Source organism: Gordionus sp. m RMFG-2023, chromosome 2, assembly GCF_954871325.1.
Source record: "Gordionus sp. m RMFG-2023 chromosome 2, tfGorSpeb1-WG-v2, whole genome shotgun sequence".
Classification (NCBI taxonomy): domain Eukaryota; kingdom Metazoa; phylum Nematomorpha; class Gordioida; order Chordodea; family Parachordodidae; genus Gordionus; species Gordionus sp. m RMFG-2023.
The window spans coordinates 41130229-41202317 of NC_088776.1; the positions used below are offsets into that span (position 1 = coordinate 41130229).

Genomic DNA, 72089 nt, shown 5'->3' on the forward strand with positions numbered 1-72089 from the left:
CCCCCATTAAAGCAGCTTACCCCATACTCCCTCAAAAAAAATAGGATTCAGACTGTTCCTACCCCTCCCGCTCATGTAGACGCTGAAGATATCTACCATTAATAATGATTGCAAAAATATTGTATAAGAGATAATATGACATTAGAAGAAATTTTTAATACAGGATAGGGCATGATATAGACTAGTTTTTTGATAAAATAATAGCAAAAATGAATAAAATACTTTAAAATGAAAGTCTAGAAGCTGAATAGGCGGCAAAAAGACAGAGAGAAAAAGAAAAAGTTGGAGGATGAAAAATTGATATAAGTTAAACAGATAGTACAATACAGTGGCGTAGCCAAGATTGATCCATGGGGGGGGAGGGGGGTTCCAAAACCCCCTTATCAAAATTTGCCAATATTTTGTGTATTATACCCAGGCCAGCATAAATATTAAAAAATATTAGAATTAAAATTTTTGCCAAATTTATAATTAATAAGCGACTGAAAGCATTATTTTGAAAATGTTATCAATGTTTAGTAAATTGTATATTAATTCAATCTATTCGATGTAAAAAAAACTTGCCTCCCCCCAAACTTTCCAATTTTATGATCAATTCAATATATCTTATTCTATGTTAAAAATAATTATCTTAAATAAATTTTTGCATATAACAAAATTTTGCAGAGATTTTATTTACTATTAACTTTATTTATTTAACTATGTATTTATTTTAATAATATATAAAAAAATAAATTTCAAAATATATAAATTTTATACAGATTATTATATTAAAAATTGAATGTAAATAACTATATTTTAAAAAAATAAAATTGCAATAAAATATGTAATTCTTGCTAAAAAAAATACAATTAAACAATTTTATTTAGTATAAACCCTTTATTTAACTATGTGTTTATTTTATATACAAAAAACAAATTTCAAAATTAATACAGATTACTATTTTAAAAATTGATTGTAAATATCTATATTTTAAAAAAATAAAATTACAATAAAATATAAGTAATTCATGTATGCAATTTAAAAAAAATATAATTTAACAGTTATATTTAATACAAATGAGTATATTATATAAATAATTCTTATTGTAGGTGCAATACTATTATTAAATATAGTATAAAAATATCATGACTAAAAATTCATTATAATTAAGTTTTACATATAAAAATTTTATGACTAAGAAAATATTACAATTATATGATTTGAATTTATAAAGAGAGGTCTACTTTTCTCTGAGATTTGCTAATTCATCTAGAATCAAATTTTTATCTAGAATAATCTCCTTATAAATATTTAATAGGGCTAATCCATTTAAACGGTTTTCACCGGTGCTATTTCTTAAATAGGTTTTTAACCTTTTCAAAGTTGAAAAAGACCTTTCATTAGTGCAGGTACTAATCGGTAAAGTAGCTAAAATAAAAAACAATGTTTTGATATTGGGCAGGGAATCTAAAGTGCAATAACACATGGAAAGGGCCTGCAAAGCATTTTTTGGTCTCAAAGAGTACTCTATTCTGCCAAGATTTTTATACCAAAATTCGACATCACAAAGTAACTAATCATACGACCCTAATATATCATCAGAATAAAACTCTGAGATGTTCTTAATATCCTCTCGCGTTTCAAGTGTAATCAACAATTCAGACTCAACCGGCAAAAGAAAATATAAGCTTTTTAAAATAAAATTGTGACTTATAAATCTTTCCTTTAATTGAAATAAAAATGTATCAATAAGTGGAATAAAAATGTTAATTTTATAAAAATCCTCAATCGTAGATGCATCAATATTTGAGCGATTGGATTGTCTAGAAACTACTCTAGGTTTAAAAATTTCAATCCCAAACATATTAGCGATCTCCTTTACTTTCTCATATATTTCGTGAAATTTTTCATCCACATTATCTCTGATATTTGTTGATATTTCAACAATATCCTTTGCCCTATTCATAACCTCTCTTAAATCCAAATCAATTTTTTGTAACATTTTGCTAAAATCATATGTATAATTAAATAAAAAATAAACACATTGAATTGAAATTAAAAATTGAGGCTTCGTAATAGCCTGTAAAAGATTTTCCGCATCTGCGGAATCTTTTTCTTTGCGTAATATGTATGATTCCAGTGCCGCAAAAATAACCTCATATAACTCGATGAAAACCTTTACCGATTGTTGTCTTTCAATGAATCTTGTGGGACAAAATCTTTTTAATTTTTTTTTAAATTTTTTGAATCTGTCTATGCCACTGGTACAATACGATGATAACATTAGACAACGTAAGGATATGACAACAACTACAATCAATAATATGCGCAATAAATAGTTACAGGCAACTATACCTACAAAAATACGAATCGAATAATAGAATTATTCGTATACGTTTAAATCGAATAATTTATTATTCGTATTCGTATGAATAATAAAATGATTATTCGATTCGATTCGAAAATTTTATTTACCACGAATTAAAAAAAATCTATTATAAAATTTATTTTGTAAAATTTAACTAAGGATAAAGACAAACAAATTTTATTAGTGAGACAAAATAGAAGCATACATATATAATATATTTATATACAATGTGGAAAAATCAATATAATATTCATATCTATAATGTAGATAAATCTGACAACAGCCAATTTTTCAAACATAAAGTTTTTCGGATTGTTTCCTCCTTTAACGACATTCTGTATTTTGTAACCATATGAGCTCCAACAGAAAAGAGTCGCTCACATGGGGTTGAAGATCCCTGTATCGACAATATGTCCCTCGCCATTTTAGATAACACGGCATTAGCAATATTTTACAAATAAAGTGGTAAAAACTTTAGGCAAAAAGTCAAATTTATGATTTCTCCATCATCAAATGAAAGAGTAATATCAGGTTTGCCCGTCATTCTTGATGTGATGGGATTAACTTGTATATGTTATGTGTTATATAAATTACCTTCTTCGTCCATCTCTATCATAAAAGAAATTTCTAAAGTAATGGTCTATTATGAGATAAATTAAAATGGAGTTTCAAAATTTGGCGCAATTTTCATTATTCCACTTGGAGATTTTATTAAATTGAAATAATTTCAAATAATTCCTAATAATAATATATGATTTATATATGATCATTTTCCAATATATATTAATACTATAAATTATTTTAGTCGAATAATCTCGAATAATTCGATCGAATAATAGATAAAAAATTTTTCGACGAATAATATATTTTCCTTATTCAAATTCGATTCGAATTTTCGAATCGAATAATTGTGTTATTCGTATTCGTAAAATACGAATCGAATCGAATTGAATCGAATATCGAATAACAAATAATTCGTTTTAGGTATACAGGCAACGTTGGATATCCGTCCACGGATAAAAATCTAAGATTTAATAAACAAGATAATCACTTAGGGTTTTTTTACAGTGATTTCTGTTTAGACTTTGGGGGTTTTCGAGTTTTACTTCTAATGGGTAATTGGTGGTTTTTGTTCATTGCAAAATATTTTATAATTTTTTTTTGCCTTTTTTCTTTATGGTAATATTTTATTTATATTTCCCAAACTTAAAAAAAACAACACTGAAAAAACTAGCAATTTTAGAAGAAAGAAAAATAATGTTTTTATTTCATTTTGTTTTTTACTCTTTATCTATTATTAAATAAATATAAATGTATTATAAGTTATTAATAATTTAAAATATATAAAATATTAAACAATTATTATATTTTTTTTTTCTTTTACAAGCAATAATAATATAATAAAAAATGATTATGCAAGATAATCAAAAAATATTCAAATTGACAAAATTACAATTAAAACAAATAAATACAACGCCAAATATAAGCATGACAAACGAATTTAGTATATAAAAACCCGAAATTTTCATCACGCCCCCATTAATTGAAATCTAAGTATCACACTCCCATCTCCCCCACTGGTCCTTGCCTTCGTTTTCATTCTATAAGACGGTTACTTACTCCGACCGCTTCCCATAGTTATAGTTCCTTCCCGGGTTTGAATTTCATCACTAAAATTATTATCGTTGGTTCATTAGTTCAATAAGTTTCCTCATTCTCGTCCTGCCGATTTTTTTTGCTCCTAAAGTATCGATTGCGTCGGAGTCAAGATTAACCATATTCCATAGCTCCATAGTTTGCACTAGTGTTAAATACCACCATATCCAGGATTCACAACTGGTCTCAGTGTTGAATAACCTCTCTTCCATCTGATAATTTTACCCTACTCAGTTTTATATTTTCTACAATCATTCCGTACTCCGACTTTTTTTTATTTCCAAATATTCTAGCCCATACTGTCTACCCTGCAAGAAATTCAGAATCTACCTTTGTCTCGGTCGGCCCCTCTCTATTCACAGTTGCTCTAAGACAATACAACTAAATCCTCGTCCATCTTCTTAAAAACTTCTCTGCCGACAATAGTTCCAATCCCTTTTAACTGTTATTGTAATATGCTACTGCCACATCTTTCCGCCCCATCTTTTGATTATCTCAACCAGTTCTTGACCACTGCTACCATCTGCTCCTCCTGACCATTGGAACTCAGGTTCCCGCCGGAACAATCATTCTGGCTACTCCGAACCGAGCCATTAATTCTTTAACATTTTTATCACCACCTGAGTTGTTTATCCCTTACCTCTTCGTGCTTCACCCACTTTCAATAAGCATTCACTACGATATATGTATCTTATTTTCGAAATCAAAGAAATCGATATGTATACGTTCCTAAGGCTAAATTGCTTTCGGCCAAACACTTTTCTTGTTTTTAGGATAGCGAAGCCTAGGAATTACATTTATATTCGGCTGATATTTTCTATCTCTTTATTCATTCCTGACCCTACATATTCATGACCCCACTGTTTTATCGCTCCACTCCTTAATGTCAGGCATGTATCAATGCTATCATGGCTTCCCTTAACTTGAACGGTATAACACTCCGACCAACTAGCACTCGACATTCATCTATAATTGCCACCTCCTTTAAAAGTTTTATCACCAACCTCCTTTGAATTTTATCTCCATCTATGCTTTCCGTCACTTTATGTAGTCTTTAATTCAGCATAATTCACGATCTTTTAAGGTAGTCTTTCTCTTTTAAATTTACTAGCCTATCTTTGGATATCCCAGCTATCTTCTAATACTTGCTTCCTTTTTTCATCCCATTCTGCGTGTTCTTTCTCCCCGAAATCTTCTCCAGTTCCACATCTAGATAAAATGTCTGGTAAATATTTTTTTCCCCTCGTCGATATTTTACTAGTATGTCAAACTGTCCACTAGCAGTAATCATATTTGTAACCGGCCGATAGCATTAATTCTTTGTTATTCTTTTTGAATATATGTACGAGCGGTATATGATCCGTATAAATAAAAACCTGCGCCCTACCAGATATTCTTGGCATTTTGTTAATCCAAAAAGACACACAGCTTTAATGTAAGCTTATTTAATTGAAACGTTCGACACACAGCTTATCTATTACAACGATTAACTAACTATATACATCTTTTACTAACTATTTAATTGAATCGCCCGACATCTAGCTTACCTAATATAACGCCCAATCAACTATTTATTGAAACTTCGGCATGGCTTATCTAATACAACGCTGAACTAGCTTTTTAACTGAAAAATTGACACACGGCTTGTCTAATAACAACACTTTGCTAACTATTTAATTGAAGAATCAGACACACAGCTTGTCTAATACAGACTAACTATTTAATTAAAACGTTGGGCACACGACTTATCTAATACAACGCTTAACTAACTATTTTAATGAAACTTCCAACACATGGCTAAACTAATCAATTGAAACTATAACTTTTAATTAAATTTGAAATGTCTTTGACCACCACTATTTTAAAAAAGGTTCGGTTTTTTTTTTTTGGTGATTTCTGTTACAAAATAAATAAGCTTATAAATTTTTAATAATTTAAAATAAAAAAATATACTAAACAATTTAATTCTTTTATAAGAATGATTATGCAAGATGATCAAAAAATATTCATCACCCAAAATAAATGAATGAATTGGCAAAATTACTATTAAAACAAATAATATACCACTCCAAATATAAGCATGACAAATGAAATTGGTATTTAAAAAATATAGAAATCTAAATCAATTACAATTATGATAGGCTCGACAGTGTAACAGATGCTATTATTATAATTATCCGTGATTTAATAATAAATTTAAATAGCTATAAATATTATGATTAATAAAAAACTTGGCAATGAAAACAATAGATAATAATACAGGCTATGGAATGACTCGAGATATAATCAAAGATTTAACGATAATGGGGGACCAAATTAAAATTTCATAGATTATAATAGTCCTAACACAAGACAATACAATTGTTGTATTCGAGACCAAGCAAACGGGCTGTTTGAAGGGTAGATATGGGGAGTAACAACTACCGTTGATGGTCTGGAAATTTCTGGAGTCTGGGTTGGGGGACTTGGTTTTGTCGAAATCTTAGTCATTAGCCACATCTTTAAATTCGGTTACCTTTATTTTGCAAGTATATACAATATTTGAGAACAAAGACAAGTGATAAGTGGGGTTTTTCTTCTAATTTATTTTAAAGGACGGTACAAGGCCACACCCCATTAAAAGTGTGAATTAGTATAAGACAGGATTAAGATAGTGAATCCTTTTTAATTAATTCCAAACAACTAAATTTATTATTCAATTTACAATTTTCAGTGAGTATAATAATTTATTATCAAAATAAGAAAATAAAATAATGGTGTCCGATTTCGTTTTTCAAGGCCTATTTATTCAAAAGGAATCATATAATCAAACAAAATAAAATTCACTTCAAGTGATGTCGTATTAATAATATCACGAGGTAACCTAGATGGGGTTCGCCCATATCGATAAAAAACATCAAAACAAATTATCTGTGCTTTTGGAATTTGTACACAATGGACGAATAAGAAAAGGGCAAACAGAATGCCTAATTATATTTTTATAAAACAAAAAGTGGAAAAAACAAGAATAAAAAACAACATATTTTGTATAGACAAAATCTAAAATATTCTTCGAATTATAAAAAAAAGAGTAAATACAACAACTATAATAAGACTACAAAACAATAAAGATCGAAATCAAACAATTTTGTATATACAAAAAACTAAAATATTCTTCGAATTATATAAAAAAGGGTAGATACAACAACTATAATAACAGACTACAAAACATTAAATATAGAAATCAAACACGATATTCCAATAAGATTAACACCGTAAACATAGAAGAAATAAAGGCCCGCGATAACTATAAAGTTGAAAGGAACCAATACTACTTATTCAATGTAAATGTAAACAATAATGCTGACCAAGATGATACCGCTAATAATGCTTACAAAGTTACATTTAAAATCAATGACATATCAATTAGGATGCAGGTAAATACTGGTACTCGATTCACAATATTACCAATAAATATGGCAAATAAATTAGAAGTTATAAAACTAACAATGATAGAACAGCAATGAAAGTTGGCCATCGTCAATACGAAAGTAAAATTCAAATATTAGAAGCGTTTAAAATTTCACTATTAGAAAGAACTGGGTTAAAAACATTTGGGAGCATCTTAAAAAAATTGTGAATATGATAGAACTGCACAATAATGATATCATAAAATAATTAATAAGGGATTGTGAATCAAAACTAAATAACAAACTTATAATGACATCAAATATAAGATTGCACTTAAAACCAGATGCTAAACTTAAGAAAATACCTCCTAGAAGAATATCATATTTAAGAATCGATATAATAACAAAGAAACTACAGAAAAGGATATATGATAAAATTATTAAGCCTTTACAAGACGTAAAATGGGTCAGTCAGTTAACTCTTGTTTACAAAAATGAACGCCGATTTCAAAGACGTGAGAAATCCTACTATATAAAATTTTATTATTGCTTCTTTCGAGTGGCACATTCATTATCTTATTTTTGAATGTTATTTTTTTAAATTGTATTTTCATGTTTATTTTTTTTAAATACTAATAAAGAATTTGTTCTTTTATGATTGGTTTATTTTTTTACAGAAAGTTTATTTTATCATAAATTGATATTTTTAACAAATATTTTCATTATCATTTTTTAAAATGTCTAATTATTTCAACGACTTTATTATTCATTTAATCTAAATACCATATTAATTATATCACATTCAAATTCAATTCTCTTAATTCTTAGTCTAGGAATATTTTTTCTTATCGTGGAATAGCTATATTGTAAAATATATTCTAGGTTGAGCACATATTTTAATAATTTCGAGGTTGATATTTATAAAATATCCAATTGTAGTTATTTATGACGAGCAACAAATTCCTTATAGAGAATGTCTTAAGGTCAGATAGGCTGGGACTATATGGCAGGTGGATTATAAAGGAAAGTTTGTAACTTTTTCAACTGTAGGGCTAATTGTTTTAAATGTAGTCAAAAGATGTATTAATACTATCTATCATATGTTCATTTAATAGTGGGAGTTTCGCATTCTAAAGATATTAATCAAAAACTATTTTTAAACACTTTTTCACTAAATTTTGGGCAAAAGTACTCTTTTAAATTTTATGAGATTTATAGGATATATTTCTCAATGTCTAAGTTACATAATGATGTTTTTAGACTATCAAAAAAATTTACTATAGCCATTTGAGCTAATCTATATACCAGAGGCTATATGCCAAGGGGATAAAATGACAAATCTGTAAAGTAATAATTTCACAGGGAAAAGACTCCAGAAAATAATTAAATGAAGTTCTGCCTGAGGAATCTACCCCTACAGATTATATTTGTAGATCGTTCTAGAGACGAAACCATTTTAGGTAACGTTATTTCTAGTTAACAATACCCAAAGCGCTGATAGTCTCTGACATCTGATAAGTCTAGTCTATCACATCTAATATCGTGATGTCTATTTTTTTTTTTAAAAAAATTATTATTTATATCAATTACAATATATATGAATTTGTGCATATTTGACACCATACCCTGAAGGGCTTGTCATCCTACCCAGGGGGGGTTGAAAAATAGTAAAAAGAACGACTTTTACTTCATCTTAAATAAAAAGCTCAATTTTTTAAATATTTTATAGTCTAATGATGAGGTTATTCAATGACACAATTAGCTTAATTTTATTAAATAAATAAAATTTTATTGCAAAAGAACTAAATACCTGCCATATAATCCAGGTCTCCTCTATATGGTTATACCGATAAAAAATACAATAAAAATAAAATTTGCATGGGGTTAGTGCCCCATTTTATTTCATGGTCTTAATTATTAATCTCACATGAAATGTCTATATGGATTCTTATCTCATTAATTGCAAAGTGATATCGTGCTATAAATATAACCTTATTATACTGGTAATGTTCAGAGGATAAATGGATAATCTAAATATTAAGGGAGGAAACTGATAAGATAATTATAATGACCGTTATGAACCTATAAAATCGGAATCTTTTAACATGATTATGAAGCACAAGTAACATGAATGGTTACATCAAAAAATGAAAAATAAATTATTATAATCATCATTTTTTCTTAACAATCATCCAAAAATCAAAAATGAATATTAAAAAATAATAAAACTAAAATGAGCTAGAATATCAAAAAGGGATAAAAACATACTATTTATGCCTTTGACTCACAGATTTTATAGCTCATAAAATAATGAATGGACCTAAAAATTTGATTAAGATCCATATATCTATATTATATCAATATCACATATTTGAATGACAAGATTTTGATACTTAAAATTAACGTTTTATTTAAAGATATTCTTTGTTAGAAATATTTCATTTCATATTTGTATTATTCGTATTTGCTTTAGATAATTTTTTTCAAAATTCTTATTAATGTAAAATTCTTATTTGACACTGAATTATTCCATCAAGAATAATTATTTTAGTTTGTGAATTTATTAATATTTATTTATTATAAGTTCAACAAGTTAATAGGTCTATTGAATATATATTCGATATTTGATTCCAAGGTTAATAATATGAATAACAAATTATTTGATCCGATTCTGATTCGAAAAATAATTTAAATAAAATTTACTAATAATAAGTTCAAATTATTTATAACTAACTTTTTAAAATTTTCGTAATTTATTTTTGGAATTATTTTGATCCTTTTGCAAATATTCATAGATAATTTTTAAAATTATGGCCAATATCAATCAATTTTTTGATTATATTTAGAATTGTCTTCTTGATTAAATTTCCTATATTTTCTAAAATAAATATAAAATATTTATAAATGGTTAGGTCAGATGATGCAATCAAATATTTGTAAATGGCAAGATAAGGGCAATCAAAAAGAGATAAAATAATACGGGTAGCTAACTTTCAGGGTTGGGCAGTATCGCGGATATTTGTATCTAAAATAAAATTTTGGAAAGTATCTTGTATCCAGTATCTAAGATACATATTATTTAAAAGTATTTGTATCTTAGCCAACTTTGTATTCAAAAGATACAGATACTTTAAAAAAAATTTATATTGGTTAATTTAAATAGTATTAAAATTTAAAATGATATTGTTTTTAGATTTAAATGAAAAATTTAATCAAAATTTAGATATTTTAAGATAATTTTTGATATATGACGTTGGACGTCATATAGCAATTTGCTAACAATTAGAACTACCATATTTGAATCGTTTTATATCTGTCTATTTTAATATAGAAGAAGAAAATAGAATAATATGTTTATCTTCGTCTTCAGATGATTCTTCAACTGAAAATTATAACAATAAATTTAAAAACTAAACATACTTAATGGCAAATTTTTTGAAGTACTTCAAGATGATCATAATTAAGAAATTTATCGTGACTTTGGTATTGACGAAAAAGTTATAGCAACTGTTACAGATAACGGCTCTTACTTTAAGAAAGCTTTCAAGGAGTTTGGATATTCTGTGGAAGCTGTAGAGAATGACTTTGACATCAATGATGATGAATGTATAGAATTCGAAATCATTGAAAGTATTATTTAATACTTCTTTAAAATTTATTATGATATTGTAAATTTAGTAAAAAAATTTTATTCAAATAAAATTATTTATTTGTTTATTTAAAGGTCTAAAGAAGCCTCAATAACATTGCCTCAACACATTCGTTGTTTGTGCCATACGATAAGTCTAATTTCCACAACAGATGTCGAGAGAGCTATTATCCTAACATTTCTAAAATTCACCATCCTGCAATTGCTAAATGTACTAAGCTATGGAATGAAAATAATAGGCCTATAACTGCAGAACTTATCAAAGCAGTTTTAGGAAAACAATTAGTTACACCTTGTTGCACTAGATGGAATAGTTTGTATGATAGTCTTCATAGTTTATAAATATGGAATGAAAATAATAGGCCTATAACTGCAGAACTTATCAAAGCAGTTTTAGGAAAACAATTAGTTACACCTTGTTGCACTAGATGGAATAGTTTGTATGATAGTCTTCATAGTTTATTAAAATTTAAAGGCGAACTTCCTAAATTATGTCAAAAATTAGAATTTCCTAAATTAAAAGATATTGAAATTCAATATTTAGAAGAATATTTCAATATAATGGCCCCATTGGCTATAGCGATTGACAAAATACAGAGTGAAATCAACTGCTATTATGAAGAATCAGCTCCAATTTTAAATATCGTTAAAAAAATTACAAATTTAATTCAAACCAATCTACAATTTTGCAAACCATTAGCTGTTGCCATAGAAAATTATTTGAATAAAAGATTTAAAAATATATATGATTTTGATAACAATTTTAAAAGTGCATTTTTGGCAACTATTTCTCATCCCTATTTTACAAATCGTTGGATTGATGGTGAAAAAGAAAAAAAATACCTTCAGGATTTGTTATTACATGAAATTTTAATTGTTTTTAAAAATGATATTGAAATTAATACTTCAAAAAAATCTTCAATTGATGGAGATGATGATTACTTTTGCCTTAAAAGTACCACATCCAATTCGAATAATTCAATAAATGATATTGAAATAGAGGTCCTAAATTATATGAAAGATGACAGGCGGAGTATAAATATGTTAAATAGTTATAAATATATAAAAGAAATATTTATTAAATATAACACAATATTACCCTCCTCAGCCCCCGTTGAAAGATTATTTAGCTTTGCTAGTATGGATAATAAACCAAATCGTCTAAAGATTGAACGAAAAATTAAAAATATTAAAAAATAATGCTGATTTATGATGCTGATTTATTATTATTTACTAATTATATAATTATTAAATGGAATATCGAATTATCTTTTTATAATAAATTTGTTATTTTCTACAATTTATTTTAAATATTTTTTTATAAATTTATATTATAGATAAGAAAATAAAGCTTTATACATTTTGATTTTGACTATTTAAAGTTTTTTAAAAAAGTATCTTGTATCTTAGATATTTTTTTTTTAAAAATACAAGTATCTTGTATCTTATAATATCTTATTGAAACTTTTCTAAAGTATCTTGTATCTTAAATACAAAATTTTATAAAGTATCTGTATCTATATCCAAATACAATTTTCTGAAAATTTGCCCAACCCTGCTAACTTTCTTAGTTACAAATATTATTACTAAAATCACTTTCCATTAAAAGAAGAATTAAGAAAATTTTATGGATAATATGTTAGCGGCAATTTTCCGGCAATACATAATTTTTTCAAATTTCAATCATTTTTTGAGCGCTTTTTTTAAATTTAAAAATCTGATTTTACCAGAAATGTATTCCATTATGTTTGATATACCTACCCTATGAATTTCTGACAGTTTTGCCATAAACTTATGAACTCAATATAATTTATATTAGCATAGATTTTTCACATAAATTATAAATGACTCGAAAGTTAATGGTAAAATTATCTACAATTCCTAATATAGGCTAAACATGCTGGAATACATTTTTTGTAAAATTATATTTTTAAATTAAAAAAAAACGCGCTCAAAAAATGATTTAAAGTTGAAAAAATAACACATTGCCGGAAGAAACACATTGCCATTAACATATATAAATAATTAAACATCAATCCACTCTAAATTTTATATTTAAGGGCAACATTTATGAAAATTTTAGTTACATGCTCCTTTTTATCAACAATCTTTAAATTTTATGTTTATTGAAATTAGATTATATTAAATTAAGAATATAAGACACCACGTGAAATATTTTTCTATTTAACAAATAATTTAGGTTTTCAATCTACATTATTTATATTCGGCGAGTAGTTTATTATTCGCATTCATTTAAAAAGATTATTTGAATATTCGATGCCATTTCCCTTGAAGTTAATTTTTTAAAAAAGTTTTAAAGATTAATTTATAAAAAAAAAAGGAGGGCTTTGTCGAGTAGATTAATAAAATTCAAATTTGAAATAATAAATTACGATTATTACGAAGTTAGCATATAAAAATTTGTATGTTCATGAAAAATTTAATAAGTAATTGTTCATTTTTTTTAAAAAATATGCTTATTTACATTTATATAATGCTATCATAATTATACACCTTTCTAAAATCGTTGTTTCTGTTTATAATCAATATGCATCCAATTTTAATTTATTTAATTTTCTTCTTTCTTTTATTAAGATTTCAATACTATGTTATTCTTAAATGATACATTCCCTTCATTTAATTTAATATTAATAAATTTAAAAAGGAATGAATAAACTATTGGATCATCTGGAAATGGAATAGAGTTCTGGTATCTGGCCTTATTAGATATAGTTTACGTCTTTTTATTATTATTTTGTCTACATCTTAGTTAAAGCAGGTTTCTTTAAAAAAAAATACAATTAAGGGGAGTTTATAATATGGATTATTTGATTATACAGTATTAATCATATATAATGTCATATGATGAGGGGTTAAGAAGGAAAATGCTTATAATCTAAACATTTAAAAAATTTGTCAAAAGATTTCTTTTTATGAGAGTAATCTATAGCTAATTTTTTAAAAAGTGGAAGACCGATTTTTAACCTAAAAAGATAATTTCGATTTTTTTTGATTTCCAAATTTTATAAAGCTTCAAATATATTCTATAAGTTAGTTTTTAAAAAAAGACGGGTAAAGCATTTTAGAATCGCCTACTATTGAAAGGGGTAAAGGGTAAATTGACAGATAAGAGGCTGCTGAAATAATAATCTCATCTAATTACAAAAAACAAATTAATCAAAATTAAGTAAGAAAAGCTAAGCTAAGGAAAAATCCAAGGTAACCAAAATTTCAAAAAAAGTAAGAAGAGATAATAATGGATTCAATATACAAGGTGTTTGGAATGGTCACACGCGAATAATGCTATTAATGACTCCTATTATATATATTCATATTGTTTAGTTTGATTCTAATTCATACCTATAAATTAATTGTCAATTTTATTCAATAATATTAAAGATAATTCATATTTTTCTGATTATAATTGATTTATATATCTATCTACTCTTTGTCATCAGATTCGAGCATTCGATAAGTTATCAAGTAAATTAACCTCTACTAAATCTTAAATATCGCTAAACCATATGAAGTACGAAGTTCTGATTTTTCTTGTTTTGTAGGCTCTATTTTATCATGTGATACAATTACTATAATCGGTTATGGCAAAATAAAGATTTTATCGTAAGAGGACAAAATCCATTTAGCCTGATCCGGTCGTCCCTATCTTTACAATAAGGTCAAAAATAGTCTTATAATATTATGAAACTGAACTAAATATACTATTGATAAACCTTTTCATAAAAAGTTGTTTACTATATCTAAATTACATTTGGTATCTGGATGTAAATTTATCTATATTTTATTTTTATAATAAAAACCCCTAAAAATCACTACCATAATCACAATATAAGTTTAAATAGTTCACTTAAGACCTTAAAATGTTATCACTCCTCATTAGTGAGCTACTAATGAGAAAAACAACTTGAATTAATAAGTAAAATCTGATTGTAAAGGCCACCAAAAAAGTTAGAATTTTGAGTGGCCATTTTACAAAGGGAACGATTGATAATTTTATCATTCAAAAACTATTTTACAGATAATGGAATTATATTTAAGATTAGGTAATAACCATCTATAAGACAATTTATATAATAAATAATAATATCATAGTTTTTCTTTTAGGATTAATAAAAATAATGTAATAATTTTTTTTATATAATATAATACAAACTTCATTTAAAAAAAAATTTGACCTTAACACTTGAAAGATAACTTAAAATGTTTGAAATCCTTCATACCTACTTGATAAATTTTTTTATCTTTAATGCACTTATCTAAAAAAATATATATTCATTTGTGAAGATTATTTTATGGACATAACTGAAAGATAAGGTGGTTTTTTACGCGAATATTTTATATTTATACCATCCATGATGAATATATGTATACTATATTTAAAAAAAATATAACCTTTCTTCTTTTTAGCATATTATTATTAAAAAGTGTATGAGAAGAAAAAAAAAGTGATTGTAAATTGATGTATACATAATAGCGTAAATCTGAGCATACAATTTTTATGCTTACATTGGAATTATAATAATTATAATTATATTGGAGTTGGCTGAAATCATGAGCGCCAGCAGGTTGGAAAGGGTCGTGCAATGACTTTTATGGCCTAAGCGAAAAATAAATTTGGCGGACTTTTAAAAATCCTCAATTTATCTAAGACTAAAAAAATAAAACAACGAACTACGTCATTCCTAAAATGGAATTCGCAAATAGGTAGCTTTCAATATGAAAAAATTGTAAGATTTAAAAAAAACATGTGCGTAGGTCATTAACAAATATCGAATTTGTTCGCGCTCAACGCTCACTTTTTAAAAAAAAGAAGAGTTCACATTCTTAAAGGTGTTCATTTAAATCTTTAATTATAAAAAAAAATACATAATTAATCTTAATGCCAAATAGTACCAAGTTAACTGTTAAATTCAGGTACGCATCCAGCGGCGGGGTGGCGGAAGGGATACTCTAGAGCCAAAACATACAGATTATTATAATATTTTTGGAGCTATCAAGTAATCACTGATTTTATGAAGTTAGATGTATTATAAACGCTTTTAGTAGAATGGCCTAAAAACGACTTCTAATCAGAAGATAACGTTTTTTGCATTCAAATATATTAATAAATTTATTTATTAGTATTTTATGCAATTTATTTTAAAAACCTCACTTTCGTTTATTTTAAAAAGCGGCAAAATCAAAATTTTATCAAAAAATATTACCTAGACTTATTGAGCCAAAAGAGGGCTAAAACTTCTGTCAGCTTTATATTTTCTTTGGCAAAAATATTAAGTTATTAGTTTTTAAATCGGCAAGAGGGTGCAAATATAATCCGGCGTAGAATAAATAGAAATTTTGGAATTACCCTGCCTTGGAGGTTGTTCAGTTTTTTTTATATTTAAATCATTTATATGATTAAAGCGAAATACTTAACATTCGTAATAGATTCGATGAGTCAATTAAATTCCTGAAATGCGACATTCATGTAGAATGACTTTATTTTTTAGATATGTTATACAAATAAATTTAAAAACCAAAAAATTAATTATTTTTTTCATTTTTTGAAATAAACCATTTATCTTTTAAATGATTCATTTCGTAGTATTTCTTGAATCATACTAAGAAAACCCTTTCTCAATAAATTTTATGGTAAGTATATTCATAAAATTTTGTTTGGATTTGATTAAAGCCAGGTTAAATGATTTATTTCATATTCTTGGGAAATAATAATATTTCGAAAACCCTTTTTAGACAAATTTATATTAAATATTCATAAAATTATGGCTAGATTGAGATAATAGCGAGGGGACAATATGCCAATTTTAAAACGGCCTGTAAAAACAAGTAAAAAATTTAGATGGCAAGAATGAAAGTTGAAAAACCAACTCTTCGTGAACATATAGAAGAAATTTCAGACTATGTCTTTCTCAGCTATGATCACTGACGACAAATTAGTGCGTGCAACATGTCAATTTGGGCTCGACATCTGCTGTTGCAAAAATAATAAATAAATCATTTTTCATTATATATATATGTTTTCTTTTATAAAATGGAATATATGATTATTCATTCTGTAGAAAAAGCTTAAAATATTTCAGTTACCTTGTAATGTTATCATTATTTGAATTGTTTACGTAAATTATAGGAAAATATTTTAATTTAATTCTATATCTGGAAGTATTCTATGGTTAATTAAAAACTACCAATTCCCTTATTCTATTCATAACAAATATTTGTACGTGGAATTATAGATTGGGCTCTCAATATTGACATGGTAAATTTTCGACATTTAATTGACTTAGCACCGAATCAACGGATTTAAATAGCTGAATATTTGTGAGCCAATTTGTCGCGACGTCCAAGCGGAATATTGTTTTAAACATTGTTTTATTATCATTTTTATAAGGAAATTGACACTGCATCGTATACATGTAGAATCGTTACTGCATTGTTATCTAGACTATCGCCCAATTGCCATTGTGCTGAATGGTCATTGCACCGAATTTTTGCTGTGTCAAAATGACACGTACCGAATAGAGATGCGTCCAATTGTCCTTGCGTCAAACTTGGCTATTGTGGGTGAAACCCTTAATTCGTCAAACAGTTTAACAAATCTAAGATATTTTCCTAATATATTAAAAATGTTTTATATTTTGCCCACTATATCCTAGCACTTACACAAATGAAAATGTATTTATTTTTTTAAGAAGAAGCAAAATTTATATTGGAGGTGATACCTCATAAAATACATTGAAGGGTTTAAATATTTACATAGATGACACCAAATACTGATGAAATCTAAAAATATTAGCTCAATCACAAGGGAAATTTTATTCATATTTTTTGTGAATACCATGCCCGTTACAATAATTCTTAAGAATATTTTTAGTATAAATCGACATTTAAATTTTTTAAATATAATTTGTATATATTTGTGGACATTTTTTGTTAATCATTAATTCTTATAAATTTATATATATTATTTTAAATGGTCAAAAAATACTTTTCGTACATATTTTTATTCAGCACACATTTATTTTATGATTATTTATTTGAGTAATACCTATATTTTTGGCAATTTCGGCCTATTCTAAAAATGACGAAACCGAGTTTATATACGAGAACTCTCCTCAGCTTCAGAGTTATATGTTAGTTATATACATTCTTTATAATAGCGTGCATAAATTTAATCATATTAATAAATTTACAGATTATTTGGATATTAGCAGACCTGTGTGCCGACGAAAATATCGGCGGACGGCGCAAGTTTGAAAAATTTAATAGACGGTTTGCGAAGCGCCTCTTTTAGTCTCCGTCAACATAGGCGGAGTATATCGGCACACCGACATAAATCTATTTTAAATTGATAATTGAATTTTTTTTAAGAAAAGCTAAATCAAATTAAAAATAAAATACATTAAGGAATATCTATTTTTACATCTTCGTTGAAAATAAAACTAATTATAAATAAAAACTCAATTTTGTATTTTATAGTTATATAAAAATTATTTAGTTTTAATTTGCCGGACATAAGGAGAGTCTCCTTGTGATCAACGTCAACCCAGCGCTAGAGAAAATTCTTTCATTAGGTGTGCTAGTTGCCGCAAATAATTTATTTTTTGGCTAAAGTATAAAAATTCGGAAATTCTATCCTTTTTTCTCATTAAAAATTTAAAACATCCAATCCTGTGAATGATGGTTGTAGAATTTAATGCTAAACTTGTCAAATAATTTGTATATTTGATATTTCCTCTTGGTTTTCAAACTCTATATTTACTAATTTGATATCATCATCTTTAAGTTTAAGATGTTTATTAATAATTTCAAAGATGGACAATTGTGTTCAATTAAATATTTTAACACAATTTTTAAAACCTTAGGTATAGAAAAATAACCAACACTGGATAATTTCTAAAATAAAAGTAAATTGAATAAATAAAATATTATTATTTGCAGATCGCAAACGGGAAATCGTAATGCAAGTTTTTTTAAGACATATTCTTCTTAAGTGAAAAATTTGAGATTTCATTTTCATTTACTATTAAATGCGTCCATTTCGTTTCTGGAAAAGAATGCCAAGTTAAATGTTGGCGCTTTTTAGGGAAAAAATTAATAGTTCCTCTATAAGATCCGATTCATAATTTGCGAATTGCGATAATGTTTTCCAATTATTTTCATACCAATATTAATTATATTTCTATTATTTTTCACAATTAATACTATAGTATCTAATCGGGATATTTAATTTTAATGTTTTTGAGTGGTTTTATTGTTATTATCATCATTGGAATCACCAATTTGTGATATTTACCAATCATTAAATAAAAATCTGTAAAATATGAAAATTATTTTTTTTTTAATTTATGCTCCGGCGGTGAGCCATCGTGGAAAAACGGCTGCCCCCGGGATGATCTTCATAAACGGCGGCGTTTTTGGCGTGTTTAGGGGGACCGACGCACAGGTCTAGATATTACTAATTGTCAATTTTATCCAGTCATTGTCCCTCTAGTTTTAAAATTACAACATTCAAATGTTTATTAATAACTTCAAGATAAATTTTAGAATTTTTATAATATTTTAATAATTATCTCCCCTCCTCCCAAAGCAAATTCCTGGCTACTCGCTGGTTGGATTTAATATTTTACTTTTGTGTATATAATATAGAAAATAGTATAAGAAAAAATAAAATATGATTAATATAAATTATAATATTTAAAAAAAAATCAAAATATTTAATAATTTTTTTTCAAAATTATCTTTTGATAAAGAAGAGAGCTTTGTAGTTAAAAAGGAATTTGGATCCGGAGGGGCTTAAAATTGAATAAAAATTTTGGACCGGGCTCGAGCCAAACTAACTAGCAAAAATCAATGACTTTAAATAACAATGTATACTTAGAACCTGTTTATCACTTGATTCGGCCGGGTTTCAAACTAATACCTATAGGACCGTATCATTGACCTTCACTATATATGGTTAAATTATTAAAATTCTATCATGAAATTACAATCAAAAAAATTATGACAATTAAATTTAAAAAAACTTTTAAATATAAAAAATTAAAAATAAATATAAAGTTGTTGAAAAAAACTTTAAAGATATAATTTTAATAGCTTTTCAACAACAAAATAATGGGTTTATCTTCATTTTTTTTGAGGATGTTTAGGATGATTTTATTTCACCGTTTTGTCAATTAATATTTTATTTATTTTTAATAAAAAAACATATTTATGTGAAACTATCAAGAGTGACCTCTTTTTAATAGTTCCCACATCTTAATCTTCAACGTTTTTGTTTGGTCACTCCCTACCAAAATCATAGAAATGCTATCAAATTATTATATAGATTGACTCCATCTCATATTAAGTAATACATAGCCACTGTAAGTGTTCATCTTAAAGAGGTTTAACTATAATTAAATTTTATGTTTTTTTCTTCTCTGTTAACATTTTATTTAAGTTTTACTTTTTCTATCTTTCTATTCATCTTGTAAATCTTTTCTTTACTCTTTTTACCGACAGGTAAAATTAAAAATCGTCTTTTAAAAATTTTATTTTTTATAACTTTTCAAAAAAATAATGTCTTTATTGTATTTCTCATATTATTGTATATATTACAATTATACAACTATATATATATAATTCCGGTAAATTTCTTATTTAAAAAGAAAAAAGAATGGAAGGGGGACTCTAGATTTGATTTCTTATGACAAATTGGTCGCTTGACTTTAAGGACAGATATGGTCTAGCTGTATTGTTTACAGCCAGGGAAAATTCTAACATCACGAGGCAATAAATCGTATAATCAGCCAAGTAATGTTGTTAAAAACCTTTATTTCGCCGATTTTTAAAAAACGACTAAAACAATATTTTAGCCAAACAAATATTATCGAATCCTCGAGATTTTATCAAAAGAGGGCCAAATTTTTCTACCGTCTGGAGAAATTTTGAGGATTAGGCAGTATGTATCTTGCTAAAAATCTTGACTTAGCCGTCTTTTTAAAGTCGGCGAAATCGAGGTATTTAACAACACTACAGCAATTTATCAGCGGCACATATACCCACAAAGGTCGTATGGTTTCACAGCAACTTAGGATTTTAGTAAATCATTAATTTGGGATTACACATGTGTATCACATTCCGTCACTACCGATTCAAATCCATTCACACAAACTGAGAATAAAAAAATCAATCAATAAATATATTTTCTTTTTTTCCTGTGCATTATTTCTTTATTTGTGTAAATGTATCTAATATGTTGAGTTATAATATAGGATGAACATATATATTTAAAAAAAAAAAATTAATAATGTAGAGGTTAAATATAAAACTATGATTAAAGAGAAAATAATAGAATAAGTTTAAGAAAATTTAAAGGAAAGTAGCAAACAATATCTAGGGAAAGAAGAAAGTAATGTTGGAGGCGGCATGGGGGAATTATTTGATGGAAGAGATACAGCTTAGGTAATTTGAGCGAATAAAGCCTTTATCAGAGAGATTATGTGGTTATTGATCTTTTCTTAGACCAATCTCCTTAATTCTTTAAATAAACTTTGCTATTTGCTACCGAAAGAGCTTAGTGAAACGTTGCCTGGACGTTTTCCATCGCTTCTAAAAATGCTATGCCGAGTCCAGGTGGGATGCTCGCGCAATTAAGTGCGCACAAAACAGCTTCATTGTATTTGGTATGTTGTGGGAAACAGTCCCATTGTAACATCAACTGCTATTTTTCATCAATTAACTTTTAAATTTTTAACCCTAAGTCACAAAATTAAACCTTTTACAAATGAGTTTAGGGAATTTTTTCAAATATTAGAGAAAAAATTTAAATGTAAATTTTTAGTTATAATTATGATTTCTCTTTAGAAACACAAATAAACATTATGTGTACTTTTTCTTTCTATGGATATAATAATTACATATATTACTTTTTTTAAGATTGCACAACTTTAACAAATAAAAGGTGTGCATTTATAGAATATATTATAATTATATTACAGATAGGATATTAAATGATCTAAGGGTTCCTTTAGTTTGACTAGGGAAGATTCTTATTTACTATAAACAGCAGATTATATAAAATAAAATACCCTAAATAAAATTGTACGATTAAATTGATCCTTAAAATTATAATTTAATGCTTAAAAAAAAGTAAGGACACTTCGATTGGGTTCTGCCATCAAATATGTTATCTTTACGGTGGTCTTTTTGAAAAAATTTTAAAAAGTTTTTTCGAGTTTTTTTACCAAATTTGGGGAAAAAATTAATGTGCATAAATTAAATAAGATTGCGTAATTAAAATGCGATTTGATCAGATAAGGTAACATAATGGTGTCTCAATAAATGGTTTTAAATTAAATTGGTATAAAATAATCGTTTTTAATACCGGTTGAAGAAAATTATGATATGCTTCACTTCTAAGAATTTGGCAGCATATACTGTTTATTTACAATTAAGGTTGGGAAAATAATTCGGTAATTCAGCTGTCTCCGGATTCCACAAAATAAAACTTTTGAAAAAATGGAAAACGTTTTAAAATAATTTTTTGCACTATTTATTTTATGCAACAAAATATCGTAAATTTACTCTAATTAATTTTTAACGTCCAAGCGTTACATAATATATTGAATCAATTAATTTATTTTATATAATATTTATTTCAAAAAGTATATAATATAACCGGTAGAGTATAAAAATTAGAAAGGTTTTATTTTATACCTTTTATTATATTTAAAAAAAATGATATTTCATTTTTACACCCATCAACTAAAATTGCTTTAACATTTCGAAGTTTATTGTTTTTGGTGACATATGCATTTACTCATACCTAATCTCATTACATTATAATTTAGTTTATATAAAAATGGATATATATTTTTTTATAAAGAAAATTCTCCTCTCTACCTATATTTAATAAATTTAAATCTCTTTATTCAAAATCTCGATTGAAACATTTTAACTTAGTTATACGTATACTGAATTGTTTGAGAAATAAATAAAAAACGATTTTAATAATATTATTATATCTCTAATTTAATTATAACTATATTTTATAAATATATTTATATTATCTTTAAAGATATGAGAGTTTTAAACTTTAAAAAAAAATCCATGTAATAAAACACACGCAATGCTATCTACTTTTATAAACTTATAATATATAGCTTAAAAAAATATATATTAATATTGACGTTTCAATATATTTTTGTAATTTAAAAATGAAGGTATAAATCTATTATACTTAAAATATTAAAAGGATTTAAATAGCCTTATTTTCCAAATTTTAGAAAATTAATCCCAACTTGGCTTAAGATATTTAAATTATAATAGGTATGAATAAATATAGTGTACAATATTCAAATACTCTTTTATCGTGAAGTATCCACAAGTTCTGATGACCCAAGAATACAATGGCCGATAATTTTAAGCCATTAAGGCCTAATTTTACTCTCTTCCAATATACTATATATTTAAGTATTATTCTCTTGACTAGCGTGGAAGGCTGGAAATGGCTGTAAGTTAACAATATTTATTAGAATTTAAAATATATATTTCTTGCAAAATATTTGTAAATAAAAAGTTTAGTTTTTTTAACTGTTATTTGGAGTTATATTAGAATATTTCAAAAAAAAAATATTAAATGGATCACAAATTATTATCATTTTCTGAAACGAGGCTAGGGAATCCGAGGATATTGGTTCTCATTATAATCATAGTAAGTGCACTAAAAAGGGTTAGGGTTCAAAAAATTTTTTCAAAAGCGCTTCTGGTTGTGGTTTCTAAAAATATTTCAAAAAAGAAATTTCTGTTTAAAAAATTTTTTTTAAAAGATTTTATACTTCGAATCTGGTTCTAATAAATTTTAAGAGAGGGGATCTACTAGTTAGTTTAAAAGTTGGTTACGGTATAAACTCTCATAAGAATATTTTGAGGGTAAGTGCCAAAAGGATTTAGAATTGTGACCCTAATGGCCGGATCTCTTATGATTTGAATATTTAATCTAATCTATTATATTTTTTTCCTAATCGCGGTAATTAATGCATACCAACCTCCTCTTTTACACATCAAAGTTATAAGTACATATATCTCTTTTGGTTGGTACATCTAATTTCCCGAAGACTGAGGACAAATATAATTTATATTTCTAAACACTTTATGGGAAAATTCCAACGAACGCTATTTTGTAATCATTTCCATAGCCTTTTTTCTTTTAAATGCAACTTTTTGATTAGGTCTATTAAATCTTTTCATATCTAATTAAACCAGAAATAGTTCTAAAAATATGGACTTATGGGCTAGACTATTTAATATTTTTCCTTTTCCATTCTTCCATTCTTCCATAATTATAGAGAAATTAATATTCTCCAAAAGTTGAAATCTTGGCCCTTTTCAAATTTATATGCATATAAACTTTAGCCTTAATTAATTTGGAATGACATTAAAATTTTAAAAAATAATAAAAATATAGGAGACCAGGTTTTATAAGTGGTAAAAAGGCAAACATACATAATTTTTTCATCTTTAAGACTATTGTTTTAAATATGGTCAAAAGATACATCTCTATACATACAATCTACCATATGTTTATTTAGTATAGGAGATTCGCAGTCAAAAGATATTGATCAACAAACCTTTTTTTCGCATCCTAATTTTTTTATTTGGTATTTTTTATTTTGAGCAAAATATTGTTTAAATTTTATGAAATTTATGGGATATATTCCTCAATATTAAATCTACAGAATATATTTAGAATAAATGTTAAAGTTATTTAAGCTAACTCATTACCCCTGACGCTATGAGGCAATAGGGAAAATGACAAATTTGTGAAGCAAATATTATCCAGGGTAACACCTCCACTAAATATTTTAAATAACCCTAACCATGATATTTTTGTGATTATATTTGCATGATTTTTCTAGAGATGAAACTATTTTGAATGACATTATTTCGAAATTTCCAATATTAGTTTCGGAAGAATTGATCGCTTAAATCCTGAAATTTAGTCATATTTTGATTGAATATATTTAATCTGCCATGAATGGCTTGATTCCTACACCAGATCGTAAATTAACAACTAATAGAGGAAATCCTTTCCTTAGAATTTAAATTAGAATTTAGTATTCCTCTTGCTATACTTAATACCCGCAAATAATTTAAAATTGATCCCTAACCATGCTAATATGCAGCAGCCATTTCTGTTGCAGGGACTTAGCAATTTAGCAATATTCCTTTTGGCTATAATAATGGCGATCCTAATATATCAAGGCGCCAGGATAATGCACGTCCTTTAGCCGACTCTCTATCCGATCATAAGTAAAAGCTTTTACTGCAGAGGGGAGGGGGTGTAAAATCGCCATTAAAATATATTAGCAATGAAGGAGTTAAGAAGTAATAATGGTGAAAGCTGAGATGTGAACCCTCCTTCTAAATGGGTTCGGGTTTGGGTTCAGCGAAATATTGAGGGTTCGGGTTCAGGGTTTGGGTTCGGATTCTCATCCATGGGTGAAAGGATGGTAGGACGTATGGTTTTGCTAGGCTAATTTTGATGACTTCGTGCTAAAAATAATTAGGAATATTAGATTTGAGGAGTAGGAGGTTTGTTATAATGAACTAATTGTCCTAAATAGGTATATTCTATTTGTGCCAGGAATGATCAATTTTATCTGTGCCTTCATTGTAAAAACTAACTTTTTTAAAATATACATAATTTGTTTTATTATATAACAAAAAAAAATTTGTGTTTTGTAGTTTAAATTTGATATTTGCCTTTTACTTCGAAGAGCTTGCTATCTTTACTCAAGGCCTTTGTTAAATAGTAAAAAGTATGACTTTTACTTAATTCTGAATATTGTTAACAGCATAAAGGTATGGAGTCCCGATTTATTTTATAGTCTAGTTATGACGCTATCCAATAATATAATATGTTTACTCCTATGAAATAAATATTGTGGCAAAAGAGTAAACATCTGGTATATAATCCCGGTCTCCCATACCGCACTTTTAATAATGTGTTTCGCTTTCGATGTTTTAACATAAAGTCCCAAAAATTCTATAATTAATTGTTCGATTGGTAGTTTGATTATAAACAGGTTATATAGGTAATTACTTTATTTATTTTTTATTGGTTTACTATAACTGGGAAATATTAAATATTCTATGCATTTTTTATAAAATTTTAATGTTTTTATAAAGAATAACTTTGCAATAGGAAAGGTCAATTAAATATGTTAATTAATATGTAAATTTAATACAAAACTGAACCTTTGATATTATTTATAACTATATTTATAGATTAATTATTTAAAAATTAAGTTATTTTTTAAAATAAATAGTTTTATGGGTTTCTTTTTGCTAGAAAATTAAATTATATTTTATATTACATTTAAAATTAATCCAAAACAATTATTCTATGTGAATTTGTTAGTTTAGTTTATTTATATAAGAAACGCCTATATTAGAGAATAATTTTTTATTACCAAAGTTTTGTCGCCATTCTTTGATAAGGCAAAACCTATATTATATCTTTCTTAAAATGAAAAATAGAAAATCTCAAAACCACTTTGTGATTTTTTAAATTAGTGTTTCTCGCTACATTTTATAGAAATCTATTGAGTAGAAGATCTAAAAGATGCATACATTCATTGAAATTTTGAAGGGAGGAGGGGGTTAACTCAGGGGAGATTGCGAATTATAATTATTTATAAATTTCCAGGAAAGGGCCTACTTTCCAATATCTTAGTCTTGGAATCTTGAACTGGAGTATATATTAAATATAAAATATTAAAAAATTTTAAATTAAGCCTTATAATTATGAGTGCTCTTACTCGATCAATTAAAATCTCTCAATATCTCTCAGAACCCCACTATTTTATATTCTTATTTTATATCCAATAAGGATTGATTTAATATGTAAATTACCCTCTTTAGACCCGATAAAAATTTCCATTGTCAAATATAATTTGATAGAATACTTCCTCTTTTTTAACTTTAGGCGGTGACCTAAATATCAAAAAAATTTATTTAATTAAATGTATTTATTTTAAAGAAAAAAGTGTAATAAGCTATTTTTGATATTAATATAAAATATGGTGTAGAGTTATTTTTTTGAATTTACGACAATTTAATAATTTTTTAAAATTCTAAAAATTAACAAAATTTAAAAAATTTTAACTTAAGTTGTGAAATTTTTATGAAAAAAGCAAGTAACATTATTATTTAAACGGTCCGATTAAGATTTTAATTAAAATAATAATATATATGCCTCAAGATTTGCCATCGGACTGTTTTTTAAATTCTAAAATTAATATATTTTTCAAATTATAGTTGGGGGGGGGGGGGTTAAATAAAATCAAAATGGGAAGTATTCAAATTAAATGGTATTATAAATTTCAAAATTTAATTTTAAAAAATATTTAATTGAAGATTTTGGACATGTTTCATATTTTTAAAAAAAATAAGGTCATAGCCTTACCCCTCATTCATAGTTAGGATGAATTCAGGCAAAGTATATAAAATATTATTTTTGTATACTTCGCCTCGAATTCACTGTTAATGCATAGAAAAAATAATTATTATACTTGATAAGATAATATACTAGTTTAAATTTAAATCATATAATATAAATTTTAGAATTATTAAGGAATATTTAAAATAAATAAAATATAGTAATTACAAACTTATTTTATATTGCTCATTTTTTAAAAAAGTTTATTTTTGATTGCATATAGGGGAGACCAAAGTTAGTTGAACCCTGAGGCACAAACATGTGATCTCATTTTTATATTTAAGACATTAAGATATTTTAAATGTTGTTTGTCTTATTATAGATTTTAGTTAGTCTGAATATGCATCTCTTTTTTATACACAAAAAATATTTTAAAATAATTTGTTTTTAATATAAGATATAAAATTTTGATGTCAAATTTAGGAAATTTAACTTTTATAGCAAAAACTAGTTAAACCAGAGCTTGGAACCAGAACCTGGAACCCTCTTTGAATATTCACAAGAACCGAAAACAGAACCCATTAAATTTTTTTTTGTGAATATGTTGGTTTGCAAGTCAAATTAAGCAATTGCTATCAGATAGTATTTATATGGTATTATATTACATATTCTCAATTTATGCATTTGATACATGTAATATTGAGGCGAAGAATCACTTTTTTAAAATGAATCATATAAAAGATTGGAGATGACAAAAAAAAGAATACCAGGTTAGAGGTTCAAAAAACTTAAAAGACTTTAAAAAATTGGTAGAACGAGATGGCGGGCACGTAAGAAGGCATTTTGGTTTAATGACAAGAATGCGCTAATACCGACTAATATAAGTGACTTAATTAAATATATAAATTCTTTTTAATCAAAACGACTTTAGAATCGAAGGCTTTATAAAACATTATGCAAATATCAAACATTACTTACATTACTAGCGGCTCAAATCTTTTTGAAAATTTTTCAAATAATTGGGCCCTATGAAATTACTTACAAACAAGAAATTTAGTAATCTAACCGTGTCGAAAATAGTTGAAGATGGTAAATTTTATGTGAGTTTTATAAACTTCCTTTTAGTGCATGTGAAAGCTACCAATATGATAAATGTTATCAATAAAATCTTGACTTATTTCCGAAAATATTTCTATGGAAATGCAAATACGATCTTAAAAAAGTCTTGAGGAATTTCCATATGTATGCCCAAATGATGCATTTCAAATCTACCGAATTGAGGTATTTCGTGTTAGTATTGATCAGATATAAATCAACACCTTATAACGGGATGCCCAATATTTCTATACTATATGGTATATAAAAATGAAAATTTAACAAACGGATTCTAGTGAAATCTTGATGATATAAAGTAAAATTATGAAGCGATAGCTGTAAGAAATGAAGCCGAGCTATGGGATAAGGTAGATATGAATATGAGTAAATTATTTTTAAATATTTGAAAATATGTTTTAAGGACACACAATTTAGGAACACAATATTGATAATTCTATTACTAGAATATGTCAGCATCTTTAAAAAAAATTGGAGACAATAAGTCAAGATTTACTCTCTACAACAAAAATATTTTCTATCCCTTATTCTCTAAGAACTACCTCTCATGTATACACTGCAATCTGTATAAGAACTGAAAAAAACGTTAATTAATATTGACAAAATACATGTATTTCAATAGTGTTAAGATATAAGCAATACTTTAACAACGGGAAATATTAGTAAAATAATAAATATTTCTGCGAATCAATGGGTACCACATGAAATATTTATTATGATTTTAACTTTATTTAAGCTCTAAAAATGGAATTGTTTATGTTGCATTAGATTAATTACTAGACTATGCATCTTACGGGAAGTATTTTACTCTAAATTAGATATTGTATAAAAAATGTGATATTTAAGAGCCATGTTCCTTTTATAAGTTAAGAATAAATTCCGAACAATTAAAATGATCCAAATCCATCATTTGCATATTCAAATCTACTATATCAATATCAGCCTAAAGAATGATGAGCAATGAATAAGATAAAATAGTTAATAGACTATAAAATAAAACTACTTAATTAAAAAGTTGGCATAACCTTATTGTGATGGGAGTGTCAGCATCATAAGCTTAGAAAATGATAGAGAGCGCTGATATCAGGCAACACAAGATATTATTGCCGCCTGATTAGCATTATGCCCATTGTCGTTATAATTGCATAAAATGCATTTTTGAAAATCGTTTGGCAGGCGAAAAAATTATCTGAAAGGTATGCTTTAAAATGCTCCCCACCCCCCGTAGTTACGACTCTACATCCTGAAATACATTAAATTATTCTAAAAAGCGTTAGATGATAGAATAAGGATGTTGCAATCATTAGGCATATCGCTCATTCGCAACTTTATCACTCAAAAAAATTATCACCCCTAACCAATCTGCAATTTTTTTGCTTGACTACTTTTAAAATGTAATTTTTTATTGAATATAATAGTCTAGTCGAAAAATTAATTTTTTAAAATTTACTGATGTCTTGAAATATTTTTTTAAATATAATTAATGTTAACTTTTAAATATACTTAGAAAAAGAACATTAAACTTAGTTAAATTTAAAATAAAAATTAACATTTAATTAAAAAAAATTTTTCACAATAAATGTAATTATTTACTCTGAAATTATGTAATAAACATTTTTATCTTTTTAAAATTGAGATATACAAAAATAATTTGTCTTTCTAACTCATCAAATTCATTTAATAGGGAGTTCAAAAGGTTATTAAAAGGTTTAGAAATATATATTTATTTTTCTAAAAATTTAAAAATAAAGCTAAACTAACTTATAAAAACGTATTAAATATTATATAATATAAAATAACTATTATATTATATTAAATATTATTATAGATTTTATAACTTTTATTATTAAGATATTCATTCATTCACAATAAACGATAATTTAATTTCCTATAATAATTTTTATTATTATACATTTATTTATCATAATATAAATATTATAACTTAATAAGTTTAATTAGATTAATACAACACCAATTTAAAGTTTATTATAACACTAAAAAAAATTCTTTATTGTTATTATATGAAAAAGTAAATTTTTTAAATAATAAATCCTTAAATTAATAGATTATTGATCTTTTTATAAAATGAACTACCTTTTTATTTAAGCGCTATCATTATAAAGTTTAAATTGACATTATATGACTCATCTGGGATATAATATAATGGTAAATTTAGAGATGTGCATCGTCGTAACCCATTAAACTCGTGAATAATTTGAAAAGTTGGTCATTAATCATATCTAGAACTTCGAAAAAGGAGAGGAGGGGTTAAATTTTTTTTATTTTTTAGGGGTTATTTTATTTATTGACTTGCAAATATATAATAATAAATACTCTTAACTAGTTTTGTTAAATGGCTCGATTTGAGCCTTTTAAATACGGCTAACTTAATATTTAGTCAGAAAAATATTGTCTAAGCCTCGAGATTTTGTTAATAGATATTCAAACTTTTGTGCCACCTATGAGCAAAATCTTAAGGCTTGCATAATATTTTTCTAAATAAAACTGTTTTTAAAATCGGCTCATATGAGCCGTTTAAATACACTACCCTTAAGCATATAAAGTTATAATCCACTAGCAATGGGGAAATTGAATTGCGAAAATAGAAATAAATAAAGAATATTTTTAGTTGACGTAAAGGTGAATTGAATCGTTTTCGTATCCCTTTAACACTGCAAAACTTTTTCTGCCCATGGTATTATCGCGTATGCATTATCGCGAATGTATCACTGCGGAAATATTATATCGAGTGCATTATAGTGAATATATGGGCAAGCAGCTGTTGCTATCCCAAAAGGTAAGGGCCTTAGATAAGTCAGGATCTGTAGAAGTGGATACTTTATTGATGATAACTTGAGTGGGTAGACGGGATTAAATAAAGGCTAAAGAAAATTGTACCGGAGATCGGATACCCATGCCAACTCACTGGCTGGGTGTGGCCCGAAGTCAGGATGAGTGTAAAAATAATTTTATGTTCAATATATTTTCAAGGAGACCCTTGATTTGGATTTCACGATTTGTTCACTTTGTTATAGAGAGGTTATGAAATTCCCTACAAAGTTTGAGGAGAAAAAATTCGAGATGAGCACTCTCTCCCCTACACTTTGATATTATATATATCACTAATATGGTTGATAATATAGAATATAGTCATTAAAAATTTATAATTGCAAATATTATAATGCAATCAATTTAATAAAAAAATAACAGATATAAAATAAGTTTTAAAATTAATTATTTGTCTTTCAAAATTTTTGAATGAGGCTTGGTTAATATAGTTATACTATGGAATCAATTTATTTACACGCTTTAAAGGGGCAGAGTAGGAGATCATATTATATTTTATAAATAAATCTTATAAGACAATAAATCCCTTAGAGGTTATTTATTACTGGCTGATATTTACCTTGTATGGGTTTTTGCCCATTTCTAACTACCTTTTTTAAGGATAAGTATAATTTTTAGTAATATATGATTTATTTTAGGTATACTAAAGTGTATTTCATTTTAATCTACATTCATTTTTATAAAATTTTGCTCTAATCTTAGAGATAAAAGGACAACAAAAACCTAAGACTAGATAAAGTTAAATGGTTGTAGTATAAAACGCTAACATGAACTTCTATACATGCGTTTCTGTTAAAATGCACTCGTCTGAAAATGATATAAAATGGTAAGGTTTTGAAAAAAAATTATGAATGATAATTAAAAATACAGAAGTAGACCACATAAAAAACACAAAATAATTTTTCTGAGGATTTTAGAATAATATATACTACCAAAACATCGCTGATTTGTATAATACTTTACAACAAATTATAAATTTTTGAGGTTAATTTGTAGTAAAATATATTTTTGGAAGAATGAACATGTAAATGTAAGCATTTATTTTCAAAATTTCGAAAAGGTTAAAATTAATCTTCATGTATTGTGAAGATAAAATAAACACTAATTTAGAGAACATCTATTTAACTGTAACCTGGGTTGCAGGAACTGTAAGAACTTAGTGCTAATTGAAATAAAATCGGGTTTTATATTTTTGGCCATCCAGTGAGTTATCAAAGAAGTTTCTTTAAAGACTCTATCTAAATTCCATAGGCAGAAAACCCACTTAAAATATTTTGTGGAGTCATTACCCTGGGAAATCATTATTACTCATATTTCCCATTGCACCTCTGGAGGTTTAGCTCCAGTGGTAGTGAGTTGGCTTAAATTCCTAGTAAAATGAATCACCAACCAAGTCTATTAGGTATACATTAAAAAATTCCTATAAATTTCATGAAATTCAAAAGAGTATGCTTTGAATCAAAACAAAAAATACATATGAATGCAGGACTTCAACAATTGATAGTTGAACATATGGTAGATAGTGTGTATAGAAATAAATCTTTTTTTTGTACAAAGTTAAAACAATTAATCCTAAAGATAAAACAGACGTTTGCCTTTTTATCTTGCTTGCAATATAGCCCCGGTTTCCCTTATAACTTGTCCATATTTTGACAATATGTCAGTACAAGTTTTTATTTCATATAATCACACCTTATTTATGAAATATATATATTCAATTTATATATAAATTGAACAATGAGCTTTTAAATAATTCGCTTATAAAACTTCTATAAAAAGATAATTTAAAAAAATGATACTTAATTATAACCATATTTTAAGATTATCGTAAAAATCTAAATATTTTGCACATTTCTTCAACCTACCTCAACCTATCATAATTTTATGGCTTTTCATTATTTATACAAATCCCTAAAAAAGATATAAGAGTATCATATAATATATATATTTTATTATATTATTAGGAGATTTTAGTATATTTACAATGACAATAAAAAGTGTATGACCAATTTATATATAATAAAAAAAATATTGAATACTGCAAAGTATTTAAGTATGCATTTTAGGAATAATAGTGATACATAAGTCAAAAATAAGGGCATTTTTATGTCCCTTTTAATAAAAATGGAATGTTATCTCCCAATTCCTTTTTAACGCGGCTCAAAAATTTCATGCAAAATAATAAAACGCATGTATTATATTCTCATTTTATTTGTATTTCATTTCATTAACTATCATCTACAGTCTACATAAAGGTTAGCTAGTTTACTAGGGGTGGGGCGAGAAGTTTGGAAAGGTTTTCCCCATAAATTTACATTTATATAAAAATAATTTTGGTTAGTCACTTTTTTGTTTATAAAAATGTTTTTTGTGAAAGTTTTTAATTAGTCACGGGGGGGGAGCGATTTTTTTATTAATTTAAAATGATATTTAAGAGAAGGGGTAAATTTATGGGGGGGGGCTTCCCCACGTCTTTCCCCTTCTCACCTTACATTCTACATTCTACATGTTACATTTATATTATTATATTTAAATATAGGGGATACCAGGGCTAGTCGGCGCCATTTTTGTCAAAATCATCATAGCTTCCTAAAATAATGATCATATAAGATCTCACAAAATACCAATAGATACCTTAAACATCTACCTATAAATATATACTGTTATATTTTTTAAATATTTAACAATTATTTCTCTAGAAAGGTTTTAGTATAAGTCATTTTTTGAACCTAGTAGCCCCGAACCCGTGGTTAGTCAGATCATCGATGGGGCTAGTCTAATCAAGTGGTTTATTAGGCTTCTTATGGGACAAAAAAATATTTTTTTCAGATTTTAAATATAACTATGATACTTTATTTATATAATATTCTATTTACAATTATAACAAATAAAATAACAATCTTTTTTGACAGAGAACCACTCTACATTGAAACCAATCTTCAAAATTATGAAAACTTTTATAATCCTGATTACATATAATACACACTTCTTTTATTAATTTTTTATTAATGTTTATTTTTATTAATAATAAATTTACTCTAAATTTATCTATTCTATATTTAAATATATAACATCATTGATTTTATCATCAGGCTAAATATAATCTGATAACTAAAATGTTCATGTCCAATAAAATAAATTAATTTGAATCTTGTCAATTAAAATAGATATATATATATAAATATTTGTTTGTTAGATATAATTCATTTTAAATATATTGATATTATTATCAGGCTAAAATTTATATGCTAAAATGTTCATATCTAATAAAATGTATTAATTTGAATCATATTATATTGTCAATTAAAAAAAAATATATATATTATATTTGTTTGCTAGATATAATTAATATAAATAAGATCTTATTATCAGGCTAAAATTTACATATGCAATATATATAATATCTGTGACAATATATAATATATTATCACAATATCTACATGAAGATTTTTTGCAAGATAAAAATTGAAATGTATTATGAAAAATCAATCACATTAATAAATTTATGTATTAATTATTATTTAATATATTACATTTATAAAATATTATATTATCTGTGACAATATTATAATATATTATCACAATATGTATATGAAGATTTTAGTTTGCAAGTTATTTAGGTCTGATATTATATTAAAATTGAAATGTATTATGAAAAATCAATTACATTAATAAATTAATATAATAAATTAATATAATAATTAATATTTAAAATATTACATTTATAAAATATTATATTTTAACCTGTAATAAATGGTATTTTTCTTAATGAGATATCATTTTCATACAGTTTTATAGTTTCTTCATAATCTTTTTTTAGTAAAAACTTTACTATTTTGAATTTTGCATATATATTTGAGTACCATAATAATATAATAAAAATTCACTGATTGTGCCGACTAGCCATTGTACTAACCTCAATGGTGGTAATATTACTAATTTGATCTTAACATATATTTAAGCATTATATATCAATCTGAAACTTTCCCAAATATTAAAATAGATATTTAACTTTCATATAATGTTCATTTTGTCATGTTTAAACTTTTAATTTTTTAATACAACCTAATAATATTAAGTAAAAATATTGTAATTTTTACGACATGTCATAACGGATAAAAATTTAAATAGACTTCTTAAGCTACAAAGAAAAAAACACTGCAAGAACATGCCAGACAAGATGGAGCCTTGGACATCAAGCTTACAGCATTTTTGAATCAAGAGGAACCAACTTTGATTGCTATTTAAGAAATATCAGAATGACCAGAACCAGATATTTCATTTGAAACTGAAGCACTATTGATTCAATATGAGAGCCGATTTTTTTTGCATTGAAATGTATTAATAAATTATTTATTTACACAACGATTTTATACAATATTAATCAAATGGATTCGGTTGAGGTTATGAAAATCGCGAATATTACAATGAAATAATTTCGAACATACGAGTAGTATTGTTAAACGTCACGTTTTAACAGATCTTTAAATGAGGCTAACTCAATATTTTTGCCAGAAAAATATTCCCTAACCTTGTGATTTCACTAATAGATGTTTAAACATTTGTACCATCTATAAACAAAATCTTTAAGCCAGCGTAATATTTTAATAGATAAAATATTGAGTTAGCCGTTATTAAAAATTGGCTCAAATCGAGCCATTTTACAACACTACATATGAGATTTGTGTAATTGTTGAGACGAAAGAGAAATTTTATGATTTTGAGACTCTCAACCTTCGACTACACCTAGACAAAGAAATTATTCCAGTATTAAATGGACTCCTTTTGAGTATTACTATAAAATAACTATTATTCCAGTTTTGGATACATTTCAATCAATCAACGATTTGTGATTCATCAAATGACTCCATCCAGTTTACAAATACTATTTTACCTAGAAATCTGTTTAAGAATTAAATTATTAAAAAATTAAATATTTAGCACAGTTTTATTCAGATGATATAAATGTACCTGAAGGCAAATTAATTTTAGAATTTAAAGTTTGGTATGATAGATTAATATACTCCAAGAAACCCATTGAAGCACTGCATACTTGAAATATATTTTAGAGCTTTTCCCAAATATATTAAGATTACTGTATATTTTGTCAGAAATACCAATTAGTACAGGCATAAATGAGAGAATAATTTCTTCATTAGGGAGAATAAATCTTGTCTCAGAAGTACGACATCATAAAATTGATTGAATGGACTAGTTCTGCTTTATATACATAGAGATTTAATTCCCAATACAGAACAATCTATTGAAAAATTGGCATAATCACATATAAGATTAAATTTCAATTTATGAACAATATTTTGATTTCTTTTTATCAAAATATAAAATTATTATTATTTAACTTTTTAAATAATCATATAATGTTTAATTCTAAATTTGTTCATTTTGATTTACTTACCGGTTTATATAGCTATAATATTTTAACAATATTATATTGCTCTTAAATATTTTTTATTTTTCAATATTTTATTATGTTCAAAATTGTTATTTTTAAAAAAATGATTAGCTTTGGCTATAATAAATTTTATATCATGATTAGTTCTAATATATACTCAATATTTCAAAAAACTATTTTAATATTAAAAAATTTAAACCCCCCCCCCCCCCACCCCCGTAGAAAATATCTGACTATGCGCCTGCTAAGGGCATGTGTTAATTTTTTAATATTGTTAGTTAGATATATCATTAATTCTCCAAAATTATATATTTTATATTTCGAAATTATTATTTTAGGTATATACATTAGTGATCTGCATCAAGCCTAATTTTTCAAGACCGGCACGGCCCGAAATTTTTTTAAAAAGTTTTTCCGGCCCGGCCCGAACGCGAATTTTTTTTAAAAAAATTTTACCGGCCTTACCCGAATTTATTTATAAAAATTAATTCTCTTAAGATATTATAATTACTCAAAATAAAAGATATATGTCATATGGTGACTAGTTTCTATAAATAAAATCACATATTTTTATTTTACATAAAAAATTCAACATAAAATTGATAAATTTATATATATTTTATAAAAATATTAAGACCAGACCCGACCCGAAGCCCTTTTGGACCGTGCCGGGTTCGACCTGGTACTGCCTGGGCCTACTTTTGCAGTTCTCTAATATACATATCATTTGAATTCAATTTTTCGATCTATATGTTTGGTCCAAAATCTAAAATCGTGAATTTTTTGACTAATTAAAAGCAAGGCACATTTTGATTATATTGCATTTTATAAGTTACCTCAATTTTATAAACCAAATGAGAAAAAGTAAAATAATTAACAATTAATAAAGCGCACAACAAAAAGTTTCCATTGGTTAGAATAAAAAAAACACTATTAAATCGGCTAATTTAATACAAGTTGAGAATCAAGGAAGTAAAAGGAGTAAAAAATGAAATAATAACAGAGGTAGAAGAGCCAGAATATTCTTTAAATAATGAGAATAAGTTCAATGCCATCAAAATAACCAAGGAAAATGCAAATTCAAGATTTAACAATTAATTATATATCAGAAATCCATTTGCAAATCGTGATCTTGAAATGCTTTATATCCAATTAATTTATATAAATATTAAAATAAAAATAGGAAGCTCTATCCATTATACCATCCAAAAATTTTATAATAATGAAAATCTAGGAAGAAGATAGTTGATTTACGAAGAATGATATAATGTTATTGTGTATTATTTTCTAATTTTACTCACAACATGTTATATGAATTGGAAGAATATCGGTAAAAGTACTAAATTCATACAGGCATATATTGTGATTTCAATTATGGGGAAATTTAACTCTAAATGACAAAAATTTTGACATTTTTCTATTGAATTTTTCTACACATTTGGGAAAATAAATTATAATTAAAAATTATAAGGGCGAGGCAGCAGGAACCAAAAATATAATTTGCTAGACTTTGTAAATAATATTGAGCCAGCCCTGTCTAAAATTTCCTTTTTCATTTAAGAAAAAATTTAATATTATGAAGTATGCACGAAATTGATTGACATCTAATGTTAAAGGATCCAAAAAATTAAGCTTTTACTTGCAAGATTTAAAGTACCTAGAGGATTCCGCCTTGTACATATATATAATTTTAAATACCATATTAATTTGTTTTCTTAAGGAATTTTAATTAAATAGAAATTATAATAACAACAATATTAAATTGAAGTGGATTTTGAAACCGTAGCAGAATTCCTCTATCATAATTTATAGGAACCGATATCCATTTTAAAATTTTAACTTGAACAGGTTTTAACAAGTGTAAAAAATAATTATATGTATATTGTTTAAATTATTTTATGGTTCATTTTAGATAAGGTTATTTAATTTTCAATTTTTTTTCCATCGCCTTATCAGAGTTTGGAACTGGAACCAGAATCTAGAATTCTCAAAATCGGATGAAATCTAATCGAGACCAGAATTCTTTTTCTAAACTTTTAGGAATCTGAATCAAAACCAATTTAAAAAAATATATATTCAGAAATGAAATCTGAAATAAAGCCTTTTTATTAGTTCAAATTTCAAACTCTAATTAAACCATATAATTGCTTTCTATGCGTTAAATAAATAAAACATTTAGAACTTTGGCTAACATTGGTTCCGTTCTTTATAATCCTAACGCTATTGAAAATCTTGATATACATGATCAAGAACTTCCAAACGATAATCTAAATTTAAATCAGATTAAGATTAATAATAATCAAATCAACGATATCTCCGTCTCATATACAAAGAGCAATTTAAAATTTCTCTCAAATAACTTTATACCAAATACCAACCAATTTAAAAACGATCTCGATGTTTCAACCTATGCCAAACAGCAACTCAATCATCGCTTTTCAAGATATTATTTATTCGATTCTCAAATGTGCCGAAGGAAAGATATATTGTCTAAGATTGATCTCGAACAAATTATAAGCGTCTGCCAAAGAAACCCCGAGGATTTGGAACTTTTTCAAAGCATACATAAGGGTGCCAGTATAGCCTTAACAGAATGCCAAAATCAATTCCAAGATAGGAGATGGAATTGCACTTTGTTCCAAGCTAATCAACCTAAGTTAGGATCACTCTTCCCAAGGCAAACAATTTCAAGAATTGTTGAAAGGGCCGAGCCTGTAAGCAGCCCTCATTTTTCCACTTACGATACCTTAATAAATAAAAAAGATTACAATATGAATGACGAAGAGGAAATCAAAAATATCGTTAAAAAACAAGTCAAAAATTTGGGAAAACTACTTAATTCAGGTAAACATATTTAAAATTTTTTTCAGAAGAAAATTATACTAATTTTTTTTTATCTAGGAACAAGAGAAGCTGCATTCGTTCACGCAATTTCTTCAGCTGGTTTGGCTTATTCTATTACTAGGGCATGTAGTCAAGGTAAATTAAGCAGATGTGGGTGCGACATGAGTATGCCGGAAAATGTTCCAAGTTATAATTCTGTAGAGTTACACAATAAATATTTAATACCAGGACATTTTGATAAAGATCTATTGATAGGAGATTCACGAGAGTCCCATTTTAGCAAAATAAGCGATAATAGTATTAATAAACAATTGATAATTGAAAATATGTCAAATAAGCGCTTTAGAAGATCCATTAATCCGTCAAATTACAAGGGAATGTATTCACATTACAATTTAATTAACACCAAAGTTTACAGACCAACCAATGCAAATCGTTTATCACAAAATATTAATGATAAATTTAAATTAGATATGAATAAACCTCAATCCAATTATTTCAACGGAAATAATGTAATCCCAAATAAAAATAAATTTTTCTGGGCAGGTTGCTCCGACAACACTGCTTTCGGATTAGCCTTTGCTCAAAATTTTATAGAAACTCGTGAAGAGCTTAATTTCAAACGAAAGAAAAGGAATTACTATAACAAATTAAAGGTTAACTCGATAAAGTTTAATCACTCTACGGATGGGTATTATAGAGGTGATAGCTTTAAGCAATGGTACGAAATTGATAAATATGTTAATAACGTTGTTAAACCAAATGACGGTAAAATAGAAACGAGATTAGAAGAATTAGGGGCGAAAGTATTAACTAATCTACATAATAGCGGGGCTGGACGAAAAGTTAAATATATTATAATTATTAACAATTTTAAAGGAATAATCCTAGCTTTTATTTATTCCTTTAATCATAAAGACTTCTTTGATTTGAACAATTTGAGGATGTATAGTAATCTGGGGGGGGGGGGGTGGCTACGTACGTTATTAAGCATATAATTCATTATTTCACCAATATTTCTATATATATCGATATATTTACTAAAGGCAGTGGAATTGGCCGTTCATACTTATTGCAAATGTCATGGAGCGTCGGGTTCGTGTGAACTCAAAACCTGTTGGAGAGCATTACCATCCTCATTTACCACGATTGGAAAAGTGTTAAAGGTAAAGTTTGACGGAGCGACTGAGGTAAAATTAAAGTTTGAAGGAAAGCCACATGATCGACAAGAAAGGTCAGACATATAAAATTTTTCATACAACTATAAATTTTATTAAAAAGCTGCAAGACTGTATCCTGGTTAGACTTATTTATGATACTTAATTGCTTTTTAGTATAGGTTAAATGTTTTTAAGGACACCTATTTTGGTTTGTTTATGAACAAGCTGGTCTATTTAAAAAATATACTTATCAATTTGTTTTTGGATGTGTCTTAATTATTCATAATTTTTGTTTTAGATCCAATTAGAGAGAAAATTGAATAGTAAATAACATAATCTTAGAATAATTATTCTGCTTAGTAATATGAAATATATACAGTATATACTATATATTTTTGTAATAAATTTAATTTCTATGCACAAATATATACAATTGTGTTTATTTTAATATAAAAGTGTCCACATTATCATATCCAGATATAATAGATAGATTAACAACAAATCTAATTTGATTAACTTATAATTTATACAAATTAAAGCCATAATAGCTTGCTTATTCCAGAACTATTAATTTCTTCCTAGCAATCCGAGGTATAGGGTTTATATCTTGTAAGGTAAATATTTTTCTGTTTTTTAAAAAATGAATTTGATACAAAATGGGAACTGCATAATTTAAATTTAATTACTATTGATAATGGTGGTTAGATTTATTGGGATATAATTTTGTAATTAATCACTATTACTAGTTACTTTCGAATTTGAAAAAATTAGCATAGACACTATAATCAGTTGCATTTTTCTTAATAATGACTGAATTAGCTGTTACTTTTCAAGTTAATATTAAATATATTTCATTTATATTAATATGACATCCCAAATTAAAAATTACAATCAATTATATACACTTCTGTATATTTTGGGATAAAAAAAGACCATATCTAGTTAAGGTCTAATAAAATTTATTACATAAAAGTTAAAATTAATAATATTTGTTACAAAGACGCTTTACGAATATGACACATTTTTTTACATCTTGATTGCAACTTTTTCATCCCAATTATATTTTTGTTAAAATTTTTTCCTAATAATATACTTAATTTTTATTCATAATATTCATTAAGATTTATTTTTTTTTATTGTAAATTGAAAAAAGATAGATTTAAAACATAACATGACTTTGGTCATACCAAATCGTTCGAGTTTACAAGGGTAGAAGATATCAATAAAAAATTGATCGTTGCTAAATATTTAAAAAAATTATATAGTCCTTTACATTATGAATTTTATCGTCTGCTTACTATTTATAATTTTATCGTCTGCATTATTTGTAATTTAATATATTTTTGTTTATAATAACTAATAAACTCTCAATCTCTCTAACTTTACTCTCACTGACACATTTTTTTATAACTTAAAATAGAAGAAATAACCTTCATTTAACCATTACTTATATGCTCAATCAGAATATGTTGATTGGCAAGAAGATATATCTGAATCGACACGAAAAGGTCAAGATTTTCTAATAAAGAGAAAGAAATAAATATAATCTTTATTTTAAAAGAACTTGATTGGCATAATGAGCCAAAAATTTCGAATATTGAGGAAATAAATTGAGATCAATATCACTCATGCTAATATTATTGTGGGTGCAATCATATAGGGTGAGCTTGTTATGGATTATATTTATATAATATTTACCTCGTTTTCTATATCGATATATACTTATTTGGAAAATAATTAATTGTCTCTTATTTTTTTGGCTGTTTTGTAAATACTAAAAAGCCGTCTATTTAGTAATAAGTCAAACCAGAACACAGCCTATAAACTTAAAGTGTATTCAGTTATATATTAAGTTTATTCTTAATTTTGCTTTCAAATTCTCCCCCACCCCAGCCCCACCCTCTGATTATCGCGTTATTATATGAGAAATCTAAATTTATTAACTCTAAATTTAAAAAGATTGGAGATCACAGAAAGTGGCAGAAAAACATTAGTGCCTTCAAAAATCGGTATAAAGCCTCAAACAAAACTTGATTTAGTATATGTCAAACCAAGTCCTGATTTTTGTGATCCAAAACCTAAACTAGGATATACCTTTGGAACAAAGGGACGCAAATGTGATTCTCGTTCCACTAAATTGGATGGATGTGATCTGATGTGTTGCGGAAGAGGCCATACAACCCGAATAACGGAGAAAATCAACAAAATGTGCCGTTGCAAATTCAAATGGTGCTGTTATGTTACTTGTTCTCAGTGTAACGAAACTTTATACGAGGATTATTGTCTATAATATTGGATATACCAATATCAAGAAAAATCATAATTGCAATATTTTTGTATAAGTATGAAAAATGTTTTAATCAATGTGAAAATTTACTGTACTAAAAATGTAAAATATTATAAATATTTTATAATTTTAACTATTTATTTATACTTATTTAATTATACTTATAATGTGTCATTCACAATCCAATCTCATTCAGACTATTTTGCGAATTATGATATAACTTAACTCCTAATATATAGCCTATTCATTTATTCAATAGGAATTTTATCAAGGAACTGAAACTGACAAAAATGTAACTTATAATTAATATATGAATAAAAAAATTAATATAATTACGGTTTAATCATGAATATTATTCATGGATATTGTAAGACTCGACAAGTAATCTGATGAATATATTTAAACTCATTAGAGGTTTTATATCTATAATAGAAATAAGCATATATATATCAAAATTTTATATAACGTAAATGAATCGATTTTGTCCAGGCGCATAACAATTAGCTAGTAAGAGATGGGGGTAAAGACCCTTCCCCCGTAACCAAAAAATTATAAAATATTTTAAAAAAATAAAAAGGGTTTTCATGAATTGATAAATGTCCCTGTTTCAAGATTATATTCTATTTTAAATGGCCTAATTTGATTTCCCTTGGAGAAATATCAGAATGGCCTAAATCATATTTCACCTGAAGCAGATACATTATTTGATTCAATACGAGACGATTTTTATCGGCATAGGAATATGTATAAAACAAACCTATCTTATGCAATATTTTTCAAAAATTGACATTGATTTAGCATAAATTAGTATAATTAATTCTAATAAATAATCTTCTGAGAAACGCCATGGAAGCATTGCATTAAAAATACAGGGTTGGCATATCGGTCAATTGACAGGTCGAATTCGGTGAATTGGCCGATCAATTGACCGGAGGAGTATTTGACCGGTCAAATACTCTAAAATATAATTGGCGAATAAATATTTTGATAAATTATAGTATGCATTAAAAGCATGTTTAAGTTACAATTTATTTAAAAATAAATTTGTATCATGAAGGAATCGAATACAAAAGAATTTTTTTTATCTAAAATAAATAAATATAATAATTTAGCTAAGTCATGGTTTATTTTTTAATGAATTTAAATTATTTAATATTTAGCCGAGTATAAATTATTTTAATTCTCATTTATTTTACTTCCACTTGCTACATTTGAATTTATAAATTAATTTTCTTTTTAGTTGTTCTCGTCAGATTTACAAAATAATTAATTCAATTCTGGTAAAAAGTTATATATTATATTATATATAATATTAAGCCGATTTATTGAAATAATTGGCGTTAATTTACAATATTCAATAGTTAAATTTTAATATAATAGGAATTATGATCAAACCAAAGCATCAAGTTTGGAAACATTTTCAAGAAGCGATGGTAAATCAGTTAGAGCAGTATGCAGTTTTGCAAGATGTCCTATATTACCCACGTTGATAGAATGGTCAAGCATTTATTAAGCAGCTGTACGATGTGCCTTGCCATAATTAAGGAAAAATTTTATTCAAATTCCAAAATATCAACCTCAAAAAATCAAATAAATTTAATTTATAATACTTCTAGCTCTAACGAAGAATTGGGTGAAATTAGTGAGAATGATTATCAAATTGACATTATTTTGTCTTGTTACTCAAGAAAATTTGATTCCATTATCTCTGATCAAGCAAGGAAATTAAATGCAAATATCAATCTTGTATAACCGGTTTCATAGATGGTATCACGTCAATTCGGCGCGGAAAATTCGGCGCAGCGACAATTCAGCGCGGCGTCAATTTGGCGCGTATCTATTACAGTTGCAATTTATTATATATTACTTAGTATTAAAAAATAAGGATGATTAAATAGAAATCATTTTGAATGTTGGTCCTATTAATTATTTCTTCATATTTATTTTTACAAAAATCTCAATTCCTTAATAAGAATAACATGGTATACCATCTACATTAAGTACAATTAGCCAAAAGAGATGGACATCGTCAATAAAATGTATGGAGCGAAATATAAATATGTAAAAAAGCTCTGAAAACATCCATTGTTGAAGAAGTTATATGTGATATTTGTCCTATAGAAATTACAAATAATATATTAAATGAAGAAATATTTTGGACGAAAAATTTAAAATTTTTAGATATATTCCAACCTTTAGCTACCTCATTGTTGAAAGTGCAATGGGATAAATGTACTTTAGCTCATGTAAAAAACGAGATGCTTAATTTGGAAAAACACATATTACAATCATGCCATGATTCTATATTTTCTCCACCTGAAGAAAAAAAATTAAAGTTATGTTTGAAAACAGAAAAAATGATCTAAATACATGTGCTCACAATGCTGCTTATTTATTGGACCCTCAATATCAAGGGGGGCATCTTTTGATGAAGCATGTAATATGATACAAGAATTTGTTATTTTACAAGATGGTGATAATCTAAATATTTTAAGTGATATAATAAATTTCAAAAGTAAAAGCGGCATATTTAATAGCCAAAATATGTGGAAAGTGGTAACTTCCATAAGAAACAATTAGATTTCAGCCTCAAGTTGGTGGAATGCACTTTGCTTACCTTGCCAAGTAAGAGAAGTAGCTAATATTTTACTAAAATTTCCTAATTCTACTTCTTCTTCAGAAAGAAATTGGTCGATTTGGGGAAATATTCATATGAAAAACAGAAATCGATTGAAGACTTCTACAACAGGAAAATTGGTAAGAGTATATATCATAATTTAAGATTGATTAAAAATATTAAAGAGAATAATGATATTGTATATGAATCGGAACAATACTCTGCTACGGAGGGCGAAACAACTGTGGAATGAATTAAAAAAAATATTATGAAATTTAATATTATACATAGATTCATTATAATATTATATATATATATAATAAAGTTAATAATGGCGTAAAAAACAATTATGTGAATTTGACCATATTTGACCGGTCAAATATCAGTCAATTACCGAATCGCATTTGACCGGTCAAATGTACAATCTTGTAAAAATATATTAAAATTTCCATATATTTTGGCAACAATACCAATAATCAAGCATAAATATAAGAAAACTTTTATATTTTTTTGTCCAATATTTTATTATTTGATCGTAATTTTTAAAATATGATTGGTTCTAATAATTTTTAAAATTAATTAAATTTGTTTCAATGTTTGAAAAAAATTATCGCCTCTCTCTTTTCCATTAAAAAATTTTGGTTACAGACCTGGTTTGGTCTAACCTTTGCAAACGCTGTAATCGACATCTGGCAGAATTTACCATAATCAATTATCGAGATGTATAAAAACGAAGATATGAGGACTTCGCTATTGATATGTGAGGCTTCATCTTCATCGATCCAATCGTCTTATCCATGTATTAGCCAAGTTTTATTGGCGCTTGATATTCATATATTCCTTTTCTATTTCATACTCTATTCTAACGTTTTTCTATATTAAAGTCCCTAACTTAGTGTTGTTAAATGGCTCGTTTTGAGCCGCTTCTTAAAACGGCTAACTCAATATTTTAGCCAGAAAAATATTGTTTAAACCTCGAGATTTTGTTAATATATGTCTAGACATTTGTTCCTTCTATGAACAAAATCTTCAGGCCCTGCGTATTATTCTTCTGGATGAAATATTGAATTAGCCGTTTTTAAAAATCGGCTCAAAACGAGCCTTTTAACAACACAACCCTAACTTTTTCAAATAACTGTAGATGGATCCCCGAAAAACCCAATAAGCATAAAAAAAATTCTATAGCAAAGAGATATTATCGCTATTATTCGCATCATTTAGATTTCTCTTACATTGAATAATATACCCATTTATATAAATAATTATCTTCTTTCTCCTATACAATACCCTCATTTTTGCTCATTTCCTTATATTTTTAATTTAAATTTTATATATAATATATATGTGTCAACATTGTAGGATTTGGTGAAATTTAGGATTCTTCAAGATTCTAGGATCTAGATGAAGTCTATGTCAATTATCTCAGAAACTTGAACTTAGTCGGAGGTCACTTGCATTTTTTTAAAACTTAGATGCCTAAGACTTGGCAGGATTTAAAATCCCATTTTAATAATAAAAATATTATAAAGTGGCAGTCCAATGATTTAGATAGGACTTATATATTTATAATTTTAATCAATCATATATATTTTTTTAGGTGATAATATTTGTATTTATGAATTTTCAGATACTTTTGAGATTTTTCTAATTGTTAATATTTTAAATATTATTCGACTATTAAATTTTGGACTTTAAAGTATTTCGATATATTTTTAAAAATGAGATGTTTTTAAATCCTGTCTAAGTCTTATAACTTCGTTTTATTATAATTTTTGTTAAATGTGATTAGGTAAGTTTAAGGCCAAAAAGGCATCAGTTCGACCAATTCATAGGGTAATCTTGGAACATTTTTAATTCCTCAAAGTCCTGAGACATACTATATTAAAATGATAGCCAAATTATAATGAATGATTAAACTTTATTATTTAAGAATTATGAATTTTAAAATAAATATTTTAAATGTATTTAGTGATATCCTCTAAAATTATTATTATTATACAATAATTATTAATATATATCATAAAAGTGTCTATTAATCTTAAATGTCGACAGTTGCTTCTCATTTACGACACTTTCCCCAAAATTCTGACAGTTTAATACATTTTAAATGATCCTGACAACCACAAGACACATATGCTAACTGATTTCCAGGTAAAGAACAGAATTGATTTTCCTTTTGCTTCGCGAAACAATAACCTTTAATTTTTTTTTAAACGTGTTTGTATGTCAATATATTTCTATATTAAATTAGAATTTGAAAAAAAGGATTATAGTTATTTAAAGTGTTAAAAATCTAGCAATTAGGACTTCCTTTTGAATTTAAAAATTATCTTAAATTTATATTTACTGGAATTCTAACAAAATAAGATTTTTGGGATTGTTTTTTTAATTTGAAAAGTTTGATTTTACCGGAAATTTATTATAATATTCGTAGAATATATACCTATATATTTTAGATAATGTTTCCATCCACTCTAATATTAAATATATAAAGGCAATGCAATAAATCACTTATTAGCCTGCCGAAATGTTGAAATTTAAAGATGCCACTAATTTTGCTTAATACAAAATTATTTCAAATAAAATTTTATATTATAAATAAGATTAATATTTAATTTGTAATTACTTGGGGATGTAGTATAATTAGCCATTGGTGATTTCGCACAACACTCAGTAACACTGCATCCATCCTTGCATGACTTTAACTCCTTTTGTTTCCAATGTCTCTAAATTATATGATGTTTAATAAATATTGATTAACATATATTATATTTCTAAAAATATTTTGTATAATTGATTTAGTTATAAAAATCTGCATATAATATGCTGAATACTAACTAATGGTCATATATTTATTTTCATATCAATTTTTTTTGCAAATTTAGAAATAATTGGATGGAATAGAAAATTTTTTATAAATCTTTCATTTCTGTGTTTTCTTTGGGATGTATTTTTCCTTAAAAAATTTCATTCTCCCGCGATAATTCCGTTTCCATATCTTGCATGGATCTGGAATCCATTCCGATATCGAAGGTCCATTAATATTTATGAAAATATAAGTATCTACACACACAGTTGAGAAATTTTTAAAAATTTTAAATAGGAATGACTTTAGCGATGTATTGTAAAATTTTCATTAGGATAACTTCATCGATATATTGTAGAAGCCTATAATGTTAATTTAAGTTGAATCTTTGGCAGATTCTTTTTATTTGCTTACGCTAAATCGCCCATCTAGGTTTTTAGGCCAATTTCTTCTTGGATAATGTATATATTAGAAGGAATTTCTAAAATAAAAATATTATTTTATTAAAATTTATTCAAGTCATTTTACCCCCGTATTTAAAGCCATCCATCAAATGGAATGCATGAGGCTTTTTAGAGAAATTATATAAATAATCTTATTAATATTGTATTTTTTTAAATAAAATATGAGAGAAGAGAGGGGTAGGAGCAAATTGCCGGGGGGTGCACACCAAACGGGGTAGGGAAATACAAAAATAGACATTATTTGTAGATTACAGATAAAAATAACTGATAAAAGATAATGAAATCTATTAATGAATATTTCTTTCTTATTTATTCCTCAGATAATATTTTAGTATACTTTGAAGTTATACATGCTCCTGGCCAGGGGCGTCTTTACAGTCTCCGGACATTTGATATATAAAAAAAATTCAAAATTTTGAGAGGGCTCTTCAAATTTTTTAGGGGGCTCGAGCCCTCCTAGTGATGCTACTGCTCCTGGCTAATATATAGAATACGGTTAGCAAGAACTAATTATTGTCACTAACTAATGAATATTTGTTATACCTGGCCTAAATAATTATGAGACCTGAAAGAATTTAATTAGAATTGTTTTAAGGTTACTAATGGTGGCTCATTATATTTGTTTAATTAATATCATGAGTTGTTAGAGCAAAATGGGTAAGTAAAAATATCGCGACCATAAGGCGGGGAAATTTTTTTTAGGGGATAGGGGTTATTTTCGGAAGGAGATTGATCCTAATAAATTTTCTGTCATGTAGACGCTACCTATATAATATTTTATTATTTGTCAACATGTTCCTTATAGTTAATTATTTTATATATCTGTCAATCAATAAAAAAATGGCTAATTGGCAATAGGACACTGAAAAACCTGATATAAAAATATCCCAATTAATTATTTCTAACATAGTAAAATATCCAACCTATTGAAAATTTCTATTAAACATTTTTTGTTAAAATGGGACTATTTCTTGTCTGAAGTGTTGCTAAATCGGCTAAATCCCAACAGTCAAAAAAATTTGCTACGCCTTGTGGCAAGAGTATATTTTTTAAAGATTGAGCTAATCTTTATTTAAACCTCGACCTAGACTATGATGATTTCGTTTAAAAAGGTTTAGTCTTTTTAGAGTTGGCTCAAAACCTGTTAAAATGGAGTTATTTATCACCACCTTGTTGGTGGTAAAACACACTTATAAAGTAAAAGCGACGGTGACTTATAAAAATTTATAAAAATGATGAAAATAAAACTTTTTGCTTCTCCATCTTCTATGTGTCTATAAAAAAATATGAAAAAGATTTTTGACTATGTAAAAATATTAATTTTTATCACAATAAAGGAGAAAGGAGACTCAAATTTAACACTTTCGAAATATATTAAAATTATTTATTGGAAAGGAGGGGGGGGGCTCAAACCCTCCTCAAAATTTGGAAGGGGGGCGGGTTAAGAATCAAAAATATTAGAAGGGGGCTTAGCTCCCCACTTACACCCTTGTTATAGAAATACTAAACTAAATTCGGAGTATCATATTTGACCTATAATTATTAATATTGCTCATTTGTTCTTATTCTTAAAATTAATCTAATATTTGTGCTTAAATTAACCCTAACCCACATCTGCATTAATAGTATAGCAATAATTTTAACGATTTCCTCCAATAGGTTATACATATAGGGAAAAAAAATATATTAAATAAATGGTGTACCGGCGATTAGCCTATAGTCTTTTTGCCTAATGAGCGCAGCGCGTCAATATGTGCCAACAAATCACAATAAGTAACAATTATATTAATATATAAGATAAAACAATTACATTAATACTTAAGATAAATAATATATATTTTCATTAAATAATAATTGAATAAACTTTATTTTTAATTGATGTAATATTTGTAAAATATTTATATATTTATATATAAAAATGTTAATTACGGTTATTATTAAAATTTTCTCTGCATCTTATTTATGTAAAATGTCAATGGATAACTTTCTTGTGCAAGATGGTAAAATTATCTAGTTCTATAATAAAATGAATGAAACTATTATTGAGATTCGAACCAGTGTAATTCGGTATATTAGTTTCATCCGTTGGGTTCAATTTGTATTTTCTATTTATAGTTGATGATCATAATCAGCTATCAAAATTTGAGCTCATGGATGCTTTAGTTAATAAACATTGAAGTCGGTAGCATTCACACATTAGCGCATTTTGGCCCTCATAGTGTTTGTTGTCATACATTTGTGCTTATTTTCGCTTCTTAAGAGAAAAAAATTTAGGCGAAATGTCAGGCCAAAAGTATTCCAACCTTAATATTAAAAAAACATCTACCTTGATAGCTTGCCCTGATTCTAGTGTTCAAATTAAGATAAAAACCAAAAAAATATATTTATCCAATATCCTAATAATATTTAAATAATGTTTTTGTTTAAAAAAAATAAAATGAGATATTTAAAAAAAAAGATAAGCTAGTCTGAGTTCCGAGGAAACTTAGAGAGTATCGGAATATACCAATTCAGGCTTATTGTCAATAAGAAAGGATCCACAATCCCCATTGATCTGAGAAAAAAAATTCCACATAAAATTGATAATAAATTATAGCCTATGGGACCTAAGGACACATTGGAGAAATAATTATTGGAGTGAAATTGAAATCTAAAAGTTCGTTCAGTGGCTTCACTAACCTTTACAATTTCAGGGGCTCTTCAAAATTTTTTGGGAGGTCGACCCCCCCCCCCCCCCACCATGAAGCTACAGATTATACTTTTCAATTATTGACTTTATAATCATGTCAAATTTAGGTTGGAGATAGGAAGTTATATTTCTATTGAATTATTAAAGAAATCTTTATTTTTAGCAATTTTTTTAAAAACTCATTTGAATATAATCATACGCTTAGAGAGCCTTGCATAGAGAAATCCTATCAGTGTCCGGCGGGACTCTAAACAATAAAAAATAATAAATCGTTAAACTTTAATTTTTACATTTTTTAAAATTAATCTCGAAACATATTTTTACAATTTTTCATATGTAAAATAATTCTAATTTTTTGTTTAATATATTCTTACTTTATTTAAACCCCCTATTTTAATGTTACGTTAATTATGCAAAAGCCCTTTCTAGCATAATTATGCCAAATTTTTTTACAAGGGTGCTAAAATATTTTAGTTAATATTTATTTGGGAATTATAATTTTCTATTGTATCTACCTCCTCCCTGAATCCACAAAGCAGTAATATAGTATTTAAGGTAGATTAAGGTAAATTAAAGTAGAGCTCTGAACGGGCTGTCAGAAGGTCAGGCTCGGACATAAAAGACTTTTTTTCGAGCTTGGGCCTGTAAGAGGCAGCCAAAACCGAAGCCCGAAAATTAAATAATAGAAATATTATCGATAATCATTTTGTTTCATCAAAATGTCATTCAGAATTACACATTTTTATCTGACATTTCATTTATTCATTTATGTAATTTATATTTCCCAAATTAACAATTTCCTATGATTGTGAATTATATTATGATTAGTTACCCTTTTATTTACATACATCATCTATCAGGTTTAAACAAAATATATATAATATTTTACATTTAGCCAACATAAAATCCAGAATACTATTATAACAGTTATAAAATATTTTCATTTGATAATTTTGATTTATTTAAGATCTATTAAATTAAATAGCCTCCAGGCGGGGGAAGTGGTAGAAAAAGCAGTCCCCTTCAAAAAAAATACTTTTTGGCCCCTAAACCTGGCTCCTCGAAAGAAATTTTGGCCCCCCAAAAAAAAATAATTATTTAAATAGAAACTTTAACACAAAGGTATTCCCTTATGATTCAGCAGAAGTCTCTGGTCTTTTATCTCAATGGATAATATAAATTACATTATATTGGGAATTATAATTTAAAGTAATAACAATAGATACACTTAAGTATCTACAGTCAGCAGGTACTAATAGAGTTGATGCTAATTTCGTATTAATACCACAATTATAATATATTAATAAAGGGATGATTCTTTTGATTTGATAAGAATTGGCTGAAAAACTTATGTCAATATTTAATCTCATCCCTCAAAAATCACTAAGGATACTTGTTGGATATATTGATTTTAAGTTTTCGTTTTATTTCATAGATATTTATTTTATACCTAATGGCAATAACAAAAAAGGTTTTATTTCTTAATTTAAAAAAATCAGTTTATATTATCGTATAATTTTATCGTTACAAATTTACAATTTTTTATTATTTTATCACTTAAGTTAAATTCAATTATAGACGAAGAACATTTTATTCTTCGTTTTGCGATTGATCATTATTATTTATTTTTGGATATATAAAGAACATTATTTTTGTTAAACTTCAGAGATTATATTACTCTTAAAGGGCCTATGATTATCGATTATAAAAATACAGAATATCTTAGACTACAAAACTAATACCAATTCAGCAGTACTTAAAACGACTGCAAATATTTAAGATATTTTAGGCTGTTGATATAACCGATTAACACTAACCTTTAAATTGTTTTTTTTTTATGTTTATATAAATTGATTTTTTTTTAATATAAATTGTGTAGATTGATTTTTTTTTATATATTAATATGAAAATTGTTATATAAGCCTGATTTTTTAGTTTGATAAGAAAAATGTAAAATTTTAAAATATATTATATAAAATTAAATTATTAATTTAAAATAAAATAAATAATCTCGTAACAATCATTTATTTTAGAAAACTTTATGGTGGCAGCGGTGGGATGTATACCATGTTTGTCTATATATGGTGGCAGTTCCGCTACATATTCGAGGAAATTGTAAATAAATAAATAAATATGAAACAGATTCCCAATAATAATGTTAATATAAATATTGAATTTCCTATATACTCAAGCAATAGCGATCTTTTTTTGAGTAGATTCGAAGACATCTTTAAGGACACTCAGATCTCGGACATCGAAAAAGCAGGTTCCTTTACAAAAAGACTACCAGATGAGGTATATATCAAGCTTAAATAGATATGTTCACCTACCGACTTCATCAATCCATCGATATTGATTGAAAAATTCAGGTTATTACACCCGAGGAAATTTACAAGTTCCAACTTATTATTATTTAACGCAGCTGTGCAAGATAAAATACGCTTTTTGGGACATGATATAGACAAACATGGTATGCATCCCAATGATAAGATAAAAGCTATTTCTAACATGCCGGAACTGAAAACAAAAGATGAATTGACAACTTTTTTGGGGATGGCGAGCTATTATCGAAAATTTTTATGTAATTTTGCGGACATAGCTGATCCTTTATACAAAATGGTTAATAAAGACAAATGGTTATAGGATAATACACATAAAGAAAGCTTCCACGACCTAAAAAATCTGATAAGTACTCCGCCTACGTTAAATTTTTATAATCCGGATATACCAATAGGCATTGCAACTGATGCTTGAAAGAAAGGTCTAGGCGCAGTCTTATTTCATATTGATGGTGATGGTAAAGAGAAACCCATTGCTTTCGCGTCAAGAACCTTATTGAAATCAGAGTTTAATTACACTAATATAGCGAGGGAAGCTTTATCTGTTATATACGCGGTAAAAAAGTTTCAAGAATATTTAATTGGTACGAGATTTACAATAATTACAGATCACAAGTTATTCGTTTATATATTTACGAAGGGACTTTAGGATAACTCATCCATATCAATGCGACTTCAAAAATGGAGTTTGGCTATGGGAGCTTATGACTTTACGATAATTCATAGACACGGGAAACGAAATGTAGTACCGGATTGTTTGTCAAGATTACCCCAAATGAACACAGAAGAAATGATACAAGAGATAGATGATAAAAAAATTGATAATTTTGGGATTTACCAATAAATTTTAAAAGAATAGTTCAAGAAACTAGTATTGATATCGAATTAATGGAGGTAATTAACAATATAAAGAATCATGAACAGATAAAGAATAAAATATATAAAGGAACTGAGCTTAATTAAAGATTTTCTTTTTAAAGAGAATAGGATCATTATACCGAAAAATATGAGAAAGGAGATATTACAGGAATTACACAAAGGGCATCTTGCTGCTGAGAAAACGAAATTGTTGGCGAGAGATTACTTGTGGTGGCCAGGTCTAAACGCTGAAACAGATCAGGAGGTGAGAAACTGTGATACGTGTAATAAACATGCACCTCTTGATGAAACGACACATGTGAAAACAAATGCAATACCTTTTACTGTAAATATTAGAAGAAATGATGATCCAAATTTAGGAGTACAAGAACAGAGTCTTGTTAGTCAAAGACCTAGCAGGAATATAATTTTGCCAAAAAAATTCGATAATTTTATAATGAAATAAAGCTAAAAATATATATATAATAAAATATTTTTCTTTTAAATAAACTTTCAATAGCAAAAGTTAATGATGACAATAAAACTATCAAGAAACGTTGACTACACGATAAGATTCACATGCAAGAAAAATCTAAGTGGAAATCATTTTTTTAAAGGGTGGAATGTTGATATGACCGATTAACACTAACCTTTAAATTGTTTTTTTTAATGTTAATTGATTTTTTTTTATATATTAATATGAAAATTGTTATATAAGCCTGATTTTTTAGTTTGATAAGAAAAATGTTAAATTTTAAAATATATTATATAAAATTAAATTATTAATTTAAAATAAAATAAATAATCTCGTAACAATCATTTATTTTAGAAAACTTTATAGGCAATAATTTTAATTTAATTGTGTAAAGGACTATAATGGAAGTTCTTTAAAAATTATCATTATGATATTATTGTAGATCGTTTTTTAGATAGATTTACACAAGACGATTATAATCTTCTATCATGTTTTAATAATGGCCCAATTAGAAAATCATTATTAAACTTAAATGTGGAAGCGTTATATCATGAAAAAGATTATTAGCTACATAAGTTAAAGAAACACATTATTTTATATATATCGTAAATATTATATATATAAAAAAATATCTTGCATTTAAAAAATTGTAAGCAGCCATCATCGTTGGGGTATCAACGGCTTCTTGTGAGGCCTCATTTCTACATTGATGAAAGATCGACATAAACAAAATCTAGTATTTTTAATAGCTTATGGAAAATAATAACACAGAATTTAGCATTTAATTCATTTATGTTAAAATTTACATCGAGTATTATTTTGTATTTATATTTACATTTATAAATTTTTATTAAAAATAGCAAAAAATTTTTATGAATGCCTAACTATTTGTTTATTTCAAAAAATATTGGCTCTTCTAAATAAGCAGTTTCCCTCCCCTAGCAAGAAATTCCTGGCTATCAGATTTTTATATTTATAGGATTTTCTATAAAATGGATCCAAATTTAAAAATAATTTTTGAAAAGATTAGAACTCAAAGATTTGAGACCAAAAAAAATACAAATTAAAAATCTGAAGTATGTAATAAATTCTTATTTATATTTAATAAACAGATTGAAAAATTCTAAATTCCTTTTAGTCAAATTTGGATTGGGTTCGTATAAAAAATTTGTGTTGTGCTCCCGTCGAGCTCGGACCACGAAAAAAAATTACTTTACAGGGCTCTAATTAAGGGTAGTGTCAATACACTCAGTTTTACATTATAAATCCTGTAATTTTCACTGAAGTACTTATCGTATGAAATGTTATTTATAACTGAAATTAATATAGTGTTTAATATTATTTTATTGTTTAATACCATTAATTTTTATTTAATATAATTTATTTATTTATATTTTTCTAACTTATTAAGGGCTTAGCAATTTCCTTAATATCTCACATTATATTCTTTTTATAGTGAGATTTGCAAACCCCAACTATTTAAATTCTCACCTTTTTCCATTTATTATAAACATATACATATATATGTCGTATTGGGATATAATATACATAGGGATTGGGAATCTCTCAATTTTATATCATTTACCGAGGGTGCTTTTTAAATTTGAAAAATCTAATTTGAGCGGAAATGTATTCTAGCATGTGTAGAATATCTAATCTATAAATTTTAGAAAATTTTTACATTAAAATTTTGTTTATTTTTAAATTTATATGAAAAATCTATATAAAAACGAATGTAAGTTAAGAACATAACACAAAATGTTTATAAAAAAAATATAATATATTTATTCAGGGAGCTAGTCAAATATTTCAAGGGGCTCAAGCCACTGTGCACCTCCCTCCACCCTAGAGAAGCTACTAGGGCTCCAAATTAACATTTATTAGTAAGGTGGTCATATACTTGTTCAAAAAAAGATTAAATTTCTTTCTGCTGGTTAGCAATTGGGTTAAATATTTGCCATGTCATTCCTATTTCACCTAACACAGTTTATCATCTTTCCATATACCAGCTATTTTTATAATGTGTTGAAGTTTTATTCCTCTTATGTGGTCAAGGTTTCTGATTTCTCGTTTGGAATTATTGAATATTTTAAATATTCGCTAAAATTTATTTTCTATAATTTTTCGCTGAAATTTCCTTTATATGTAGATGTCTAAATTGGGCTGAGTATTAACCCAAGCGCCCACCCACCGTTTAAAAAAAATATTCAGCTTATTCGCCCTCCAATGGTTTTTTTAACTCTAAAAAAAATTGCTTAAAAATTATTTGATTGGTTGATTTGTTTTTAATCTATTTTATTTGATTATATTTAAATTTACAAAATATACAATATTAAAAACAAAAATAATTTTTTAATAAATATACGCCAATTCTGCTCATTTCACCAGAAATTATTTCATATGCCATCCCGTCCATTGATTTAAAAATATTTTTAACCCATTTGCTCACGGAATGTATAATTTTTTAACTAGTCTATTGCAGATATTTTCCGTTTATTAAATATGACAAACTGCAAAGGGATAGTAAATTGGGAATCACTGTGGGATTCTAATATTTCTCTCATTTTTAGAGATTTTTTTAAAACTCAATTAAAATATAAGCGTTTACTTCCTAGCATCAATTTATATTAATTTCAAATTTACTTCTAAAATTTTATAGGATATATAAGCGAGAGCGGGAATCCCTGAAAATTAGTAAACTTTTTATTAGCGTTAAAAAAGGAAAATTATTTGTTTTTTCTAAAATAGAAATATTGCTTCAATTTAAAGAGATCGTTTTTAGAAAAATACAGCGTTAAACGCGTCTGCTTAATTTGTAATTTTTCAATTCTATCAAATTTTATACTAAAAAAGTAAAATTATATTTTAAAATTTGTATCCCATTATATAACCCATCCTCCTTTACAGCCTATAGCCTCCTAAAAAAACAATTTTAAACTTTAAATATATAAAGAGTTAATAAGTGTTTTACAGTAGTTTCCGAATAAACAGAATATGCTAAGATCACTAATAATGCCAAACACAAAAGTTTCATTATACAAATTTTTATTTAAAATATTTAAAAATTAATATGTAAAAAAATGTATTGTTTTAAAAAATTTAAAAAACACAAACGAACACGAATTATTAATTTTTTTATATTTATTTAAACGCATATGTTTCGCGAAAATTTATATATTTAGCAGAAAAATAAGATAAATAAGGAAACCCTTGAATGCAACTGCAAGGTTGAATCGTCTTCATTATTGTTGTAATTGAGATCTTAATTTTTTTTATAAGTTGGTTTAATTTTTTAGAAAACAAAATTTAAAAAAAGTAACCTTAGTTTTTAGTTTTCTCTATTTTTATCTAACATCTTGCAGCGTCATCATGATGTCATCTATCACCCAATTTTAACAATCAGGCGATTATGATATATAGCCATCAGCAGAGAGTGATTAATTTTATGATATATCTAGCCCATAGTGGGGTATAAAAAAATTTTAGCCCTTAAAACTGGCCTCTAAATTTGTATCTTATGGGGCCTTGCCTAATTTTTTATGTATAAATTTTATGGCCTTGCCCGAAATCTTTCATGTACGAATTTCACAGTTATTAGATATCGCATAGACCACATATAGTTTTACTAAATAACAACTAAATTTGCTAAACAACGACCAGTTATTTTGAAAATGCAATAAGACCAGAGTTGCCAGGTTAAAATTTTTAAATTGCGAGAGAAATTTAGAAAAAAATAATATTTTGCGGGAGAAAATCTTACCCCCCCCCCCACTTCTCCCCATTATAATTAATACTTTATATAGATATTAACAAGTCAGTAACATTTTGTAATATTTTTCAAAATAGTTCGAGAATATATGTTGGCTTATTTTTTCCAAGCGTGTGGAGGGGACTTATGGTTATTATGGGGAAATTATACCCATTTCTCCAATACTCTTAGACCGTATATTTTGGAGTATTCCGAAGATCGTATAAAATATAAAGCATAACAATTTCCTCAAACAAGATCAATATCTATCAGTGTTTTAATATATTTATCATATTACAATATTCATCAATTGATGGTTTTTGTTCCATGGTCATAATATTTATACATTAGTAAATAGAATTATTAAAATTAAATTTTGATTACTTTAAAATTTTTCATTTAAAAAGCCATTAATTAGGACAACATTTAAACAATTGAAAATGACATTTTTAACAATAGAGCTTATTATTAATTTGTAGCTATAAAGATTAACATAATGTAACAAAATTTTGCGAATCAATATTAAAAACCATAGCTAAATATGGCCAATTCATTTACAAAAAATTCTTTATTATTTGGACCGTTTTTATAATTCCAATTTAAAAAATATCTTTTTAGAGGTTCATGATATTTTAAAATTCTATCAATGGCGGTTATTGGTGTTAATCATCTGATAAGGACATGTCGTACTAATTTACACCATTCCATATCATAGTGGTGCCTGTGTTTGACATTAATTAATATAGGAATTAATTAATGATTGTTTCTTCATATTTTAAAATATTGAGGAGTTATGCAATGCTATGTTTTAAATAACTGGTTAATGATAATGAATATCTCTTGCTCAAAGTGAACTGTAATAAATAAAATAATTATCTTATAGAAATAAGTCAGATATAATTTATAATGTTATGTATTTAAATGAATATAATGATATTAAGATAAAAGAGATTTAACCTCAAATATAGTCAAGTCCAGATAAAATGCTACTATCCTAATTCCTAAAATTAAGTAACATAAACACATGGGAAAGAAATTGACAACGTTTAAATGTTTTTGAAAAAATTTTTAAATTTATTTAAAAAGATAAAAATGATCAAATACTGTTTCTCAAAATTATTATTTATAAATTAAAAAAGTTAGAATGATAAAAAATTTAAATGCAAGAGAAATTTTAAAATTGAAGAAGAAGGTTTGAAATTGCTGGAGATTTTCAATTGGGAAGTTTTGCGGAAGGAACTCAGCGTGTAAGCTAAAAAAAAATTGCGGGAGTCACCCGTTGATGGGGGAGGGGGGACTAGCAACCCTGAATAAAACCCAATTTTTATAGTATAAAGAGGAAAAAAAGTTATTGGTGAAATAAATTAATATTCCTAAAATTGGTTTCATGTCAGAATATAGGGAAACTTGCGCTAAAATTATTACCTTATTAATAGTTTTTAATTCCACATTTTGCCAAACACTAAAGGGAAACCGAGTTTTAAATAAAATGGAATACATGGATTGGACGTACGTTTAATAACATTAATGGCAAAATTTGTTGACTAAATTTATAACTGATTTAGTGAAACTGGGACAAGGCATAAATAAAATCTTTATTATTGATACTATAAAAATCTATTTCCAAAAGTATTTGCATTTAAATACCTAGAAATATCGTTACAGAAATAAGATTTTGGCCTGACTTTAAAATTTCGCGAGCGAATTTTCACTTATAATCAGCTTCATAATAACAAGGCATAATTATAGCCCTCTAGTTGTGGATACAACAGAGCACGCTAGGTTTTCCCCAAATTCATCAAACTGAATATTTAATATAGGGGGGAAAAATGAGAAGCCCGCAATTTGTGGGCAAGCCGCACAAATAGTAAATTCATTTTTTTTTAAATTATACATACGTCATCGGAAACTTAAAAAAGGAATATTCATAAAAATTTTCCAAGAATTAGGTGACATGAATAATTAACTAGGGGAGGCGGGGAGGGGGGCTGTAAAAAATATTTTTTTTTGATATGGGTATTAAATAAAAGGTAATTAAAATATTTTTTATCCTAATAATAATAATCACTCATAAACTGAAATTTATCAACCGAAATTTTTTTTTCATTACAGAGAGGGGGGGGGGGTCCATCAAAATGAATTCTATCTTTTCGAATTTTAATCTCGCGTCATCGAAAATCTTTGGGATTGAGAAGGAATATTTTATAAACGATTCATTCAATTATTTATAAATATAAAATAAAATCTAATAAATATAAGTTTAATCCTATTTTTAAAAATTTGATATTCATAGATCAATCAAACCCACACATATAAAAAATGATTATTATTTAAATGAATAACAAGCCCAAAAGTCAGATGTTTAAAACGTGTATAAGCGTAATAGTTCAAGGACTATTACTTAAACGTCCATAATGGTAATATAAAAAGATTAGGGCAAAACATAAGCCTATACCCGATAATTCAGCATATGTTTAATTACTTTATGGGGTAGGGGAACTGATTTTAATTTAACTATCAATGCTAAATAAGAAAATTCTGTTGATGCTAGCATTTGAATAAATTTAAAGTTTAAATAAATAATTAATAACTTCATAATCTAGTCCTTTAAAATATTCATTGTTACTTTATAATCTTGCTATTCCATGAAATTCCCACACCGGAAAAAAATTAAAAAGTTAGAATATTAATCCTTCTTTTTTTAAGAAAAAAGGGTTTTTTAAATCAGCTGTTTGAATTTTTTTAACTTGCCACTATTTCGGCTTAATTTGAATATTAACATATAATTTACCATGGCCTAAATAAAGCTCTAATGGCCATGAATAAAACTTCCACAGAAGGTATATATAAAAATAAACTTATAGGGTTATTGAATGTGTTGAAAGACCTAGAAATAATAATGAAATTGCAAGAAATATTAATTTCGAAATATTTTCCTTTTTCGAAGAAGAAGTAGAGGATACGTTGAAGGATTACTTGTCTCAATTTTTTAAAGCTAAGAGAAAAACGATAAATAATTTTAATGAATTCCCCGCCTTTAAATTATTATAAAGTACAATTCTGAAATCCCCTTATTTGCCCCTGTAGAGCTTATTTTTTAGTGTAGCTAATGGTGTAATAACGCCAAGCGTTTTTGTCTTACAAAAATTTTGTAAAACAATTTATTATTAAAAATTAATAATATAAATTTTTTATAAAAGAATTTTTTATTCACTATATTATATTGTATTTATATGTATCAAAATAAAACAATAATAATTTTAAACATTGCTAATAATGTATTGTGTTAAAATATGTCATTTAATTATATATTAAATGATATTTTAAAAAAAAATTTATTCATAAAGTTTTGAACGCGAACGCGTTCCTTTTTTTGAAGGTGAATGTTGAAAGCGAATATGTTCGATTTTTGTCAATGAAATTTCATGTTATAATGTTCCCTCATACCTAATCATTCAATTAATCGAAATAAAAATACAGTTAATTGAATCTTAAATACTAGTTTTCATATGTTTTATTTAATTAAATCAATTAGTGTACCTTGGTGTTTGATACAATGTTAAAATTAATAGTTAATATATAATTAAATTCTAAAGCGATAAGATAAAAAATCGTAAAATTAAATTATATCAAATTCCTTGTAATATGAATTGAATCAACAAATAGGTTTCCAAACGTACGTAAAAATACACTTCTAATAGGTGCAAGTATGATGGGAAAAAATTTGTAAAATAACATTCATTTTACCCTTAATTGGTAAAATGAAAAAGAAATTTCATTAGTGATAAAATGGGGGTAATTAAACAAATCTGGTATTTCTTAATAAAACTTAAATGAATATGACTAACCCATATCGGGATAGTTGTCGCCAGTGGCGTAGCCAGGATTGATCCATGGGAGGGGGGGGGGGGGTTAAAAAATTTTTTGGGGGCGCCCCTTAAACCATATTTTAAAAATTTGCCAGTATTTTGTGCTAGTGTCTAACCACTATAGTGGCCAGCATAAATGAAAAAAAATATTAGTAACAAAATTTTGGCCAAATTTATGATTATTACGCCACTGAAAGCATTATTCTGAAAATTTTATCAATGTTTAGTCTATTGTAAATTAATTCAATCCATTCGGTGTAGAAAGAAGAATAAAATCGCCCCCACCCCAAACCTCCCATTTTTTATGACACTCAATATTTCTTATTCTATGTTAAAAATAATTATTTTAATTAAATTTTTGCATATAACAAAATTTTGCAGAGAATTTCATCATAGATTTTATTTATTATTAAAATACCTTTAGTATAAATAACACCCCTTTATTTAACTACGTATTATTTTAATGATAACAAATGAGTATATTAATAAAACATTAATAATTCTTATTAGAGATCTGCAAAAGTAGGAAAATCGGGTTCGGGCCTAATATTTTTTAAAAAAATTCGGGTCGGATTGGAACCGGGCCTTGGAATTTTTTTTAAAATATAAATATATCAATTTTATGTTAAATTTTTTATGTAAAATAAGAATATTTGATTTTATTTATAAAAACTAGAGGCCATGAACATATATCTTTTATTTTGAGTAATTAAAAAATGAATTTCTATATTTAAATAAATTCTGGCCAGGCCGACAAAACTTTTTAAAATAAATTTCGGGTTCGGGCCGGCAAAACATTTTTAAAATAATTTCGGGGGGGGGGGGGGTTTGAAAAATTAGACCCGATGCAGATCACTAATTCTTATTGCAAATACAATATTTTTATTAAAAATAGTATAATATATATATTATGACTAAGAATTCATTATAATTACTTATTGAATATAAAAATTATATGTTATAATAATAAAGCAATTTTATGATTTGAATTTATAAAGAGAGGTGTATTTTTCTCTGAGATTTGACTAATTTATCGAGAATCAAATTTTTATCTAGAATATTCTTCTTATAAATATATAATATTACGAATCATTTAAACGGCTTTCACCGGTGCTATTTCTAAAATAGGGTTTTAACCTTTTCAAAATTGAAGAAGACCTTTCATTAGTGCAGGTGCTAATCGGTAAGGTAGCTAAAATAAAAAGCAATGTTTTGATATTAGGCAGAGAATCTAAAGTGCTATTACACATGGAAAGGGCCTGCAAGGCATTTTTTGGTCTCAAAGAGTACTCTATTCTGTCAAAATTTTTAAACCAAAATTCGACATCACAAAGTATACGATCCTAATAATTCATCAGAATAAAACTCTGAGACTTAATATCCTCTCGCGTTTCAAGTGTATTCAGACTCAACCGGCAAAAGAAAATGAAAGCTGTTTAGAATAAAATCGTGACTAATAAATATTTCCTTTAATTGAAATAAAAATGTATCAATGTAAAAATATTTATTTTATAAAAATCCTCAATCGTAGATGCATCAATATTTAAGCGATTGGACTATCTAGAAACTATTCTAGGTTTAAAATTTTTAATCAACGCTACTCTTAAAAGTAGCGCGCTATCCCTACCGCTATTTTATAAATGAGTAGCTGGCTATTAGCTACTTTTTACGCTTTTTTTAAAAAATATTTTTTACGTAACTTTATTTCCACAAATAAAATATTGGTATAAAAACATGACTATAATTTGTTACATATATATATATAATTTATTTATTATTGCACTTTAATAATAATAACATTTCGGTACTGTCATCCCCAAATCTAGAGCGATGATCAGAAAGTAAAAGCTTTGCCATACTAAATAATCGTTCAGCACTAGCCAGGCGCCTACGCAAGAATTTGGTTTGGGGGGGGGGGGATAATAAAATTTTTTAAGAAATATTATTGTTTTTTAAAAATATCAAGCATATTATTAGGACTAATAACTATTTCTAATACACAATTTTAAATTTATGTGAATTATAAAAAAATTATATGTAAAGAATCACTTAAATGACCCAAAATAAGAAATTTGAATTTTTTAAGCATTTACACAAAAAGTTTCTTAGGAATAATTGCATTAAAATCCAATCTTCGATGTGATTGAGCTAATTTTTCAATTATATCATCCTTGCTTGTCGTCAAATGCCTATGAATATTCAAAAGATCCAAACCTTTCAATCTACTTTCAGATGTTGTACTTCTTGGTATGTTTTTCAGAGACCTGCAGGCCCAGCCCCAGGGCTGGACAGTATTTTAATTTTTTTAAATATACCCGGGCCGGGCCCAAAATTTTTTTAAAAAAATTCCCAAGCCTGGCCTGAAATTTTTTTAAAAAAAGCCGAGTCGAGCCTAAAAATTTTTAAAAAAAAACCGGGCCGGGTCTGAAAATTTTTAAAAAAAAATCGGGCAAGGCCTGAAAATTTTTTAAAAAAAAACCAGGCCGGGCCGTAAAAAATCTTTAAAAAAATCCGGGCCATGCCCTGCAAATGGTATTTCTGCAGGCCTCTGTTATTCTTCTTAAAAAAGAGAATGTTCTCTCATTAGTTTACTAATGGGAAGAGTTTATAAACCCTTTTAATACATTGGGAATTTAATCTAAAATGTGTTTGAAATAATGCAGAGCATCCATAGCATTTTTTGGGACTATATCAACCATTGTTAATCTTATAAACAAAGTTATTCAGCTAGTAAGGCATGATAAGATACTTTAACATCTTCATAATAAAAATCTAACAAATATTTTTTTTTCTATCACCATCTGAAAAAGGTTGGGAAGGCTTTTGTGGAAGTAATATTTGCAGATTAGTAAGTGCTGCATGATCATTTATTTGGGTTATAAATGTATCTGTATTTAAGATATACTCTTCTACTGATCCTATATTAATGTTTTAACGATGAGCTTGCCTTGCTACAAGTCGAGGGAGACAAATATTAAACACGTATAGCTCAGCTTTTGACTCAACAATAAAATATGAAATTCTTCATCAACATAAGCCTTCATTTCCTTGAGTTCTGATAAAATGCTCTCCGCTATTCTCATCTTCTTAATCAAGTCAATGTCATGTTTTTGAAAACTAATATTTAAAATAGTTTTAAATAATACATTCTAATGAGAAATAAAATTTGGAATAAGCATTGAATCCAATAATTTTCTTGCTTCTGAGGAAATATTTCTTTAAGGCCATTGTGATATTTCAGTAATAGCAAATAATTGGCTCTTCTAACTCCTTAAAAGCTGGTACTGCTTGATGGCAGAGACTCTATCTCGTTGGACAAGGTTGCAATTTCTATTTCCCTGTTGGACAAGAAGTTTCAGAAATAATAATTATTTGACTAGAAATTTGAAAATGGTAGATAAATATTACGCCACTAAAAATTTGAAAATAATAAGTAAATATTACGCCGGAAAACTTGAAATCGAAATTAATTGATAAAATAACTTAGTAGATAAATGTGATAATAAATGTAATTAAATATATATTTAATATGAGATACGAATAAATATTAACAAATATAAATTAATATAAACAATAATTGAAAAATATATCCGGCATCTGCATTTTTTGGTCCCCCCCCCCGCTGCTTACGCCAATGGCACTAGCACTTGAGTGCAATGCAGTATTAAATTTAATAAACACACTTTTTATGTGAAAAAAATCATAAAAATATTTAAATGAGTATTTTAGCATTTAGAGATTCAATAATATTATTATTATTATTTATTTCAAAAAAAATCATCTATGGAAAGTCGCGGTTTCGATCTTGCTATAGTATTAGTATAGGTATGGCATTTATTAACGTTACCATCACCCTATCAAGTTGCCCTTTAGATTCAGTTAAATTATTGTATGGCCAATTTAACTTGAAACTACTATGAACGATAGCAGCTATTACATTATCATCATCATACAGATCTGGAAATCTAATTTATATAAAGCGATTGTATTTATAAAAAAAAGAAGAATACCTTTTTAATTTTCAAAATTTAAATTTAGATTCATTTATAAAAAAATATTAAAATAGCATTAAATTATGATAAATAAAGATTTTAAAAATATAATTATTATACACAAGTTAATTAATAATATATTAATTTTGAATTTTATATTAATACTATATATTAATATTATAGAAAGGATAATCTATATTTTTCTCATTTTCCAAAGAAATTTCGCTATCTTCAACAATCTCACACATTTTTAATAACTAGATTTATAATGCTAACTACATTTATAATGGATATTTTTAAATATAAATTTAAAATTAAATAAAATATAAAGGAACAAAATAATAATAATTGTACTCACTCTTTTATGCGAAAATCAATTGATAAAATGTCCATAAATGCCAATTATATATTAACAGATACAACAGTATCATTATTTTCAATGCCTCATGAATAAGCTTCTAGCGTTTACAGTGCAAAGTGACGGTATTTGGAGTTGACCTATGTTTGACAGAGGATACAGTGATAGGGTATTATCATATCACAATTAAGTCTAAGACCGATGGCGTAACGTTAGCTCATCATTGCTTAGGAGCTGGTCAAGGTTTCGCGATGGGAAAGCCTTGATAAATTAATACTCGCTGTCTGCGGAAATGGATAAGAGTAGAGAATGGTTAGCGGGTTGGCTCCTCGATTTAAGGTATGCAACGGAGTTGCCAACTAGAGGCGTATCCCAGTCCTTCTATAGTTCCGATGAGGGAGGATCGACTAATGAGAGAAACTTCCATAGATCAATTGCTGAAGAAGCAAGAGGTCAGGATGTTTTGTGAGTGTATGTATGATAGGCTCGCAAGACAGGCGAGAGGATATAAACGCATCGGAAAAGGAAAAGCGACCTTATGCCAATGACGCCGGATTTGGTTGGTAAGGTAGCCTGTAACCAAGATAGGTCTCCAAATTTAAGATTGAGTATATCTTCTGTGAAGCGCTTAATCTCGAGCTCATGCGCAGTGAGATTGATATCGTATTGAAATGTGACGATCGGAGTGTATATAAAATTATTGGGATTAGAAGGTAGTTCTTCTAAGGAAGAAAGCTTGGTAGGCTGGGAGGCGGAATAGTGTTCGCGCATGAGGGATATCTCTCGTAAAATATCGGTGAAGAACTTGAGGACTCGTCTTTCCCTACTGGATCCGAGATGTGTTAAAGCGTTCAATGGTGTATGATTGAACATAGGATCGTGGTTAAGGTCAATGATCTTAAGAGGAAAATATTCGCTCTTGTCTTGATTAATTCGCAAACTAAACTACTCTCGCTGGATTTTATATCTTTTCTCAATTTATTTTTCTTCTCATTTTTGATAATTCTTTTGTCTTTTTAAAAATCATTTATAAATTTTCCGTTATTCTTCACCTCTCTGCTCCATTTTTTTAAACAATTCTTTACTTTTTTTTCAGTATACATGATATATTTTGATCTTTTATGATTTTTTATCCTTATATTGTAATCTCTTACATATATTTCTAACTTTTTCAATCTCTTTAAGTCATTTTTAATCTTTATTATTTTTGATCTTTTCTCAAGTTTTTTTCTTCTCATTTTTGATAATTCTTTTCTAAATTATTGACAGACAATTTTTTTATATTAGAATTTTTTACATATCAAATTATTTAATTATAATTATGATATATATGTAATATAGTAAGAAACAAAAATTTATATTAATCATTAATAACTTCCCCTCTTCTACATTTTGTAAATTCATATTTCTAAAATAATTCTTTGCATTCTCTTTAGATATTTCTCTTTCTCCATGCTCTATAAAACTAATTAATTCCTCCTCGTTATTAGGATTTTGATTTCTGATAAAATCCTTCCATTGAAAAAAAACACATTTTCAATGGGATTAAAATAAGGATTGTAAGGTGACAAATATTTCAATGTATGCTCTCTTCTTTCTATCGATTCCCTAATTGTATGATTATAATGAAATGGAACATTATCCATCACAAAAATAATATTCATCATGTTCTTCTTCAAAATGATTTAATATTACATTTACAAAGTCGCTAAAGTATATAGCTTTGCAGGGGCCATCAAGAACTTCGAATCTGAATATTCCTGCAAATATGAGATCAGCAATGGTAGTATAATTCATTGTCTTTATTCCTTGAACATTTTTTAATATACTTTCTATTTAATTCTGAATATCTATATAACCACCTCATTGATATTGAAAACCCGCTCTCATCGATAAATATAAATTTTTTTTTCATATAGGCTACTTCAGCAAACCAATTCGCGATTTTTTGCGAATCTCGATAATTGATTCGGTATTTTCTCTAACTGAACGTAGTAATACTCTTTTAAAGCTATATCTAAATCCTGAGGGTCTTGATACCATATTTTTTGATATTTCCAAATCATATCTTTCTTTAATCATTTCACATAACCTTTTTAAGGATAAAGTACAATCCAAATTTATACAATTTAATATATATTCTTCCACTTCTTTATTTAATTTCTTGCATGCATGTGAACCTCCTTTGGACAAACTATATTTTATTCTATTTTTGAGATGTGAGTATTTAATATTTGTCACTGTCTTATAGCTTACTTTAAAACATAATGCTATATTTTTGATACTATCCTTTTTTTAACGCGTCAATTATTAGAGCTTTAGTTTTACTGTTAATATTTTTTCCCCTTGTTTTTATCATATCTTCATGAATATCGTAATTATAATTAAATAATTTGATATGTAAATGTAAAAAATTCTAATATAAAAAAATTGTCTGCCTAGTAAGAAAAAAAAATTTAAAAAAGATCAAAAAAATAAAGAATAAAAATGCCTTAAAGAAATTGAAAAAGTTAGAAATGTATGTAAAAGATTACAATATAAGGAAAAAAATCATAAAAGATCAAAATTTATCATGTATACTGAAAAAAAAGTAAAGAATTTGTTTAAAATGGAGCAGAGAGGTGAAGAAAAATAACAGAAAATTTAAATTATTTTTAAAAAGACAAAAGAATTAACAAAAATGAGAAGAAAAATAAATTGAGAAAAGATATAGTAAGAAAATTAAAGTAAAGAAATCGTAAAAAGTTAGAAATAAAATAAGAAGGAATAATAAAATAAATAAAAATTTAAGAAAAATTGACAAGTAAAAAAATTTAAAAAATAACGATTTCCTTTTTTTGATTGACACTTTTCCATTCCTTTTAAGAATTTTCCTTTTTTGATTGATACTTTTCCCTTTTTGTTTAGCACTTTTTCTTTTTTCATTGAACCTTTTCCTTTTTTGTTTGACAATTTTCATTTTTTGATCGAACCTTTTCCTTTTATGATTGCCACTTTTCTTTTTTTGATTGGGAATTTTATGATTGAAACTTTTCAAAAATCACATGATTAATGACAAAGAAAAGAAATTGTTATAACTATTTTCGTCAAAAAAAAAATAGAAGTTTGAAACTGGCGATTATTTTGTTTTGCAAACTCTAGGATTTTATTTATATAGTTTTTTGCGGAGTTCCGTGTTATACATAGTTTTGACTAATTTTTACAGTACGTGCTTTTTTTGTCTTCTTAATTGGTTTAGTAATTATATTTACATCCAGGGATGTGAACCCGCCTAAATTTTTACCCGGGTTCGGTTTAAGGTAAAAAATAGGTGGGTTCGGTTCGGGTTCGGTTTAGGGAAATATTTTTTGGTTCCGGGTTTCTCGGGTTTAACAATATTGAATTGATAATGAAAAAAATCATATTCACATCATAATTAAAAACTAGACATAAATTTGGTATAAAAAATAAACTTTTTATTTTATTTATAGGCAAAATATAGTTAAAAATACAAAGCAGTCATGTATCATTTAAAAAAATTTATTTAGACGTATTTCTTTAAATTAACAATATCCAATATAATAATTTTTACTTTGACTTATACAATTTTATTTTCCTCTAAGTAATAATCTTTGAGAATTAGTTAAAAATTAAAAATAAAGGCGTAATTTATTAACACACCAATAGGAATCTAGATAAATTAAAAAAATTTAAAAATGTTGTAAATGAATTAAGTTGTTCAAAATTTATTAATACTGCACTTAATTGGAATGAAAATATTATAAAATCTCAATTAAATTATTAATATTTGTATTTTACAAGTATCTTAATACATGATTTTAAACAATACACTGAACCCGATGGAACCCGGGTTCAATTAAGATTCACGGGTTCGGCTCGCGGTTTGAAAATTTTATAAACGGGGTTCAGGTTTGATTCGGGTTCAGATTTTTTCCTTAAAAACCCGGGGTTTCTTTTCCTGGTTCGGTTCGAATACCTGTTCATCGTTTATGATTTTTTGTGCCTTTTGTATTAATTTACATGATTTTTGCATACTTTAGAACTTTGCTCGCTTTTTGTCGTTTTGCATGGTTTAGTAATTCCCCTCTAAATTTAATGTTCAATTTAGAATCTATTACTAAATCAATTGATAAAATCATTTTATCTCTCAAAATCTGACTGAACCTATTTCTTTTCTACCTTTTATCAGACCACATCATTATTTTATTTTTACTCGTTTGTTATTCTTCAATTTCCTCGTATATAATGATTTTTATTCACGATTTCTAAAATAACATTTTTTTAAAACAATATTCTCAATTCCAACAATCATTTATTTCGAATCATTCCCTAAAATTAACCTGTATTTTATTCCGGTATTATTCGTTAATTTTAAAATTAGCGTGCTACCGCTATTTTTCAAAAAAAGATAGCTTATGCTGTTGCTATTTTTAAAAAAAAATAAGTTTGCTAATAGCATTTCAAAAAGTATCTTCGTTATTTCATATAACATAATTCAAATTACTATTTTATATTTTAAAATATTCGATGTGTCAGTTGATAATTTTAGTGCTCTATATCGGAGAAAAAAAAAGTGCATAACAGATTTGGTATCCCCTATGACATAGAATAGATATAATTGCTTAAAATTACGGAATACAAAAATAAATATTAAAAAGATTTTTATTATAAATAAATAAAATTAAAGATTATGATAAATCACACCAAAATCTCATAATGAATATA

General features: G+C 26.5%; 1 protein-coding gene and 1 long non-coding RNA gene across 2 annotated transcripts; one reads left to right on the forward strand and one right to left on the reverse strand.

Annotated features, from left to right (window-relative positions):
• The first annotated feature begins 2844 nt into the window (after positions 1-2844).
• Positions 2845-43152, forward strand: LOC135924338 (uncharacterized). Its single transcript, XM_065459396.1, has 8 exons — positions 2845-2982; positions 7180-7422; positions 18255-18331; positions 39038-39702; positions 39760-39886; positions 40229-40358; positions 40749-40936; positions 42822-43152. The coding sequence occupies exons 1-8, from the start codon at positions 2845-2847 to the stop codon at positions 43150-43152; spliced, it is 1899 nt and encodes a 632-aa protein (XP_065315468.1).
• Positions 43153-47664: 4512 nt separating this feature from the next.
• Positions 47665-58511, reverse strand: LOC135924910 (uncharacterized). The gene is made up of 3 exons (XR_010571443.1): positions 58369-58511; positions 48393-48492; positions 47665-47962 (listed from the first exon to the last, which is right to left on the reverse strand). It is a non-coding gene; the product is annotated as an uncharacterized LOC135924910 (long non-coding RNA).
• Positions 58512-72089: the final 13578 nt, after the last annotated feature.

Bases quoted from the DNA above. Each gene is read 5' to 3' on its own strand.
- LOC135924338 (XM_065459396.1), top strand. From the start codon at position 2,845: ATGATTTCTCCATCATCAAATGAAAGAGTAATATCAGGTTTGCCCGTC. The intron at 18,332-39,037 runs GTTTGCGAAGCG...TAAAACATTTAG, and splicing joins TTTGAAAAATTTAATAGACG to AACTTTGGCTAACATTGGTT. The intron at 39,703-39,759 runs GTAAACATATTT...TTTTTTATCTAG, and splicing joins GGGAAAACTACTTAATTCAG to GAACAAGAGAAGCTGCATTC.